Source organism: Halichoeres trimaculatus, unplaced genomic scaffold, assembly GCF_033239565.1.
Source record: "Halichoeres trimaculatus isolate MK-OKI-2021-1 unplaced genomic scaffold, fHalTri1.1 fHalTri1_scaffold_22, whole genome shotgun sequence".
Taxonomy (NCBI): Eukaryota; Metazoa; Chordata; class Actinopteri; order Labriformes; family Labridae; genus Halichoeres; species Halichoeres trimaculatus.
Window position 1 is genome coordinate 24,248,990 of NW_027437200.1, and position 71,030 is coordinate 24,320,019.

Sequence of the window (71,030 nt, forward strand, 5' to 3'; positions counted from 1 at the left end):
TTAGGGCTTAAGAGTTTTTTTTTTTAAATGTATAGCAAGAACACAAATCTGTAGTGGATTTTAAGAAAGTAGAGAAAATAAGGCCATGGCAGTTTCATAAAGAGCCTGTTATCTCTGGTTATGGTTATCAAGATGACCACACCTTGTTCATCGTTGATGTCCACGTTCAAAGTTCAAACATTTCATTTGAGGACTTTGACTGAGCAGCACACTGAGAGGTGACGAGCCACACGCAAAAGGTACCTGAGTTTATCAAATTTTGATTATCCATAGTCAAAACGTGCTCTATTAACTGAGCAAAACGTTTTCTTTTTTTTTTTTCAAAGTACATAAAAGAGTTTTTATTTTCTGTAGACAGAACCATAGACGGCAAGGCCTACACAACTTCAGTGCCTTAATTACTATCTCAATAAAAGCCATTTCTTTCAGAGTAGAAGGCTTTGGTATCTATCACAAGTATCATTTTGCAATCAGACGCTAAAGACTGTAAGTGGCCTCCTAAAGGTAAAATTTGAAAAAATCAATTCCTAACTGGTAATAAATCAAATGTGTATGTGAATATTGTTATTTTGGAAAATTACTTGCGAGAATAATACAAATACATAATGTAATGTGTAACGTACGTTTTCTTTATCGGAATAAAAACGCTGCTCATAGATACAGTGTCTCTCTTTTGCACTTTCCCTCTTTCGATTTCTTTCCAACTCTCCGTCTTTTTTCCCTCTGAAACAAAGCAAGAAACATTTTTACGTTCCCCTCCCAGAAAACGTTCAATCCAATTCAAAGATGCACTAAATAATTGTCAATAACAAAGTTAACCAACCCAAAGACATTTGTAAAACACATTTTAAACAATAAACACCTTCTTTTTTTTCCTGATAGCATTTCAAAATGGCCGACCTAAGAGACGTTTTCCAACTTTTTGCTGTCGTCTACGTCCTCACACACTTCTGTGGAGGTAAGATACACACACACACACATACACATGCAGTTTTAAAGCTGTATTTTGGTTGTTTCTCATGTTTTTGCCATAAGAGGATAAGCTCTGCACAAAATGAACGTTTCTGAATTATGTTGAGCTTGGAAGTTGTTGTTTTGTTTGTTTGTTTTTTTAAGTAAGTTATCAGCATTCAAATGGATTGTTGGGATCTGACACAATTTTACACAGTTACACCTAAACAAAGTATCAGAGCATTGATCGGTGAATCTATTTTGTCCATCTCCTTTAGTGGTTCTGAAAATGAGAAATCTTCTCAGTTTCCTCTTTGTAAACCACTTTGATTTTTTGTGTGTGTGTGTGTCATTTTTTCCACCAGGTCAGGGACAGGATAATCTTCCCTCTCAGTCAGTCATGGTGATGGTTGGTGAAGATGTAGTTTTGCCCTGTCAGCTGGAACCTCCCATTAACGCTGTCCCCATGACGATTGAGTGGGGGAGACCGGACCTGGATCCCAGATTTGTTTTTGTCTGGCATCAAGGACAGGAACTTGCAGTGGACCAAAATGAGGCTTACAGGAAAAGAGCCTCTCTGTCCATTGACAACCTGAAGCGTGGAGACCTCTCACTGATGCTCCCTAAGGCCACAATCTCTGATAACGGGATTTACAGATGCTACATTCCTAAACAGGGCAAAGAGTATTTTGTTGAGCTCACTGTTGGTAAGTGATTGGACTCACAAACAAATTTCCAGATGAATAAACAGGACTCTGTCTTACTCAAACAGACTTAAACAGACTTGTCTCCCACTCATCAGGAGCTGCCTCTTCACCTGCCATCACCTTAGCGGGGATCAGTGAAGCCAGTGGAGGGGTGATGTTAGACTGTGAGTCTAAAGGCTGGTACCCACAGCCTGAAGTAAAGTGGCTGGACGGGGACAGGAAAGCCCTCTCTGCTGGACCCACAAAGGCAGTCAGAGATCCTGATGGTCCCTACGTGGTCAGCAGCAGAGCGACTGTGGAGAAAGGAAACAGCAACATCTTCACCTGCAGAGTCCATCAGGAGAAGATCAACCAGACCCAGGAGACACGGATCCATGTTCCAGGTACAAATGCTGAGGAGACGCAAAGACCTACACTTCATAAGAGTGTCAGTATTTACATATTAAAATATCTGTATTGTTCTTTGCCTTATTGTTTCAGATGATTTCTTCATGACCCACTCTAGTTGCACTACTTCTATAGCCTTTAGTGTTGTGTTGAGCTTAATGTTCATTGCTGCAGCTGTTCTGATGGTCCTGATATGGAGAAAATACAAAGCTGGTAAGTGGGGCGGGGGGGTGCTTTATATTAGTAAAAGATTTTTCTCTTAACCTTTTTTGTGATTACATTTTAAAACATCCCCCCAGCACAATGTATTTATCTTCAATCAAAATTCTGTTTACATTTTTTTTATGTATAAAACAGACATTTTTACACCCTTTTTGTATCATCTGTTCCTCTTTACTCCTGTTTCTCCACAGAGGAGAGGATGCACCATGAAGCTAAAGAAAGAGAGCAGCTGATGATGGAGAGCAAGAAAAATGAGGAGGGAAGGAAGGAAAAACTGAAAGAGGAGTTACAGAAGAAAGAGGAGGAACACAGAGATGTGACACAGGTTGTTGAAACCCTGAGAGGACAGAAGGAAGATCTGGGGAAACTGAAGGAGCAGATCTTATCCCAAACTCAGGGGTCAGAGAAACTGTTAGAGGAGACTGAGCAGAAGATGAAAACAGTGGAGAAAGAAATAACAGAGAAAGGAGGAGATAAAACAGCCAACAAAGCTCAGGGATACACCAGACTCAGAGAAATCTTACAGGAGGTCAACTGGAGCCAGGAGGAGAGAAAGAGAGAACATCAACAACTTAATTTGATCACAGAAAAACTGATGAAGAAGACAACAGATGATGTTAACAGACTGACAGAGAGAAAGAGCAGAGCAGAGAGACACATGGAGCAAATTAAGAGACAAATAGAAGAGATGGAGAATCAGAGAGGAGGAGAGGAGATATAGGAGAAGAAGAAAAAGCGTATTTCCTTCTTCATGTTTGACACAAACACATGTTAGGTTACACTCGAGGAGACATTTCAACTGGTTTTGAGTTTTGTGATTGAAGATGAGGTGTATCTGACTTATTTTGTTCTGCTCTTGCATGTGAATCTAAGGTTGAAAATTAACTTGAATTCTTTTATGCACAGAGAAAACAGTTTGTCAGTGGATATCTTTTTTTACTTATTACATTTTAAGTTTTTGTGTTGATTTTGCTCATATTTCAAAAATGAATAATATCTTGCACCAAATACTGATGACCTTGCCTCTTTTCATCTCAAGTTTTTCCTCTCCATAATGCTGATCATAAACATTTTATGAAGACAAAAGTTAAAATCTCCTTCACTTTAAAATCAGGCTGTGGAGCTCTAAGTAGGAAATGTTAAAATATTGTTGAAAAGAAAAAGTAACACTTTAACCAATGTTGAGCGTGGTATACGCCAAGGATGTCCCTTGAGCGCTTTCTTATTCTTATTACCTATGCAAATTTTGGCTAATTTTATGAAAAACAGTCATATAAAGGGTATCACAATTGATGGGAAAGAATCACGAGTAAGTCCGTTTGCTGACGACACTACACTCTTTTTAAGAGATGCAGCTCAGATAGATAAAGCTATTACATCATTAGATATTTTTTCTCTGGCTTCAGGGCTCAAACTAAACCTTACTAAATGTGAATTATTTCCTATCAAGTCTTGCAATGAATTACAAATAGCAGGAATCCCTGTAAAGCAAAAAGTTAAATATTTAGGGGTCATCATCACAAAAGATGAAAACAAAAGACAAATTGAAAATTTTAATCCTCTGGTTTTGTTAATTCAAAAAAAAATTTAATATGTGGTCTCAGAGAGACTCAATCACTGGAAGAGTTCTGCTCTCCAAAGCTGAAGGACTATCAAGTATGGTGTATGCCAGCTCAGCTCTTGATGAGCCAAATGATATAAATGCACAAGTAGATAAGCTCTTATTTAATTTTATATGGAAAAAAAAAGTCACACCTTATTAAAAAAAATGTTATGATTAATAAATTATCCTCAGGTGGATTTAATGTTTTAGACTTTAATACTTTACATTCATCTTTTAAAATTAAATGGATAAAAAAATATTTACATAATCCAAACTCTCAATGGGATTTTATTTCTACGCATGTATTTAAGGCATTGGGAGGTTTAAATTTGCTGTTAAGATGCAATTATAATATTGAAAAACTTCCTGTTAAACTGTCTAACTTTCACAAGCAATTATTGTTGTCCTGGTCCTTAGTTTGTAAACATAATTTTTCCCCTCACAAATATTGCATATGGAATAACAAAGATATCTGCTTGAAGCACAAATCACTTTTCATTAAAAAATGGGTTGACAAAGGTATTATATATGTACATCAGCTATTTAACAAGTATGGATATATGTATTCTTATGATGAATTTTTACATGTGTATTATTTCCCAGTGTTGCCAAAAGACTTTGCAATTATTTTTGACGCAATACCTTCAGGTGTCAAAATGCTGATGTCAAACTATATACATGATCCCGAAGTTAACGTTACAACAGACTTATATATTGGTAATTCTGATCCCTTTTTGAGTGTCAAAACAAATAACAAGTGTATTAGAGATCTCATCATAAGAGACTTTATCAGTAAACCAGCGGCTGTATTTTTTTGGGCTAATTTATTTACTGATATTGATTGGAATTCTGCTTGGCTTCTCCCTAAGAAATATTTTGTGACCAATAAGGTTCGTGAGGTTTGCCTTAAGATCCTGCATCGATGTTATCCTGTTAACACGATAATTTCAAAATATCGTGCAAGTGTTGACCCACTTTGCAACTTTTGTCATCATGCTGAAGAATCAATTGTTCATCTTTTTTGGGAATGTGCCCACACACAGATTTTTAGGACAGATATAACAAGCTTTCTATAAAAGTACAAATTGATCGTAAAGATATTATTTTTGGTATTGCTACGAAGAGTCTCCCCTCAAAAAAAGTTTTTGTGTTAAATTAATATTGTTGTTAGCCAAATATCACATTCATAGCTGTTAGCATTTAAATCAAAAGCCAAAATTTATTGTATTTAAGTCACTGTTGTCCTCGTATCTAATGTCCTTAAATTATTGCACGAATGCCAAAGCCCAGAAGACCAAAAATGTTTGCACAGAATATGAACTATAAAAAAATATTGAATATATATATTTTATTTTTATATTTTTTATTGTACACATAAAGTTTGAGAATCGAGCTTTGTTTTTTGTATGTATACACTGTTATATATATTTTCAATTAAAAAAATAAAAAAATAAAAAAGTAAACGGGTGAGGCGGCCATTTTAAGCCCGGTGTGTTGGAGCTACGGTGTGTAAACTGGATGTGAAGAAGTAAAGAGGCAGAGGGAGAGCAGTTTGACAGCTTTGCTCCTCTGCTCCTCTCTGTCACTCACTGCACTGCTCCCTCACCCCTTGCTCGACCACTCACTCACTAATGACTGCACCTGTGGAAGGGGAGGGGGCGTTCAGGTGCTAGTGATAAAAAACAGACTTCAGGCTACTGGTGTCATTCTTCACTGAAAGTAATGTGAAACGTGTTTGAACAAATAAAAACATATTTATATCAAAGACAGAAAACTGACACATTAAAAGTGATTTAATTTATTCAACTATATTAACAGAATTTTTAAAAATAGTTAAGAAACAATGGACTGATTCATTCAATTTAAAGCAAATGATCTTCAAAAGGATTGTGTGAGTCAGTGTACAAGACAACATCAACACACCATGGCTAGTTGCTTACAGCTGCAGCTTTGGGCCTGCAGTAGTGCAGAAGCACATGAATGAACAATACATTTCTAAACTTCCACCTCCAGTGAAGCTAGGTTGGGCTAATTAGCCAACTGTCAATACATAAAAATGATCAGCTCTGAGTATTTTATTCTATTTCCTGTGGACTGTTCTGAACTTCTGCTCCAATCAAGAACACAACATGAAAGAAGAGTCAATTGCAGCCAAGGTAGGATAAGCTAGCTGTCTTTGCATTTTCAAATGCTAGCCTTTTTCTTATGGCTCCATGTGTTTCCACTTCCCATGAGCAAATAGTTTAGCTTGGTGTAATTAAATCCTGGCGATCAAACTTAAGGCCTTACTTTCTGGAAGTGTTCATTTTGTGACAGAATGCCAAGCAGAGCCATGATGCTAAATCTATTTTTGTTGCTTGATGAGATCTTTACCTAGCTTAACAATTTAGAAGCAGAGTCATGCATTTATGGTTGACAACAAAGAAGCTGAATAAAAAGCAACAGGTTAGCAACATTTGGTCTCTCTTGATGTGACATAATTTATATATAGGTTAAACTTATTGGGAAAGCTTGAGTGTTAGCTTTGCAGAAAATATAGCTCTTAACAACAATGTTTAAAGTTAATGGGTGATTTGGCTCATGTATTATACATAAACATCCCCTATTCATTCATTTATTTATTTATTTATTTATTTATTTATTTATTTATTTATTTATTTAATTATTTATTTATTTATTTATTTATTTAATTATTTATTTATTTATTAAATCTAATAATTCTGCTTGGGAGGATGAAATCCTTGTTACTAAACAAATCACCTTTCTTTTGTGGAAGTGCAAATTTTGGCTTAGCAGACACTTTGGCTCCTCACAGCAACTCTATTTAATAATGAACATTTGTTCGGTTATATCTCCAAACACACACATCAACAAAAATATGAATTTTGTACCATTTCACATGGACATTTCTGAACTTCTGCCTTCTGGAAGTGTTCATTTTGTCACAGAGTGCAGAGCAACACTATGATGCTGAATCTGTTTTTGTTGCATGATGAAAATGTTGCCTAACCTAACAATTGCTGATTTGCACCATTTTTTTTCATAAAACAATGAAGAATAAACTTAGGATTGTTTCATAAATCTTCAGAATATTTTCCCCTGCACATAGCTAGGTTGGGCTAATGAGCTGTCTGTATACTTAAAAATAATCAACTTTGGGCATTTTATTTCATTTAAAGTTGACATTTCTGATTTTTTGCCTCCAATCAAGAACACAACATGAAAGGTGAGTCAGAAGCAGCCAAGGTAGGATAAGCTAGCTGTTTTTTCAAATGCTAGCTTTGTTTTCTTATAGCTTCATTAATTTCCACGGCCCATTTGCAAAGAGTTTAGCTTGCAAGAATTAATTCCTAGCTACCAAACTATAGACCCTGCTTTTCTAGAAGTTGTCATTCTGTCACAGAATATAGAGTAGAGTTATAGTGCTAAATCTTGGTTAATGAATTTACATAGGATTGTTAAATAAATCATCAGAACACGTTCCCATGCACCAAGCAATTTTGGGCTAATGAGCCCAATGAGCTAATAATCAACTTTGGGCATTTTATTCCATTTAAAGTTGACATTTCTGAACATCTGCCTCCAATCAAGAAGAACACAACATGAAAGGTGAGTCAATAGCAGCCAAGGTAGGATAGCTAGCTGTCTTTTTAAATGCTAGCTTTTTTCTCATAGCCCCATGAGTTTTCACTTCTCATTAGTTGTTGTTTAAACAATGAAATTTTAAGCTAGGAACTTAAGGTTTGAGAATTAAATCCATCCACTTAACTTATGACCTTATTTTTCTAAAAGTGTAACACTTGGTACAGATTTTTAAGTATAAGAAGATTGCTATATTTCAGAGTTAAAAACAACCAAGCTAAATAAAAAGCAACAGATTAGAAACATTTGGTTTCTCTTGATATGACATGACCTATAGATTAGCTTATTGGTAAAGCTTGAAAGTTAGCTTTACAGACTTTATGGCTCTCCCAACAACATGTAATATTGAGTATGTTTTGGCTCATGTTTTCATAGATGTACATCCCCCCTTTTTTAAAATTTGATTTCAAGCTAACAATTCTGCTCCAGAGGATGAAGTCCTCGCAGCTGAATAATGACCTTACTTTACTGGAAATGCATATCATGGTTACACAGACACTTGGCTCCTCACAGCGAGTATGTTTAATATTTGAGCGTTTGTCGCCTTTTATCTACAAACATAAACATTAGCTTTGTTATGAATTTAATTCCATTTCACTGGGACATTTCTGAACTTCAGCCTCCAATCAAGAAGAACACAACATGAAAGGTGAGTCAATGCCAGCCAAGGTAGGATAGGCTAGCTGTCTTTTCAAATGCTAGCCTTTCTTTTCTTATAGCCTCTCGTGTTTCCACTTGCCACGAGCAAAGAATTAAGCTTGCTAGAATTTAATCCTAGCTACCAAATGACTTTATCATTCTGGAAATGTGTATTTTGTGACAGAATGCAGAGCAGAACTTTAATGCTGAATCTTTTTTTTTGCTTGGTGAAAACTTTGCCTAGCCTAACAATTGCTGATTGGCAACATATTGAATTTTTCAATATGATGATGAAGCATATACAAAGCATGAAACATACTTCATCAGCATACTCTACCTCACCTAGCAAGGTTGGGCAAATTAGCCATTTTAAAAAAACATGAAAATGAACCGCTATGAGCATTTTTTCCATTTCACTGGGACAATTCTGAACTTCAGCCTCCAATCAAGAAGAACACAACATGAAAGGTGAGTCAATGGCGGCCAAGGTAGGATAAGCTAGTTGTCTATTCAAATGCTAACCTTTTTTTTCTTAATGTGCCTCGTGTCTCCACTTCCAATGAGCAAAAAGTTTAGTTGCTAGACTTAAATCCCAGCTCCAAAACCAATGACCTTGCTTTTCCGAGAAATGTTTATTTTGAGACAGAATGCAGAGCACTACTAAAATGGTGAATCTATTATTGTTGCTTGATGAAAACTTTGCCTACTCTTACAATTGCTGATGTCAACAAAATGGGTTTTTAAATATATCACTGAAGATCAACATAGCAAAGAAAAATAAATCATCAGGGTACTCTATCGCACACAGCTAGGTTTGGCTAATTAGCCAATTGTATGTTCATTAAAATGAACAGCTTTGAGCATTTTTTTTTTTTCATTTCACTGGGACATTTCTGAACTTCTGCCTCCAATTAAGAAGAACACAACATCAAAGGTGAGTCAATAGCAACCAAGGTAGGATAAGCTAGCTGTCTTGTCAAATGCTAGCCTTTTTTTTCTCAGAGCCTCTTGTCTTTACACGTCCAATGAGGAAAGAAGTTTGCATGCTAAAATTAAATCCTGCCTACCAAACAAATGACCTTGCTTTTCCAGTAGTGCTGATTTTGAGACAAAATGCAGAGCCAAACTTTTATGCTAAATCTATTTTTGTTGCTTGATGAAACTTTGCCTAGTCTTACAATTGCTGATTTTCAACATTTTGGATTTTTTAATACAATGGTGAAGAATATACAAAGGGTACTCTACCACACCCAGGAATGTTGGGCTAATAATCTGTTTATTAATAAAAATGAACAACTGTGAGCATTTTTCCATTTCACTGGAACATTTCTGAACTTTAGCCTTCAATCAAGAGGAACACAACATGAAAGGTGAGTCAATTGCAGCCAAGGTAGGATAAGCTAGCTCTCTTTTCAAATGCTAGCCTTTACTTTTCTTAAAGCACCTTGTGTTATCACTTCACATGAGAAAAGAATTTAGTTGCTAGAATTAAATCCTTGCTCCGAAACCAATAACTTGTTTTTCTGGAGGTGTTCATTTCACGCCAGAGTGCAGAGCAAAACTTTGATGCTAAATCTCTTCCTTTTTTTTTTTTTTTTTTTTTTTTAATTGATTAAAACTCTTCCTAGCCTGACAATTGATGATTTGCCACATACTGGATGTTTCAATTTGTGGATGAAGAATATACATAGCATTGTACCCTAATTCATTAACATACTCTACCACACTTAGCAAGGCTGGGCTAATAAGCCGTTTTTAAAAAAACATAAAAATGAACAGCTATGAGTGTTTTTTTTTTCCATTTCACTGGGACATTTCTGAACATCCACCTCCAATCAAGAAGAACACAACATGAAAGGTGAGTCATTAGAAGCCAAGGTAGGATAAGCTAGCTGTCTTTTCAAATGCTAGCCTTTCTTTTTTTTTTTTAGCCTCTCGTGTTTCCACTTCCCATGAGCAAACAATTTGGCATGCTAAAATTAAATCCTGCCTACCAAACAAATGACCTTGCTTTTCTGGAAGTGTTTATTTTGTGACAGAATGCAGAGCAGAATTTTGATGCTCAATCTATTTTTTTTGAGTGATAAAAACTTTGCTTAGCCTAACAATTGCTAATTTGCAAAACATTGGATTTTTAAAATGACAATGAAGGATATACATAGCACAAAATATATCTCATCAGGGTACTCTATCACACCCAGATAGGTTGAGCTACCTAGCCGTTCAAATATACATAAATCAGAAAACCATTAGCAATTTTTTCCATTTCACTGGGACATTTTTGAACTTCCACCTCCAATCAAGAAAACACAACATGAAAGGTGAGTCAATTGCAGCCAAGGTAGGAAAATCTTGCGGTCTTTTCTAATGCTAGTCTTTCTTTTATAATTCTTATTCTCTCACGTCTTTACTTCCCATAAGCAAAGAATTTAGTTGCTAGAATTAAATCCTAGCAGCCAAACCAATGACAATCCTTATCTGGAAGTGTTTATTTTGTGACAGAATGCAGAGAAAAACTATAATGCTAAGTTTTTTTTTTTTTTGCTTGATGAAAACTTTGCCGAGCCTAAGAGCCTAATCGTTGTTGATTTGCAACATATGGGATTATTTGAATGTCACTTAAGGATATACATAGCATAGAAACATAAATCATCAGAGTACTTTATTGCATACAGCTAAGTGGGGCTAATTAGCCATTTGTATAAATGTAAAAATAAACAACTTTGAGCATTTTTTTTTTATTTTACTGGGGCAATTCTGAACTTCAGCCTCCAATCAAGAAGAACACAACATGAAAGGTGAGTCGATTGCAGCTAAGGTAGGATAAGCTAGTTGTTTATTCAAATGCTAGCCTTTTTTTTTTTCTTTAATGTGCCTCTTGTCTCCACTTCCAATGAGCAAAGAATTTAAATTCCTAGACTTAAATCCCAGCTCCCAAACCAATGACCTTGCTTTTCCAAGAAATGTTTATTTTGAGAAAGAATGCAGAGCACTACTAAAATGGTGAATCTATTATTGTTGCTTGATGAAAACTTTGCCTACTCTTACAATTGCTGATGTCAACATGATGGGTTTTTAAATATATCACTGAAGATCAACATAGCAAAGAAAAATAAATCATCAGAGTACTCTATCGCACACAGCTAGGTTTGGCTAATTAGCCAATTGTATATTCATAAAAATGAACAGCTTTGAGCATTTTTTTTTTCATTTCACTGGGACATTTCTGAACTTCTGCCTCCAATTAAGAAGAACACAACATGAAAGGTGAGTCAGTAGCAACCAAGGTAGGATAAGCTAGCTGTCTTGTCAAATGCTAGCCTTTTTTTTTCTCAGAGCCTCTTGTGTTTACACATCCAATGAGGAAAGAAGTTGGCATGCTAAAAATTAAACCCTGCCAACCAAACAAATCACCTTTCTTTTCTGGAAGTGCTGATTTTGAGACAAAATGCAGAGCTAAACTTTTATGCTAAATCTATTTTTGTTGCTTGATGAAACTTTGCCTAGTCTTACAAATGCTGATTTTCAACATTTTGGATTTTTTAATACAATGGTGAAGAATATACAAAGGGTACTCTCCCACACCCAGGAATGTTGGGCTAATAATCTGTCTGTTTATCAATAAAAATGAACAACTGTGAGCATTTTTTCCATTTCACTGGGACATTTCTGAACTTTAGCCTTCAATCAAGAGGAACACAACATGAAAGGTGAGTCAATTGCAGCCAAGGTAGGATAAGCTAGCTGTCTTTTCAAATGCTAGCCTTTTTTTTTTCTTAAAGCACCTTGTGTTATCACTTCACATGAGAAAATAATTTAGTTGCTAGAATTAAATCCTTGCTCCGAAACCAATGACCTTGTTTTTCTGGAGGTGTTCATTTGGCGCCATATTGCAGAGCAAAACTATAATGCTAAATCCCTTCCTTTTTTTTTTTTTTTAATTGATGAAAACTTTGCCTAGCCTGACAATTGATGATTTGCAACATACTGGGTGTTTCAATTTGTGGATGAAGAATATACATAGCATAGTACCATAATTCATTAACATACTCTACCACACTTAGCAAGGCTGGGCTAATAAGCTGTTTTTAAAAAAAACATGAAAATGAACAGCTAAGAGTGTTTGTTTTTTTTTCCATTTCACTGGTACATTTCTGAACATCCACCTCCAATCAAGAAGTACACAACATGAAAGGTGAGTCATTAGAAGCCAAGGTAGGATAAGCTAGCTGTCTATTCAAATGCTAGCCTTTCTTTTTTATAGCCTCTTGTGTTTCCACTTCTCATGAGCAAACAATTTGGCATGCTAGAATTAAATCCTGCCTACCAAACAAATGACCTTGCTTTTCTGGAAGTGTTTATTTTGTGACAGAATGCAGAGCAGAATTTTGATGCTCAATCTATTTTTTTTGAGTGATAAAAACTTTGCCTAGCCTAACAATTGCTAATTTGCAAAACATTGGATTTTCAAAATGACAATGAAGGATATACATAGCACAAAATATATCTCATCAGAGTACTCTATCACACCCAGAAAGGTTGAGCTACCTAGCCGTTCAAATATACATAAATCAGAAAACCATTAGCAATTTTTTCCATTTCACTGGGACATTTCTGAACTTCCACCTCCAATCAAGAAAACACAACATGAAAGGTGAGTCAATTGCAGCCAAGGTAGGAAAATCTTGCGGTCTTTTCTAATGCTAGTCTTTCTTTTCTTATTCTCTCACTTCTTTACTTCCCATACGCAAAGAATTTAGTTGCTAAAATTAAATCCTAGCAACCAAACCAATGACAATCCTTGTCTGGAAGTGTTTATTTTGTGACAGAATGCAGAGAAAAACTATAATGCTAAGTTTTTTTTTTTTTTTTTTGCTTGATGAAAACTTTGCCTAGCCTAAGAGCCTAATAATTGCTGATTTGCAACGTATGGGATTATTTAAATGTCACTTAAGGATATACATAGCATAGAAACATACTTCATCAGAGTACTTTATTGCACACAGCTAGGTTGGGCTAATAAGCCATTTGTATAAACATAAAAATGAAAAACTTTGAGCATTTTTTCTCCATTTCACTGGGACATTTCTGAACTTCCACCTCCAATCAAGAAAACACAACATGAAAGGTGAGTCAATTGCAGCCAAGGTAGGAAAATCTTGCGGTCTTTTCTAATGCTAGTCTTTCTTTTCTTATTCTCTCACTTCTTTACTTCCCATACGCAAAGAATTTAGTTGCTAGAATCAAATCCCAGCTACCAAACCAATGACCTTGTTTTTCTGGAAATATTTATTTTGTCACAGAATGCAGGGAAGAACTATAATGCTTAATTTTCTTTCCTTCTCAAAGCACCTAGTGTTTTCACTTCCTATGAGCAAAGAATAAAGCTTTCTTGAATAAAATCCCTGCTACCAAACTAATTACCTTGCTTTTCTGGAAGTGTTGATTTGGTCCTGGAATAAAGAGCAGAACTGTTATGCAAAATCTTTTTTTTTTTTTTTTGATGAAAACTTTACCTAGCTCAACAATTGCTGATTTTCAACACATTGTAATCTTTAAATTAACAATTAAAAGTATACATAGCATAGAAACATAATTCATCAGAATACTCTATTGCACACAGCTAAGTTTGGCTAATTAGCCATTTGTATTAAAATAAAATAGCACTTTTTCCTTTTCACTGTGAAATTTCTGAACTTCTGCCTCCAATCAAGAAGAATCCAACATAGAATAGAATAGAATAGAAAATACTTTATTTATCCACAAGGGGAAATTCAGGAGTCACCGCAGCATTTAAGAAAACAAAAGTAAGAAAGAGTATAGAAAGTGCAAAAAGGTCCATAAGAAAATAGATGACGACATCCCGGTCCACCACTCGTCCACCACTCTTCAGCCCAGCCAGTCTCCACCTCCACAGGGTCCAGGACTGAGCCTCCCCAGCAGTCTGTTCAGTCTCTGTCTCCTGGATCCTGTCTGCCCACAGCAGGCGAAGCTCCTCCAATGTGGCGCTGGCGTCCGATGTCTGCTCCGTCAGCCACGTCCGTGAACAGCATGATGCCGCTTGGATAACACGGCTAGCTCTTCCATGCCCCAGAGCTAGATCCAATGTTCCCAACAACAATGGATGGAAGGACAGGTCCACGTCGTCACCTCCCTGCTCACACCCGTGAGCAACATGAAAGGTGAGTCAATTGCAGACAAGGTCGGATAAGTTAGTTGTCTTTTCAAATGTTAGCCTTTCTTTTCTTAAAGCCTCTCATGTTTCCACTTCACATGAGAAAATAATTTAGCTGCTAGAATTAAATCCCAGCTCTCAAACCAATGACCTTGCTTTTTTGGAGGTGTTCATTTTGAGACAGAGTGCAGAGCACAACTATAATGCTAAATCTCTTCCTTGTTTTTTTTATTTTTTTTGCTTGAAGAAAAAATTGCCTAGCCTGAGAATTGATGATTTTCAACATGTTGGATTTTTCAATGTGAGGATGAAGAATATGCATGGTATAGAAACACAAATCATCAGCATACTCTACAACACTTAGCAAGGTTTGGCTAATTAGCCGTTTTCAGCCACATAAAGTGAACAGCTGTGAGCATTTTTTCCATTTCACTGGGACATTTCTGAACTTCAGCCTCCAATCAAGAAGAACACAACATGAAAGGTGAGTCAATAGCAGCCAAGGTAGGATAAGCTAGCTGTCTTCTAAATGCTAGCCTTTCTTTTCTTAATCACCACGTGTTTCCACTTCCCATGATCAAATAATTTAGTTGCTATAATTAAATCCCAGCTACCAAACTAATGACCATGCTTTTCTGGAAGTATTCACTTTGTGACAGAATGCAGAGCAGAACTGAAATGCTAAATCTATTTTTGTATTGCTTGAAGAGAAATGTACAAAGGATACTCTACTAGGTTGGGCTGATAAGCTGACAGTATATTTATAAAAATGAACAACTGTGAGCATTTTTTCCATTTCACTGGGACATTTCTGAACTTCAGTCTCCAATCAAGAAGAACACTACATGAAAGGTGAATTGCAGCCAAGGTAGGATAAGCTCGTTGTTTTTTTAAATGCTATCCTTCCTTTTCTTATTGCTTTTGTGTTTCCACTTCCCATGAGCAAAGAAATTTGAAGCCAGAATTCGATCCTATCTACCAAACTAATGACCTTGCTTTTCTGGAAGTGTTCATTTTGCCACAGAATGAATAGAATAGAATAGAATAGAATAGAATGGAATAGAAAATACTTTATTTATCCCTGATGGGGAAATTCAGGAGTCACCGCAGCATTTAAGAAAACAAAAGTAAGAAAGAGTATAGAAAGTGCAAAAAGGTCCATAAGAAAATAGATGATGACATCCCGTCCACCACTCTCCAGCCCAGCCAGCCTCCACCTCCACAGGGTCCAGGACTGAGCCTCCCCAGCAGTCTGTTCAGTCTCTGTCTCCTGGATCCTGTCTGCTCACAGCAGGCGAAGCTCCTCCTATGTGGCGCCGGCATCCGATGTCAGGTCCTTCAGCCACGTCCGTGAACAGCACGATGACGCTGGGATAGCACGGCTAGCTCTTCCATGCCCCGGATCTAGATCCCACGTTCCCAACAACGATGGATGGAAGGACAGGTCCACGTCATCACCTCCCAGCTCACACCCGTGAGCAACATGAAAGGTGAGTCAATTGCAGACAAGGTTGGATAAGTTAGTTGTCTTTTCAAATGTTAGCCTTTCTTTTCTTAAAGCCTCTCATGTTTCCACTTCACATGAGAAAATAATTTAGCTGCTAGAATTAAATCCCAGCTCTCAAACCAATGACCTTGCTTTTTTGGAGGTGTTCATTTTGAGACAGAGTGCAGAGCAAAACTATAATGCTAAATCTCTTCCTTGTTTTGTTTTTTTTTTTGCTTGAAGAAAAAATTGCCTAGCCTGAGAATTGATGATTTTCAACATGTTGGATTTTTCAATGTGAGGATGAAGAATATGCATGGCATAGAAACATAAATCATCAGCATACTCTACAACACTTAGCAAGGTTTGGCTAATTAGCTGTTTTCAGCCACATAAAATGAACAGCTGTGAGCATTTTTTCCATTTCACTGGGACATTTCTGAACTTCAGTCTCCAATCAAGAAGAACACAACATGAAAGGTGAGTCAATTGAGGCCAAGGCAGGATAAGCTAGCTGTCTTTTAAATGCTAGCCTTTCTTTTCTTAATCACCTTGTGTTTCCACTTCCCATGATCAAATAATTTAGTTGCTATAATTAAATCCCAGCTACCAAACTAATGACAATGCTTTTCTGGAAGTATTCACTTTGTGACAGAATGCAGAGCAGAACTGTAATGCTAAATCTATTTTTGTATTGCTTGAAGAGAAATGTACAAAGGATACTCTACTAGGTTGGGCTGATTAGCTGACAGTATATTTATAAAAATGAACAACTGTGAGCATTTTTTCCATTTCACTGGGACATTTCTGAACTTCAGTCTCCAATCAAGAAGAACACTACATGAAAGGTGATTTGCAGCCAAGGTAGGATAAGCTCGTTGTTTTTTTAAAATGCTATCCTTCCTTTTCTTATAGCCTTTGTGTTTCCACTTCCCATGAGCAAAGAAATTTGAAGCCAGAATTCAATCCTATGTACCAAACTAATGACCTTACTTTTCTGGAAGTGTTTATTTTGTCACAGAATGAATAGAATAGAATAGAACATAGAATAGAATAGAATAGAAAATACTTTATTTATCCCCGAAGGGGAAATTCAGAAGTCACAGCAGCATTTAAGAAAACAAAAGTAAGAAAGAGTATAGAAAGTGCAAAAAGGTCCATAAGAAATTAGATGACGACATCCCGTCCACCACTCGTCCACCACTCTCCAGCCCAGCCAGTCTCCACCTCCACAGGGTCCAGGACTGAGCCTCCCCAGCAGTCTGTTCAGTCTCTGTCTCCTGGATCCTGTCTGCTCACAACAGGCGAAGCTCCTCTAATGTGGCGCCGGTGCCGATGTCAGCTCTGTCAGCCACGTCTGTGAACAGCATGATGCCGCTGGGATAGCACAGCTCGCTCATCCATCCCCCGGAGCGAGATCCAATGTTCCCAAAAACAATGGATGGAAGGACAGGTCCACGTCGTCACCTCCCAGCTCACACCCGTGAGCAACATGAGAGGTGAGTCAATTGCAGACAAGGTCGGATAAGCTAGTTGTTTATTCAAATGCTAGCCTTTCTTTTCTTAAAGCCTCTCATGTTTCCACTTCACATGAGAAAATAATTTAGCTGCTAGAATTAAATCCCAGCTCTCAAACCAATGACCTTGCTTTTTTGGAGGTGTTCATTTTGAGACAGAGTGCAGAGCAAAACTATAAAGCTAAATCTCTTCCTTGTTTTTTTTTTTTTGCTTGAAGAAAAAATTGCCTAGCCTGAGAATTGATGATTTTCAACATGTTGGATTTTTCAATGTGAGGATGAAGAATATGCATGGCACATAAATCATCAGCATACTCTACAACACTTAGCAAGGTTTGGCTAATTAGCCGTTTTCAGCCACATAAAGTGAACAGCTGTGAGCATTTTTTCCATTTCACTGGGACATTTCTGAACTTCAGTCTCCAATCAAGAAGAACACAACATGAAAGGTGAGTCAATGCCAGCCAAGGTAGGATAAGCTAGCTGTCTTCTAAATGCTAGCCTTCCTTTTCTTGATCACCTTGTGTTTCCACTTCCCATGATCAAATAATTTAGTTGCTATAATTAAATCCCAGCTACCAAACTAATGACCATGCTTTTCTGGAAGTATTCACTTTGTGACAGAATGCAGAGCAGAACTTTAATGCTAAATCTATTTTTGTATTGCTTGAAGAGAAATGTACAAAGGATACTCTACTAGGTTGGGCTGATAAGCTGACAGTATATTTATAAAAATGAACAACTGTGAGCATTTTTTCCATTTCACTGGGACATTTCTGAACTTCAGCCTCCAATCAAGAAGAACACAACATGAAAGGTGAGTCAATGCCAGCCAAGGTAGGATAAGCTAGCTGTCTTCTCAAATTCTAGCCTTCTTTTTTTCTGGTAACTTGTAAATTAAGCTTGCTAGAATTTAATCCTAGCTACTAAACTAATGACCTTACTTTACTGGAATTGTCCATTTTGTCACGAAATGAAGAGCAGAACTTTAAAGGCAATCTGTCTTTTTGTTGCTTGATGAAATATTTGCCTAGCTTAACAATTGCTGAAATGCAACATTTATGTTCTCTCAATATGGCGATGAGAAATATACACGGGGTTAAATGTAATGTTAGATATATTTTTTAAGGTTAAGCCTATCAGCAAAGCCAGAGAGTTAGCTTGGCAGACACTGTGGCTCCTAACAACGCTTTAATTCTAAGATTTTGATGGCTCATATCTTCAAACATATACATTTTTTTTTGTTTTTTGTTTATTGAAAATGTTCCAACTTCTACCTACATTTTTTCAAGCTCTATAAATTTTTACTTCCAGAGATGCTGTTGTCTGCACTAAGATGTTTTTAAGCTAAGATTTCAGCTTAGGTTGGTAGGATAAGCTTGCTGTTTTTCTAAAGCTAGCCCTTAATCCTATTCTAGTTTCCTGAAATGTCATTTAAAGAACCCCCCGCCCTAATGCCAGTTGATGTCTCTTGTAAAACTAAGATTTTTTTTTCTATTGGACTGGTTAAGATCAGGCTCTTTCCATTTTAAGACATGTCCGTACATTAGTATATGATGTATAGCCATCTATGCTCATGTGCTGGATAGGCACAATGCACTAAGTCAAGGCTAGGCATTTTGGGCAAATGTCAATTTGTTTTGTTAAGGTGTAATATTAATTCTCAAAACATTATATAGGTATATAAACACCGGAGCAATCACACAGACACACCAGTGACCTGGAGGGTATTACCTTGGGAAAATCTCAAAACAAACTGTTTCAATTTAATCCATTTGAAAACACAATCAAAACAAATCACTCTTGTAAATAATTCTAATTTATAAAAGGCATATTTAACTTATTATCTTGTACACTTAGTTAAATGTACTGTTTCTCCAGTGGAAGCTTCAGTAACTGGTGCACATCAGCCCAGGTGGTTTCTCTGTTTTCTTCAGTAAGGCATTTCTTCCTCACACATCTGTCAAACACACAAGACTCAGCGTAAGGGCATTTTCATACTTCAGTCAATCTCTTAGGGGTAAGTCTGTAAATTTTGTAAATCACTTTACACAGCTATTGTAACATCCAATTTCTTGATTTCTTGACATATCGGGAATCCAGATCTTCCAAAGCTGGATCTTCCATTGGTGTGAGAAGTCCTGTCACTGTAAAGCTCAAGACTAGGGATAAAACACAACATTTTTCAGCTTTTTGTTTGCTCACCAAATGCAGCAATACTCTGGTAAATTCAATTTTTAGCCTGTTGTAAGCTTAGATGTGCACCCCAGCTATTCAGCAAGGAACCCACAAGCTGCTCAGAGGTGCAGTGTGTAAACCATCAGACATCATGTCAGTTTGACCAGATATCTTGAGGCTTTATTAAGCCATGCTGTTAAGAACTGCAGCCTAAGGGTTTTTAGAAACCCATCTTACCTTTATCTGTCTGTGGTTTGGTGCTTTGGTTTGACTCAAAACAGAGGCTTGAGTCATCTGCGGCATAACCTGCATCTAAAACAAGACTCACTTTAATGATGTGAAGTATGAGTATGTTGGTTCTCATCATTTCATTTACAACCACATAGGAACATATTTCCAGTATCTCATCTGCTATTATTGTAGTGGAACTTTAAATGCAGTTAATACCTTTTTTTTTTTTTTAACTTCTTTTTTTTTTTAACCACAAAGTGCATTGAATTTACCTTTCTTTTTCTTACCTTCTTTTACCATGGTCTGTAGGTGTTTGTTGGGGTCATTCATCTTTAATGTGAGCATGACTGAAACAAACAGTTAATTTTAGGCTGTATTTGTGAAGATGGTAGGCAGATACACAGTACGTGCACAAGTAGATTAAAAAGAAAACAGTCTAGATCATTGCATATGAGTTAGGCTATACAGTTATTCACAGAGCTGAACATTGTTTATTTTTAAACAATTCTATTCAGATGCAGGTGTTGTCTAATTATTTCTTAGTCAGGGGTGAAACATTTTAGAGAGCTTAGGATCAAAAAACAACGTAGAAAAGAAAATTGTATTTTTAACATATTCTCTTTGTTTATAGTCAGGGTTCATTCAGAAATGAGCAAGAGGTCACAAAGGTCATAGTTGTATGATAGCATCACAAGTTTTTTTTTTTTTTAATTATTATTATTTCTTTATTTTACCTAAATGTTTTTTCCAGTAAAGTAGTCCAATCAAGAGCAGCTCCAGAACCAATATAATAGTGACAGACGGCCATAGCAGGGTGTAGTAAAGGTGGGAGGAATTAATTCCTTTGTCAGATGCTGCTGGAATGGCTGTAACAAAAGGACATAAGAAGTTTTACATTGTAAAGCAGTGTATACAGGTTTATTAGCTGTTTAATGCTATTTCAACCCAACCTTTTCTGTATGAGTTGATCTAGTGGAACGATTCCACATGCCTGTGTGATTTCAGTTATACCTAGCAGGATACATTTCTTTGAAATTCGCTTTTTTCACTTGGAGCTTCCACATCATTGGATCAGTATTTTTCTCCCAATTCTAACTGATTCATATTAAAAAGGAATACTACAACTACTTTACAACTGCTAAATGACAATTTTGACTTGTACCATACAGTGTTTCCCCCACCATTATATTTGGGAGGTGGGGGAAACACTGCATTACCAGCTTTGACTGTGTATAATATGACAGTCCTTACAAACACTTTTGAATACCTAAAATAATCTTTAAGTTTGACATGATTGACTAGAATGTAAGAAAAAGTCTTAGTTTTTGAGAATTTGTCTCACCTTTGACCACCAGGTGTCTCTCAGCTGATTCTCCAGAGCCAGAGATATAGCACTTGTAAAGTCCTTTGTCGGACTTAGAAACACTGGGAATAGTCATCTCCCCTGCAGAACTGCTGCTGATGAGCATACCGTCTTTATAGAAATCAGCCCTGAGGTAAGGAGAGTTCCGCTTTCTGCAACGAAGCGTTACTGCTTCTCCCTCTATCACAGGAACAACAGGACTCTCCATGATCACATCACGGCCTAACAAATGCCATTGAAATTTAATGTTAGAACACAATATTTCTCAAAGCTTCTTAAGCATGTTTTTGCCTGAAAGCATGCAAGTGATGCACATTTAGAGTCTCAAAGTGCCAAGTCAGACAAATCAGATTAAAGTACAGAAGGATACTCTTTTGCATTTACCTCTGACAACCACCCAGCTCTCCGGTGACATTCCATCAGGAGCAATTTCACACTTGTAGAGTCCTTCGTCAGACTTGTTAACACTCCCAATAGTCATGTGTCCTGTATTGCTGCTCTTCAGTAAGACACCGTTTCTATAGAAATCAGCTGTAAAGTTTGTAGAATCCTGGAATCTGGTTTTACAGTGTAGAGTCAAAGAATCCCCCCCTCTCAGTGGGAAAACAGGACTCTCAAGGATCACTGACCCAGCTGAACAATAAAGAACAAAAACGAAACAGAAAAGCTCAGAGGATTGGAGTAAAGGTACATTTTCTAACCTGAATCTGTTGTAAGATTGTATTGTACAAAACAATCAACATACATGTCACAGAGATGTAGACTATGTTGCTTTTACTTCCTCCTTCTCCTTCACACCAGTACTCCCCACTGTCTGGTTCGTAGGCAAACTCAATGGTGCAGGTAACGGTTAATGTCATTGTGTCATTTGAGCATTTTTGAATGGTTTCATTCATGCTCCTTACTCTCCATCCAGCTAGGGAATTCAACCCCTCACATGTAAAGGAGATGGGCTCATATTCAAAGAACTGTAGTTTGGATGGAATAATTCGAATAGCTGCATCTGCATTGACAAATAGTGAAATAAACCAACTTGACTTAGTTTACACACAATCTACTATGACTGGAAACTGTCCTGTAATCTGTTTCTTTCCTGTTAAAACTGCAACTTACCGGAAGTTTGAGGATAGCATTGATTAGCAAGGCCAAGCAATAGCAACACATTCAACCCTGAAAAGATAAAATAGTAAGTACATGTGAATCAATTTTATTTTTTGAATAGGCCTCTTCTTTACTCATATTTACATGTGATGCAATCGCTGAAACTACTCGTCAGAAATCCCCCCTTTAAGAATAATGAATTCAACTGAAACTTGATGTTGCTGTCATTTATGTTTAGAGATTTAGAATACTGATAAGTGTCACAAATTACAAGACTCTAATATGCTCTCTTTTTAGGAAACCTGTCCGAACTGAGGTAAGTAACTGATGGAAAAATATGAAGTGCATACAGTTAAGTTCCTGCTGAATAAGTTTATTTTTATGTGGGAGGTAACATAAGTCTGCAATTATCATCATTGCGCAGCAGGAGGAAATACACAGTTTTATAAATGTGCACAGTAATTTATTTTACTCACCAAGGATAAAAATATTGTAACAGGGACTACTCACAAAGTCTGGCGCAAGAAGCTTCAACCTCCATGGCGTCTTGGTGCTGACTGCCTGAGTCAAAGACAGACTCAAAGCCACACAATGTGCAGAGCACTTGAGAACTTCCTCTTCCTGTGTTGATTTTTTTTTCTAAATTAAAGAAGCACTGGTGTCATTTCTTATGAAACACTCCCCTGAGGCATACATTGCAGATTAGTTTCTCTTTAAAAAAAGAAAAAAACAAAACAAAAAGAAGAAGAAGAAAAAGCAGACACAAACTGCTGATACGAACCAATAAGGTTTTGCTTGGACACTACACCCCAACTTAAAGGGGCTGTGAGGGCTATCTGGGAAAGCTAGTGTTTCTCTGGGATGAAGTTCTTTTCTGTAAGGAATCTTTCAGTATCTTTAAAAGCATTATATAAATCTGATTTATTATTATTATTATTATTATTATTATTATTATTATTATTATTAATAATAATAATAATAATAATAATAATAATAATAATAATAATAATACTTTATTTCCCATGAGCACTTGCACCCACTGTTGTGAGTACATCAATTTTCTGCCAAATGAAGAGCCAGGTAACGTTTGCTCCACGTAATAGATAAGCACCTGTAACCCTTCTGGTAAAATTCAAAAAGAAGTCACCGTAATTACAAGTTACAAACATGTTTCAGAGCACCGGGCTGAGACTAGCGCTAAATATAGCTGGCTACTAAACTATGGTACAAGCTGAGATTGCAAAGTGTGCTTGCTGTTTTGCTTTAAATAATGGCGCTTCATAACTTAATACATTGACTCATCTCTATGTATCCAGTAGAAAAGTTGTGTAGAACAAAGAAAAGTAGGCTGAACAAGAAGACACAGTCTCCATTAATTCCTAAGAACAAACACATCTTGGTACACCGTAAAAAGGGAATTTTCAATCAGCTGACGTAATGTAATTTTTTTAAATTAATCAAAATCAATATTTTTAGTTGAGGTTTCCAATGTTTTTTTGTGTACCATATCAACTTGAACTTATTGAATGCAGTAAGTCCTAAGAACACACACAAACAGTTTGTTCAGATAACTGTTTTACGTTGGACTGACATAACTTGGTTAAGTCAAATGTGCTTAGTAATTTGATTCATTTCAAATCATCACCTTCAGAAAAGGTAGAAAAGTCAAACAACCATTAAATCTAGAGGGCCAAGAGACGTGGGCTGTAATCTTCTAAGTCCAAAAGCAAAATCTATCTGTGTGTACAATAAAATTCCCTTTTTCTTCCACTGGAGGCATGACTTCCCTACACCAGTAAGTTAACAATAGTGCAGCTACCTGTCAAGAAAAGACTGTGTCAATTAACGTTTGACACAGAATCATTTGACCAAAGTCCTCAGATGAAACTTTGAGTACTTTGAACCCAGATATAATAAAACCAGCTGCCCTACCCTCCATATCAATCCTAACATCCTCATGTTCCAGCTTGAGTTGCTCTTCCTGATTTTCCAGTATCCTCTAGTTCATGAAAACAGTGTGTGTTGGGTAGTTGTGTGTTTTGCAAATAAAGAATGAATATGACTGATAAACAACATCTGAGTTTATCAAAGCGTAGGACAAACAAAACGGGTACTTTAGAGTTTTAGTATGACAGGTAAATGGTCATGCATTTAAACATGCTGCACATTATTCATTCCTATTTCCATTCTCTCTGATGTTACAATTTCACTTTTAATATCGTGGATGGTAGCCATGGGTGATTGGTCAGGCTGCTGTTCTCCGATCTTTGTGACCCTGGGGAAGGCTGTTTGACAAACCAGTGAACTCCAGCAGAGGGCAGAATTGGACTCCCTCCTGCTTATTGGCGCTACCCAAGTAGCTGCCTGTTGCAGCAGCTCTCTCTTCTTTGTCCGTTTCTTGTAATTTTTTCGTCTCTTTTTTGTCATCTTTGTATTTGGAGTGGATCATCACTTTGTATGGTTCATTGTTGGTCGTGGACACCAAACTTTTTGTGTCTTCAGTAATATTTTTACTACTTTTCTCCTGTGTTTGTCTGGAGATCCTACATGTAACCATGGCTGCATTGTTTACATGCGAAATTAGCTGTTAGCAGCCTGCAGCATGTCAATGCTAACTAGTGTAGGGCTTGATGATTTCCCTCGAGCTGAGGAGGAGGAGGTGAGGACGACGTGCTGGTTCTCGGATGTGAGCTGGGAGGTGACGACGTGGACCTGTCCTTCCATCCATCGTTGTTGGAAACGTGGGATCTTCCAGCGGCATCGTGATGTTCACGGACATGGCTGACGGAGCTGACATCGGACGCCGCGACACATCGGAGGAGCTTCGCCTGCTGTGAGCAGACAGGATCCAGGAGACAGAGACTGAACACACTGCTGGGAAGGCTCAGTCCTGGACCCTGTGGAGGTGGAGACTGGCTGGGCTGGAGAGTGGTGGACGAGTGGTGGACGGGATGTTGTCATCTAATTTCTTATGGACATTTTTGCACTTTCTATACTCTTTCTTACTTTTGTTTTCTTAAATGCTGCTGTGACTCCTGAATTTCCCCTCGGGGATAAATAAAGTATTTTCTATTCTATTCTATTCTATTCTATTATTAGAGATGGTCTGTTTGTAGCTTACTGTGTGCTCTGCTCTTTGCTTGTAGGTTTACAATCTACTAAAATGCAATTCTCTGACAATTCACTTTGAATCATAATACAAAGGGATTCCTGACACTGCCAGATCATTTGCATCATGAGTCTATTGTTGCTGTTTCTGATCATATAATAATCCTATACTTCCAACACCATGAATGTATCATCATTCAACAGCTGTTTAGTTAGGACATGCCATGGCCAGCAAAATAAAATAAAAATAAAATATTATTTTCTGAAGATATGAGGGTAAAGGCTATTTTGATGTTTTTTTTTTCAGACTGAGATTACAGCAGGTTCTGTTGAATAACAAGCTTTATGGCTGCACCAACCATCAAAACTTTATCACAGAGACAGCTCCATATCTGTACTGAGCATTTTCAGGAGGACTGTGTAAGACAAATTTCAAAATAATCCAGATAGACACTCGTTGAAGAGCATTTCCAGACACAACTATCTAGACACTTGGCAATAATCAGATAAATAAAAAAAAAGTTTGAACAACACCTGTTCATCAGTCTTTGTATTTGCTGTTCAATCTGTGAAACTTATTTCTCTGTGTTGTTGGAGCCAACAACGTATCTGATTGTCTCCAGCCTACACTACATTTTGTCTACAGAACAAGCTTAACATTGTCTCTCTAAACTGACAATGAGGGGAGGGACCTAACCTTATGATTTTATTGTATTTGCGTCTGATGTTCAGCTAACTGTCAGTAGTCAGACACGGATGTCAGCACCCTCTGCACCCATCTGCGGAAGTACTTTGGTTATTTGTCTCTCAGTTGTTTAGTGGTCAATTGAGTGGAATGTCATGTTCCATATTGTGATCGTTTTTATATCGTATTGTGCCCGCCTGGGGTATCTTGGGGATTGGTATATTGAATGTCTTTCCGGAGAACAAAAAATTAAAAGTAGCTTTTAAAATACCAGCTTGTTGTGCACTCTTCTTAGTATCATTAAAAATTACTGCAATGTGCATCACACTTTAAACTGATATAGGTTTATGGAAAGACAGTTAGTGATCAATCTGCCTATGTGATTAAATCCTGCGAGCACTTCAGTCTGGGAGGAATTGCAGCAGTATTTGTCAAATTTTGCAGAATAAAAGGATTGTAAATCCTCTTTCTCTCTTTGCCACGGTTTTCTACTTCTTGATCCGAGCAGACTGCAGATTTTTGAGTATGAATTTATTCAGATAGATTGTGAGGGACTGGGTTTCACCTCTGAATGGAAAGTGATGAAAAAGCTGAAAGAAAATGCTACCAAATGGGAAAAATCAAGAAGCTCAATCACTGTCTCTACTGCCTATGACTTTCGGTTGCTAGGCGCTACCCAAGTAGCTGCCTGTTGCAGCAGCTCTCTCGTCTTTGTCCGTTTCTTGTAATTTCTTCGTCTCTTTTTCGTCATCTTTGTATTTGGAGTGGATCATCACTTTGTATGGTTCATTGTCGGTCACGGACACCAAACTTTTTGTGGCTTCGGCGGTATTTTTTACTACTTTTCTCCTGTGTTTGTCTGGAGATCCTACATGTAACCATGGCTGCATTGTTTACATGTGAAATTAGCTGTTAGCAGCCTGTAGCATGTCAATGCTAACTAGTGTAAGGCTTGATGATTTCCCTCGAGCTGAGGAGGAGGAGGTGAGGACGACGTGCTGGTTCTCGGATGTGAGCTGGGAGGTGACGACGTGGACCTGTCCTTCCATCCATCGTTGTTGGAAACGTGGGATCTCGCTTCGGGGGATGGATTAGCAAGCCGTGCTAATCCAGCGGCATCGTGCTGTTCACGGACATGGCTGACGGAGCTGACATCGGACGCCGCGACACATCGGACGCCGCGACACATCGGAGGAGCTTCGCCTGCTGTGAGCAGACAGGATCCAGGAGACAGAGACTGAACAGACTGCTGGGGAGGCTCGGTCCTGGACCCTGTGGAGGTGGAGACTGGCTGGGCTGGAGAGTGGTGGACGAGTGGTGGACGGGATGTCGTCATCTAATTTCTTATGGACATTTTTGCACTTTCTATACTCTTTCTTACTTTTGTTTTCTTAAATGCTGCGGTGACTCCTGAATTTCCCCTCGGGGATAAATAAAGTATTTTCTATTCTATTCTATTCTATTCTATTCTATTCTATTCTTTTCTATTCTATTCTATTCTATGCATCTCACACTAGAGAATACAGGTGTGAAAATAAAGATGGGGAAAGAAGCAACAATGTCAACATAACAATCATTGGTAAAAACAATAAATAAAAATAAATAAAAAGCACATTTATTATTATTTATTTTTATTTATTTATTTATTTATTTATATTCAAGCACATCATCTTACACATTTTGTTACCGTGTTATGGTTCTTAAATAAAGGTATATGAATACATATGTGACACCATCAGAAAATTAGGAAGAACTTTTCCAATATCTCATCTGAAAATTTGTATGTGCATGTTTAAGTAGGTCAAACCTTTAATCTATAGGAGGAACATTGTGATATAAAGTCAAATATTTGCCCAGACCAGTGTCTCTTTATCTTGTCTAGTTTGTGACATGATTCTGGATGATGCGTCTCTGGAATGTAGAAAAGAAAACCTAGCAGCTGAATTCTTCAAAGGTGGCAGCTCTCTTGATACTGGATTAAAAGAAGATCTGACTATCAGCAGAGTTTCTGAATCTGATGAAGGATTTTACAAGTGCAGCTTCTTTGAAGGAATCACCAGAGAGCTGGCTGTCAGTCAGAGGTGAGACAAAATCTGTTTTCAAAAAAAATGTAGGAATTCCGGTTTAAAGCTTTTCTCCAAGATGGTTGAATGAAAAATGTCAGACTGATGTGAAATTAGTAGAAGCAGTTGTTGTGACGCTGGGCATGTGGAAAGATAATTGAGAAAACCCCAAACTAAACCTGTTTTCTTTGAAACTTGACCATTCTGTCATTTTGAAGTGGGGTTGTGAGAGATACCTGTCAATAGTAGGGTCTTACCTATAGGGGTCCCTGGTCAGCTTGGGTCTTGTGATGAGTTCTTTATTTTTCTCTTTCTACTGAAAGAGTGGTTCAGCCTTCAACTTTTTTTTTTTTTTTTTTATCTTATTAACATTGCTTCTGGAGTTCGGCTCCTATTTAGTTAGTAGTCCCGTTTTCAAAGGGAGCTTGCTATACGTTGTTCATTTTATTTTGTTAAAAAATATTTTCCTTCAACATATACTTCATTCCTTCCCTCTTTTATCCTGGGTTCAAATTTTGTTACTCCCTATATATCATACCCTGAACACCTTTGGAGTTCAAACCAACACTATACAGTGGGTTGGCAACTGAAAATTTAACAAGGTAGGATAGTAGGAAACCTTGCCATTGAACACGCTAAATATATTTAAAGGGTAATGAAAATGAATAAGTATAACTTTCATCATTAATCCAGGTATTGTTAATCTATAATTTATTAGAAAACAGCAGTTACTGAACTAATTTCTCTGACAGATATTCAGAGATTTTGAAAGAAAATGACACTCATTTAAAACATACAATTATTATACAAAAATGTTTTTTTTTTTTTTTTTTTTTTTTTTTTTTAAAGGCTCATTTTGAGTCCTTAAAAGGTTTTTTGAGTTATGTGTCTTTTATTTTATAATACACATATACAGGGGTTAAAAAACAGACATTAGATGTCATGTCAAACCAATGTAAGCTTTCTCTGGCTATTTGCTCAGTGGTCTTTGTCGTCTCTGGTCTCCTGGTTGTTTGATGCTTCCATGTTCATTTCCTTTAGTACCTTATTTGCTTTTACTTGTAATTCCTCTGTATACAGTAACAGGGCCTCAAGGTTCATTTTTCGTTCATCTGCTATATGTCCAAATATGATTTCTCTTAGTTCAATAAATCCTTTTGCTTTATCAGTTTTTGTTTCTCTCTCGACTGACTCAACCTGCTCCTCAGTTTCAGTTTTCTTTCTTTCCATTTCTTTGGCATGATTCTTCAGTCCCTCAGTCACTTTCTCCAGTCCCTGTGTTAGTGTCTTCAATGTCTGATGAACTAATAGTTCAAAGTCTTTCTTTCTCTGCTCTTCCCTCTGTAACTGCTCTTTGAGTTCTTTATTTTTGTCCTCTGTGTCTTCTTTGTGTTCCATGTTTGTCAGTAATTTCTTTCTTTGGTCTTCTTTGGTTCTCTGGTCTTCATTTTCATGCTCAAGGTTCATCGTGGTCCCTGTAGCAATGTAAAAGCAGGAAAAGGTGTTTAATACGAAGTCACTGATTTACTGTAAAAGATTTGAAAATAACATTTTTTAAATTGATGAAAGTTTTTCACCACCAACCTCTTTTGTTCTGTTTGGATTTCCACACTGCTAAGAAGACAGCCAGAGCACAGATGAAGATGACAACTAAGGTAATGCTGATATGAGCGGCAGAACTTGAGGAGCATTCATCCAAGTCATTTAATCCTGCAAAAAAATAGTTTTTAGTTGGAATTCTTAAAGATATGAATAAATGTATCTCTGAAACAAACAAAAAAAAGGATAACCTGTGATCTGAATGATGGTCTCTGTGGTCTGGTTGATGCTCTGCTGGTGGACTCTACAGGTGAAGCTGCCCCTTTTTGTCTTCTCTACAGTCAATTTGCTGCTAACAGTGAAGAGACCATCAGGACCTTTCAGACTCTCTGTAGGTCTAGCAGTAAGAAGGTTTCCCTCACCGTCCAACCAAAACACCTCAGGCTCTGGATACCAGCCTTTAGACTCACACTGCAGAACTTCATTGTTGTTATTTATGCTGATTCCTGAAATGGAAGGTAGGGAAACGGCACCTGGGCACAGGAGGGAAAATCACACTCACAGTATAGTGATCCTGAAGTTTTCTGTTATCACTGCTACAGACATGACCAACAGCATGAGCAGGGGTCAGTTAAAATAAAGATGAGTGTAAAACAGGAGTTTGGATTTTGACAGAAAGACGGAGCACGCTTACCAACAATAAGTTTGACCGTAGATTCTCTGTTCAGCTGGGGAGTGAAGCATCTGTACGTTCCACTGTCAGACAGTATGACTTTAAACAGGGTCAGTGAGAGGTCTCCAAGCTTCAGTTTGTCGACAGACAGCAGTGTCCTGTTTCTGTAAGACGGGTTTTGGTTTGACAGAAGGTCTTTACCTTCATGCCACACATGGACAAATCTGGGTTTCAGGTCAGGTCTGCCCCATTCAACAATCATAGAAACAGGATCGGATGCAGATTCCAGCCGACACGGCAGGAGGACATCTTCACCGACCAATGCCACTATAGGGAGGGCTGTACGTGTATGCTGACCTGAGAGCAGATGGATAGAGTTTTATACCCTTCAAGTGAAAGCACATTAGGCCTCAGAATACATATATACTATTTTTACCTTCAGTACAAAGAACAAGGAGCAGGACAACAAGCTCCTGGATAAAAAGAGCTTTCTGGAAGGCTCCATCTCTAAGCCAAAGCATCCTGGAGCTCTGATAAAAAGTACAAGGAAAAACATCATCATCATCCACAGCACCCTCAACAGCAAGAACAAGTAATAAAAAACCACAACAAAAAAATAAATTTAAAAGTGTCCTAGGTTAACAACATTCAAAGAGTTCTGTTAAACAAAGAGGTAATGACAAAGGTGAGTACGTCTATCAAATTTAAAATGAGTATATCTAATTTCAAAACACTTCATACTTTCATTCTTTCAGTTGGAGGCCATCTCTTGTAAAGTTAGGATTATAAAACAGACCATGGAGTGACAGCGCGTCTTGCCCAGAGAGACTACTGACAGCCATTAAAGTAGAGGCCAAACCCACAGAAGACTGATTTTGTGATTTGAGATAACATGAACTTGTTTAGCACTATCCAACAAGGGGTTTCAGGAGGTGGATGGCTAAATATCTATGTTTTCTTTTTGTGATGGATTAGTTATATACCGACAGTGGCACAGAAACTGCTTTCTTTACAGCACTTCACCTTCGTCAAAGTAGATTTAAAAAGTGAAGTAAGGGAACTCATTTTAATTTTCAAAGATCTCTATTTCATTTTTTTTTATATGTATCATAACAATTGTGGAATTGTGAATGTTACTGACTATCGAGCATTACTATCGACAGTTGTACTCATATCAACTAAAACTGCAGCAACTTTGGCAAACTGCTGCATTTATGTCATTCTGATTAGCTGAAAGTCACAAGCAGTGATAAATAGCATCAATTAGCCTCATTAAATAAAAATATTTTCCTGAAAATTATTCATTTCTCATATTGAATATTTAATGACTTAAGCTTACCATTAAGAAGACGTCTGTGCGACGGTTGTCTGATAAGTAAAGCTGTGTGGACAATGATCTTTATTTATATGGTGTGAACTTTGAGCCTAATCATAAAAGGATATAGTTACTCCTTTTGTGCGTGGTTGGGTAACAACCAGCCAACTGCTGGTTCCATGGCTCTCAAAAGTGGTTTTGATAACGCTTTTGGGAAGTTTTCAGGGAAAAAAAATCAAACTGTATCTTTTGAAAAAAGCAAACAACAAATGCCCTTTTTCCTGAAGTTATGCTATACCAACTCCTCTGTTCATCCATCATCCATCATCCACTAGCACCAGTGTCACTGTCCACTAAGGGTATTCTGGTCAAAGCTTTTCTACATTTTGCTGTGTGTGAAAACATAATGATAAGATTTTATCTTCAAAGACTTTCTATATTTCTATACTCTCTAAATCTAAATACAAATCATTGTTTTATGCTGCTTGCTGCTTATCTTGTCTGGTATTTCTCCATTTATTAAAAAAAATACAAAATCAAAACAATATTCACGTAAAACTAGTCCTCACTCCATCTCTGAATTTATCTGATATTGCACATTACAATTTCCTTTATTCCATTTCTTGACCTTTATTCACGTTTCAAATCAATTTAAAAAGCACTTTTGCTCCAGCAGTTGTTACACAATGACAGAATAAGGCACACATTGATTAAAATTGTATTATCCTTTTACTGCTCAACACACATGCATGCAGACACATTATATACAGTACATATATACAAGCAGTGCTTAACAGATTTGTTTTCATTAAAAACAATAAAATAAGCAGTACCACAAAGTGATCCAATTCAAACTCTTTTCTTCTCAGTGGGTTCTTTCTGCTTCACCATTTAGAGTGAGGAATTTCAAACTGAACTCACAGTTTAGAATCCAAATTTCAGCCAGAACACTGGTATTTTTTACTGAAATTAATCAAGAATAGCACACAAACACTAAAATGAAGTCTGTAATTTTAGTGTTATGACCTTGATGGAGAAAAATTGAACATCACCATAAAGACAGCACACTAACACAAACTTCATTTAATTTTTTACACATTGCAGTCGGAAATATTGAAATGATCTGACAGATAGTGTACTTTAAATTAACTTGTGATTTGGAGATTAGTGAGTAACTAGTTATCATTTCACTTTTTATAAAGTCTGAAATAGGCAATAGTTCCTTAGATGAGCAAAAGAGAAAATGTTACATCCGTGTTGAAAACGGTAAGAGGAAAGAGGTAAAAGCACACTGTACATTAACAGCAAAATACTGGCAGTAGGAATGGCAATTAATTTCCAGCTATTTTACAGTGCTGTAATTTATTTTCACAGTATGACATTGTATATATAACAGTAAAATACTGGCAATTCTGCTTTTACTGTTATTTTACAGCGAAGTCTTTTCTGTTGTGATGGTGTTCAGTAACCATAAGTGAGGAGGAAACACAGTGGGTATGAGACCCTGCTGTGCAGTGGTGTGTGACACTGCATGGACAGGCCATCTGTGCTTCAATTACAATGCTGTCCCATTAATGATAACTTAAAATCAACTGAAAAAGAACATTTTTTTTATTAGACTTCATGTTAACTTTGGCCTATCAACACATCTCACTTATTAGCATTTTGAACATTTAACACACCTACATTGACAGCAGGTCTACACGAAGCACAGCAAGTCATGCCACAGAGCACAGACAGCCTGTCCATGCACCGTGCAGAGCCACCAGTGTAACATCTCAATGTTCAGCAGGGTCTCATGTCCACTGTGTTCCCTCTTCATCCAGGGTTACACAACACCATCACAACAAAGATTACTTTGTTGTAAAATGACAGGAAAATACTGGCAGCAGGGTTTTCAGTATTTTATCATTATTTTACAATTATTCTTTTTCTTACAGGACATAACAGTTTCCTTGTAAATTTAAAGCAATGTGTTACAGTGAAGACTTGTTTATTCAGAAGGGGTTTCAATTAGGAAGAAAAGCTGAACTCTCTCTGGCGTCTTCGGACTCATCAGAGTTTCTTTGGAAATGTTTTCTTACCCTAGAAATCAGCCCACCTGCAGTCTGCAGTATTTTGTCTATGACAAGAAGCTGTTTCTTGAATTGTTTAATTTTCTGCTCCCATGTCCATTTAATTTCAAATAGATTCTTTTTCTTTTCTATGTATGCCTCTGTTTTGTCTCCAGTCTCTTCTACCTCAACTCGACGTATTAACTCTTCAACAGACCTGTGCTCTTTCTCAGCCTCCTGCAGATATATTCTGGTGTCATCTCTGAGCTGCTCAAGTTCTGTCTTCATCGCTGTTGATTCACTCACAATGTTTACTATAGCATCGTTGTCTTCTTGGAGTTGTGCTTGTTTTTTCTTCTGACCTAAAAAAGAAATGCAAAAAAAAAAATACCAAGGTGTGAGATTCCAATGAAAAAGTTAATAAAATTGTACAACATGTGAATAGATGTACTAATGGATAAATGCATTTTCTAAAATGACTTTTGCTATAATATTTATGGGATGCCATAACTAGGTACTAAAACTTTTAGGTTAGTTAATCTAAACTTAAACGATCACTAACACTGATAAATGAGCTCTAAGGTTTTAACCAATAGTTATTTTACCTATTCCATATCCAACAATGACAGACGTTTGATGGTGATAATATGGCATTCAATGAAGAGTAAAACACATTTCAGACTTACGTTTTCTTTGATAGAAGAAATAGCAAAGCAGGCAAACCACATTTAACCCGCTGATTATAAGAGCAACCATGAGGCAAGAAGGAAGGGATGTTTCGAACAAATCACCTGAAACCAGTAAAAACAGACAAAAAACACTTAGTCAGTGAGAACCTTAAGATTTAAGATATCTATCTATCTATCTATCTATCTATCTATCTATCTATCTATATATATATATATATATATATATATATATATATATATATATATTTATATGAATTTTATCCCAAATTAGGCAGTCTTTATAAAGAGATTTTATGAATGGAATAATGTTGAATAGAGAGTGAAAAATTAAAATAAAGAAGAGTTTGTACCTCCTGCACCTTGGTTGGGGGTTTCAAGAACTTCATCCATGTTTATGGATCTTAAAACAAATCCTGAAAAAAAAATTACAAACCACATTAGTGGCATTCTTTACTGTCATTCGGCAATTGTATAATTGTGAAATGCATGCATAAAATGCAAGCATAAAACTGTGATATGACACTAAACTGAAACTGTTTAATGGATATGTCATGCTTTTTGTCTAAAGTAAAGTTACTAATGTCCTTAATTTACAGTACGTTACCTCCAGTACAGAATAACAGTAGAGAAATGACTGTTGTCCTGCACTTTTTCGGGTGAAATTTCCTGGTATCCTACAAACAGTAGGTATGTTGTTATCAGATGAAAGAGTTCTTTTAAAAAATAACAATCATGGTTTGTTTAACGAAAAACATTTTTTGTTAAGTGCCTTTACAAATTAACAATCAAAGAGATAATAGAGCTACAGTAAGGGAATGTATCAGTAATCTAATCTCTGCTGAGTTAAATTAAATATTTTGTCTGCTATAACTTTAGAAACTGCAAGTACGGTGATTTAAGATTACATACCTTCACTGCAAACCTTTGATGCGAATTTACAGCAGAATCCTTACAGTAATGAACTGTATTTTGGAATAACAGTATAATACTGTTTTAATCAGTCAATACTCACAATTACAGTAATTTACAGTACTCAGCTAAGGATTTCAGTCTGTGGTCTGCCGCTGCACCCTGATCCCTCCTTACTCACGGTTGTGATAATTGTTATGTTGCAGTTAACGAAGGTATTCTGGGTAAAGCTTGTGAGCTGATGCTCTGCTAAACAGGAGGGAAAAGGTGAATGTGTACTAAGAAGTCATACCCAGAATACTTTTGGGAATTGTAAGCTAATGGTAAAAATGAGTAAGGGGGGGATGCAGATGGTATGAGATCCTGCTGTGCATCAGGTGGTGCAGGGTGTCTACTCTTTACATTAGACAGCCAGGGGCCTGTATGTTTAAAAAACACACTAGAATGATGGTTTACAGATATTTAGAACCTTACAGGATATTATAGATGGTATACTATACACACCGGTATAACTCACGGCAACATGTAGTTTATTGGCTTAAACAGTACTCCTTTAAACGCTGTATCTACAGTAAGTTACTGCACATTTTCACAATGAGTTCCTGTATTTCTACAGAGCAGGTACTGTAAATACAGAGTTGAGTACGAGTAAAATACTGTATTTTTACACCTTCACAGTGATACACTGTAAATTCATTTACAACAACTTTCTGTATTTATATTTTACAGTAAGGTCACCGTCATCAGTAAATTATTATAATTTTATACTAAAAAGTTTTACATTGTGATGGTCCTGCTATTCCATCAAAATAATGTAAAACTATTGTAAGAAATCAACATTTACAGAAATATACAAGGATAGAATTAAGGAGCCTACTCACCAAGAGTTGTCTTGCTCCTTAGAATAACATGCTGTTGTCAAAGTTGTCAGTAAAAGATATGCTGAGTACTTTGACCCAACAATTCTTTCATAAAGGCGTGCTCCACTGATAACAGAGCATGTTTATATCTTAGATTGAAGTCTTATGATGAAATTTTACCTTGAAACAGTTGCACAATAGCATCATGCAAGTCATAAATGTTTTATTGCAGAAGCTGCTAAACTTTTTTTATCAACTCAAATCTATGAGGGGGAAAGTCTATTATAGCAAAAAGAAGCTGAGAAAACTGGCGGCAAATGAACAGATGTGCCGCTTCCTCTTCATCATTATCATTTCAAAGGTGGGTGAAAGTTGGCTGAATAATGTAGGTGATGAATTCTCTTTTATCAGCTTTCATGTGGGAACATTGTTGAATTGCTGCTTTTAATTCTGCAAAGATTGGGATGCACAACTCACAGCAAAACAGCACAATTGAAGAAACTGCCTTTTTTAAACTCATTAGCATTTTATTAAATATTCTTTATTACCATTTTTAGATGGAGATATTTTCCTTTTTTAATAGTTTGCTTTTGAGAGCAAATTTACTGTCCATGTTAGCCCATATTTTGTTAAAAAGTGTTAACTGCATTTTTGTTGCCAGTTGTATTGAAAGCTTATGGTTGTGGATCATACATACCTTATTTATTTATTCATTTTTAAGGAAATTAAAGCAGTGTGAATATTGACATTGAACTTTCAGTTTTTATTTTTCAAACAATCTTGCTTGATGACATAAAACAGCCAATTCCACACATGCTCCTTTCAAATATTTGCTTTTCAATAATCTTGGCTTCGGTGATCATTCAGTAATGAGGTATCGTGCAGTTTTAGTCAAGCATATTTTTTTTATTTTGTGTCGCAGAATGCAGCAATGTAAAACTTGTATTGTCTACAAACAAACTCCAGACTTTAAAATGATCTTCTTACATTTCATTTATTGAAAAAAAACCTCAGTGTATCAAGATTTAATGGGTACAAATTTGTAGGAACACAGATTTTCTGCAATTCTTTCATGATGAAGAAAACAAAACAATAAAAACTTCCTGCCACTGTTACATTAAGGTGGTTTAAATGCAAAGAAAGATGAGCAGCCATGAACGCTGTAACCTTTTCATCTCTGTCTCTCGCTCCTTTAGTTCATCAGTTATCTCCCTCAAGTTAACCTCTGACTTAGTCCTGCTTACTGTCAAACTCTTAAAACCTTCCTTTTCAGTTGAACTCTGTAGCAGGTTCTCTGTGTCTCGTAGCATTATCTGCAGTTCTTTAATGTTTGTTTCCAGTCTCCATTTTTCATCCATTAGCTTTTTTTTATCATTCAAGTATTTTTCATTTTTTTCAGTAACACTTTCAAAGCTCTGGAGCTCCTCCTTTAAGTCCTCTAACTTTTTTTATACACTTTCAAGATCTAGTTTTGCAAGCACTATCTGGTTTTCCAGTATCTTCTTGACAGTGTTGAATGCCAGGTCCATCAGGTTAGCATTATTTCGCTGCAAAATGTCACTGCTATGTACTGATTTTCTCAATTGTTTCTTGAGACGTGTCGTGTCGGAATCCAAAGATGCAATTTTCTTTCCTTCTCGAAGGAAATGTTCAAACAAAAGACAAAAGAAAAATAAAAGAGAGAAGAAAACAAAAAGGATTTCATTAAATTTGACCATGATAGTTCACTATAGTTAACTTTTTCAAAGCACATTATAGAAGTAAACCAGGTCAGTTTCAATTTTTTTCTCCCATTTTTGGGAACTGATTGTTTACTGTCATTACCTAACAAAACTTCTCACAAGAATTTAAAAGATGAAAGCAAACAAAGGATGAGTGAACTGATAAATGATGAAAAGTATGTCTAAATGGACATTTCTTCTTAAAGAATGGCTATTCAAATGTGTTTAGTATGAATTCATCATCAACTTACTCAATATTCAAAGAGAAGAATGCAGGAATGAAACAGTGTAGACGCCTACATCTTTAAACGCCCATTTTGACGTTAACAGGAGGATTTCATCTGAAATCAATTTGAAAAGCAGAAAACCAATAGATCACTTGTATACTCAGTTTGCCAATTTACTGTACAAAATGACTGTTGTTTAAAATTATACAACAAGACTATGTTGTAGAGATGTAATGGTACACAATGAACCCAGTTTGTTTGGACAAATGATTTTGAAGCTGTTGTAAAAATAAATAAACAAATGTAAAAAATAAATATAAAACATATTTTTTAAAAATCTTTAAATATCTGTGCCAGCTGAGGGTTCATCTTAGTTTTGTTTTCTTTTAAGGCAAGCAGCTTGATGTGTACTCAGTATGTTGAAGGGGATTTCTGAAGAAGGCCACTGCTACTGATGTTTTAGTAACCTACATGGCGGGCTGCACATGCTTTGTGTATGTAATGTATTGGGGACCTGTTAAGTACTTAAAAGTCTGTGATCAACTTTGTTTGTACATAAACAGAAAGCGCAGAATGGAAATAGTTTTAAGTTACTTTTACACCCCTGTTTAAAGCCATAAAGGTGCTCACATTTCAAAGGAATAGAGTCAAATTAAATGAAATATTTACTCACAAGTTATGGCACTATATGTCTAAGCATGAAAACATTTGATATATGAAGATAGTCAACAACAGAACAAGATGCAGATTTTTGGCATTAAAAACCATCTGAAACAAAACACAGACAAGTAACATATGTTAGTCATTTAGTAAACTGATTGACCAAAGCAATGTGTTACAATACATTTTTTCAAAGTAAAGCTGAGCAATAAGATTGCCATTGTATAAAAGTTGTGTACTTTTAATGCACATAAATCTGTTTCTTACCCTTAAAAAAATTAAATAAATAAATAAAAACAAAAGTTACATACCTGAAAACACACACCGTAGCTTATCCAGTAGTCAGGTGGTTCTTTCACTGTGACTTTCACTGTGTATGTGCCTCAGCTTCCAGACCTGAGCTTTGTATCTGAGTCTGATTACTGATTCACCATCATCTGAATTCAAACAGAGGCTATAAAACCTCACCTCCAACCTTTGCTGGATTATTAAATGAGTGTGTGAGTGTGTGTGTGTGTGTGTGTGTGTGTGTGTGTGTGTGTGTGTGTGTGTGTGTGTGTGTGTGTGTGTGTTTTGGTTACCTGATGACCTCATTTTTATTTTTTTATTGAGGCCTGTCTGATATGAAAGAAAAGAAAAATCAAGTGTAAGTTAATGCTTGCCAATACACCTCTGCTCCGTCTCACAGACATTCTTTATGGTGTGCAAGGTCATACACACAAATTTAGGATGCAGACTTAAAAAATGTAACAGTTTTATATGCAGTGATATAATTATTGTATTGTTTACTATACATTAGGAATTATCAACATGTGTCAACTGTCTTCACCCTCCAAACATTGAAACCTATCTGCACAGTGGTTTGAGTACAATTTATTAAGGTCCTTTAACAAGCAACAAATTTACAGCAGAGGGCAGAAAAGTGCTACTTTCCCATGCTCATGTTTTTTTCTGTTTGTATGTGTTCTCCTTATTTATGATATTTAGTTTTTACCTTTAATTATCTGTGTACAAATCCTACACAATACATCTTCACACCCATACATCTTTCAATCTGTATTTCTACAGATCTATATATCGACGCTCAAGTTGAACATTGTTAGTAAATCTATCTATCTATCTATCTATCTATCTATCTATCTATCTATCTATCTATCTATCTATCTATCTATGACTGGTGTTAAAAGAGAGATACACTAAAGACATAAACAAAATCAAAGACACGCATACATGAACTAAAAAATGTGCAGGCTAGCTTTATCTTCTAACAACAGTTGGTCTATTTTGAGTCCTCATGAGAAAGAGGACTGTCTCAGCTTCATGACTCTGTTGTTCATTCAGCTCTCAGCAGCAACAGCAAATGGAGCGTAGAGCTTTCTGCCCAACACTGTGTGAGTACTGTTATTGTTTTAGTCTCTAGACAGATAAAATGTGAGATATGACCAGAATGTGCCGTGTATGGTATGGTTAATACAAAATAATGTTTTTCATTGTGATCATAGTCTTTGGTATCTTAGATTTAAAGAACCAGAGGTATTCACTGGTAGCATTTCATGTTGATGAGGGATACATGAAGAAAGCAAAGACAACTAAAAGTATTTTTGTTTTTCAGCAATAAATCTGCTCCTGCTGCTTGGTTTACAATTCCAAAATGTTTGCAAAGCCTCTAAAACAGGTAAATAGTTTCACTTTAAACATTGAAGACTTAAACTAAACAAAACTACTGCCTACTTTGTCAGTAAAACTGGAATAATCAAAAATTATACAACATGAGTTTGTTTAAAATACTGGGAAATATGGGTTTATGTGTCTTTATAGTTATATCTATCTCCATCTTTGTGTCACAGCAGTGCCTCATGTTGATCCAAGCAAGCTGCAGTTCTTTGAATATGACCCCATCTCAATTAGCTGTGAGACATTAGATTTCTCACCTGAGTGGACATTGAAGTGGAATCAGAAAGAAGATGGGACAAAAACAACTGAGAGGAAAATGTCAAGAGGCTCGATTACAATTTACCCTGCTTATGCATCTCATAGTGGAGAATACTGGTGTGAAAATGAAGAGGGGGAAAGAAGCAACAGCGTCCACATCACAGTCACTGGTATGGATAACAGAAAATGGGTTTATTAAAAAGTGCATTCCAGTTTTCTGACTGTGGGTAACACATTTTGTTTTAAGGGACAAATAAAAACAGATAATTGAAATACTGGTGATTGATTATTTTGTTTAAAAAAATTAAAATAAATAAATAAAAAATAAAAATAAAAAAAACAGCTGCAGATATTTAACAAAATTTTAATATAAATCAAATGTATCTGCTTGTCTTTCCAGTTGGTGAAGTGATCCTGGAGAGTCCCAGCATACCTTTAACAGAAGGTGACAGCGTGACACTAAACTGCAGGAAGAGAAAAAGTGAACTAAACCTTTCAGCTGATTTCCATAAAGATGGCATCCTCACTACCACTGGATATGAGGGAACCTTTAAAATAAACAATGTCTCCAAATCTGATGAAGGTTTCTATAAGTGCAGCATCTCTGGAACAGAAGAATCACCAGAGAGCTGGCTGTCAGTCAGAGGTGAGACTTAACTGCTTTTTAAAGCAAAAGACCAAATTTGAAGACTTTGATTGCGAGAAGTTGAAAGAAAACTTTTCGAGGCTGACTAAGTTAAGGGGACTTTATTTTTGCCTTATTGGTAGTGGGGGAAAAAAAGAAGGGATTGCCTTGCCATTGGCTAATTGTTGTGTCTGGGGATGAAATCATCTGACCTTTCAACACAGTTAATTTTGTGTTTCCCCGCACCCTGAAAAACATGACCAGCATGTTCACCTTTGTACTAAAAGAAAGAAGACGTTATTACATGGAATGATAAAGTTTAAAAAAATGTACTGATGCAATTTTGTTCAATGATGCTACATTGATTATTTTTTTTCAAACAGCACCAGAGACCAAAGAGACTAATAAGACATCCGCTCCTAGTACTCCATCTGATGACTCTCCTCATTACCCCATCCTTTTACCAGCTGTTCTGGCCGTCTTGATTTTTGCTGGGCTGCTTTTGGTGGTCGGTCTTTTTCAATGTTACAAAGGTAAGGTTTTTTCTTCTTGATGTACATATTTACAAAGTTCAGATGTAGAGATTGTGTTTCAAACAGTGTGTGACTGTTGTAGACCAGACATCATGGGAATTCATTGACCTCTTGACTCATTTTGTGTGTATCTATTTGTGTGTATGGATTCATCTGTATGACAAGTTTGTGTTGTAAACACTTGTAGCGGGCTGCTTCTCTTCAAAAACAAGCACACCAGATGAGGGCTCAGGTAAGTCTTTAACCAGGAGTACATTGTCAACTACATCACCTCCTCGGTCCAGGTGTTCTCTTGAACTCATTGAAAGTGTCTGTCCCCCTGAAGATTCAGTTGTTTAAAAACCCCCAAAATAATCTGAAAATCCTCTTCTATGTTTTATTGCCTTACTGTTGGCCAGGAAAGTTTACTTATGTACAATGACTTGATAAATGGAGTTTAGAAGTGTAGTTTGATGCATGGATACTAATATTTTTAAACACTACTCCAATCCACTGAAGTTAGAAGGCTGTAGAATCTGATGATGTAGTAGCTCCACCAATGTTGTTCATTATCTACAGGTTTAGAAGCAACAATGACTCTATAAGTAAGACTGTTCACATTTCTGCAAGACAATGCTAAACCACATATTGTATCCATTACAACAGCAGGACTCTGTAGTAGAAAAGTCCAGGTGTTAAACCAGCCTGCTTGAAGTCTTGACTTGTCACAAAACCTTGAACTGTTGAGCAGCTGAAATCTTCTATCAGGAATGATTGAGATGATGTTTCACATGTTTAGTGTTGTTCAAAGTAAAACTGATGACACATGTAAAAATTTACATGTACCCAGCGTTTAAAACGCTATATATATATATATATATATATATATATATATATATATATATATATATATATAGTTTGGTTTGTGTGACCATCAGAATCTGTTTTATGAACATGTTACATCACTGGGTGCAACTTAATTCTTATATCTTTTTTCAAAATTCATTATTTCATTTTGATTTCAGCAACAGAGGAGGGGAGTGCTCTTGATGCAGGCACAGCAACATATGCTGTTGTTACAAAATTTCGTAAAGACAGAGGTAATGTTTTTTTTTTTTTTTTGTTAGTTTTTTTTTTTTTTAAATAGTGTTATACATATGATATTTGCACTTGATTTATTTTAGATTAGATACAAGGGTTGCTTTTCAATGCAATGAGTTTGTCTTTTAAAGAAAATTTATGTTATATTCTACAAAGTATAATTTTAGTGGGGTGTCTTTATTTTGCAAAAAGAGAAAAAAAAGGTATAAACACCCATGAGCACAGTAAAAAAAAAAAAAAAAAAGTCTATCACTGTGCCCTTTCAAAACTGGAACTGAATGAACAGTGGTCCAATGTAGTCTTCAGAAAATCTGAAATCATATTGAAAAAAATGACCAGGACAATAAAAATACAAAACATAACAGCAACAGAATAAAACTCTAAAATACTGCATAGGTCATACTTTATAGGATGGATTTTTAAATGTATCGTATATATTAAAGGAGATCCTGAGATATTTGCTCTGTTTCTTTTTTATTGCAGGACAAGGTTCATCCAGGTGCTCAGCAGACACAGCTGTGACAGCAGATTTTAAGCCGAGTTTACACAGCCAGGATGTTATCTATTCTTCAATAAAGTAATGATTAGTCTGATAGAAATTTTGAAGTAAAACAGTCTGAAAGAGTTATTGTAATTGTATAGGCTGAAAAGCTTGTCTCATGGCTACATTTCTTTTTTAAAAAGCAGAAAAACAATAACAAAATTCAAAGAATAAAATAATATTGGTGGCCTTTTTTTTGTGAAAAAAGACATTATAGAAAAGAATGGCACAATTAAAATGTTGACTTTTGTTTCACAGGTAGATGATCTCTGAAGAAAGCCTTCAAGCTCTGGGACATTTCATTCTTAGCAAGGATTTTACAGTTATTGAAAATCTATTAATACTGAAGACCGAACTTGCTAAGTTTAATGCTTTCAATCTTTGGTTGCATTTGTCAACTGTCTTGGTTATTGTAATGCATTGTGTTTTATAGTTATTTACTATCACCTTGCAATTATGTGTGTGTGTGTGTGTGTGTGTGTGTGTGTGTGTGTGTGTGTATAAGGCGGTTCAATCAACTGTTATTTTCTTGAAAAATGTAATATTGTTGATGTTTTATTTTTTTATTTTTTTGAATACAATTATAGTTGTTATCCATGAATTACCAAGAAGCTATTATATAGAAAAGCAGAAAAAAAGTTCAGCACATTGTTACTTTTGGACATAGTTCTTTACTTGCATTCTTGAATATTTTTTATGCGGTTGTTGTATGATGTTTTTGTTTAATGCCTGACTTCACAGAGATGTCCAATGGACTGTTTCAAATTAGGGGTATAAAAATGTGAATTAAATTTTAAATTCCTCACTACTGTTCAAATTGGTCAAGCAGGGGGGACTCAGTGAGAAAGAAAGGGTTTAAATAAAAACACTTCAAGGTGCTGGATGGTTTTCAATTTTTGTGATGGATGGGTTAACAGGTTATTTAAGCCTGCAAGCCATTCTTTGTCGTGAACCTGTTTCCTGCTCAATCCACTATCTTTGTCCAGTCCTCATCAAAAAGCCATTAAAAAGACCCAGGAATTAACTTAAGAAAATTAAAAAATACAGATTATTTATGCATACCAAAACTCATGAAACTATTTGGACTGATATGGTTTCATAACAGGCTCCTGCTTTTGTACAGTTTATTTAGGGTTAGTGGTTTGTGACAGAGGAACAGTTAAACCACACAGTTTCATATGTCTGCTCTCACAGGTGTTTAAAACAAAAGAGCTGCAGCAGTTTTTAAATACACTCGCTGTGGTCAGTCACAAACATGACACTGTGACTGAAGCAGACTGAACTGATGTCTCACAACCATGAAGTGTCTAAGATATGTTAGAAACTTCTTTCTGACTTCAGAGCATACCTGTAACAAAATAAGAAGGACCAAACTGATAATTCAGTGTTATAACAGTACAGTAAAGCTGTGTAGACCTGTTGAATTCCTTCATTAGAGGGCAATGCTGGTCTATTCAAACAATTCTTCTTCATTTCTAAACCTGATCATATTTTTGGATTGTTTTTATTTATTCATTTTTCTTTCTCTTATTACTTACCAACATCATATGACTTACAAAGATACCTGATGTCTTTGCAAGGGCGGCCCTGGCTACTTTAGCACCTCTCTCTCTCTCTCTCTCTCTCTCTCTCTCTCTCTCTCTCTCTCTCTCTCCCCAGTCAGTCAGTGAGTGATTCATTTACTGAGCATAAGGCTCCCAACTGATTCTGCTTTGCTCAGTACATATCACCAGCAGGGAAGGGAGAGGGAGGGCGGGCTTGGGGGACATTGAGGTTAAAGAGAAAGTGACAAACGACGGGAAAGAGGAGAGTGTAACTGAAGTTGAAAATTGAACAAAACTTTTCAGTAGGTGGTTCAGTTCAGTTTGTTCATCCAGATGATTTGTTTGTTTGAATGAAATATTTATGAACAACACATCACTATCAATTGATCCCCCGCCGGCCTGCCCCCCATCCTCTTGCCTTTTCTCTCCAACAGTGTTAGTGACACACACACACACACACACACACACACACACACACACACACACACACACACACACACACACACACACACACAAACAAACAAACCTGTATGACTCTCAGGCTCAGCAACAAGTTGAAGTGAAGATAGGGGCCCCTGAGCACCCACTCCACATGGAAAGGTTAGTGTGGAGAACTCAGGTTTTTTTGTTTGTTTGTTTTGTTTTGTTTTTTTTTTTTTGTTCCTGTAGGTGCTCATGTGTCCTCACGTAGATTGCGCCCTGGGCGGTTGCTCACATTGCCAAAAGCAAAAACTGTCTCTGTGTCTTTGCCTGTGTGTATGAGCAGTTATCAGCACATTTACGCTGAAATAAAGTGTCAGAGGTGAAAGCAAGGTCAAGATATTAATTGTGTTTACTGACCACACTATTACTGTATTTTTATATTTCTATCATGTGACTGAGCATCTACACCCGGCCTGTGCTCTACAGAGAAACCACACTCTCTCTGTGGTTGTATTATAAGAACCTTTGTTTCATTTTACTTAAGTCATCTACCTTAAAATGGTGGCCATTAACTTCAGTTTTTGTACTAACAGTTGATACTATGATGTTCTCTCTGCATCAAAAAATGTGAACCACTTATAAACTATCTGATTAAAATGAAGTTTGAGATACATTGTCTTTGTGTGTGTGTGTGTGTGTGTGTGTGTGTGTGTGTGTGTGTGTGTCATCAACAACACTTTAACTTTTCCCTTTAGCTGTCACAAATTAAACATTTGTTAAAACTTGAATCCCTAAAGAGCAAACGTTTAAAGAATCCAAATAACTATAAATAAAAAATCTTCAGCAGTGGTCAGCCCTCACTTTAAGGAACAAGCAAACAAAAAAAAAGAAAGAAAGGAAAAAAAAGAAAAAAAACAGGAAGTGCAAATAAAACCATAAAACTAACGTGAGAACATAACTGAAACTGCTGGCAACACTTAGAGGTTTGTTGGCGCCTTTTATCAACTTTGTAAACACTGTATTGATTAGGGGAACTTGACGGTTATTTTCTTATCAGGAATTCAAAGTCCTTCATCATCAAAAGCACTGTCCTCATTTGGCCTACAATTGAATCCATGTAAATGTTGTGCACTCATTTCCATACTGGAAGTTAACAATGGTGGCCTTAAAAAGTCCAGTTCCCAATCAGGTCAAATTGTCTTGAATGTATATAACAGAACTTGCCTTACTGATTGTTAGGCAAGTGGAGATGCACTCACCTCCATGTTAGCTTCTAGCTATTGTAGCTATGGGTCTCCAGTGGTGCTACAGACCTTGGACAAGATATTTGTGGATGCAGTTGCTTTCTGTGGCCTCAGGGTGGCAGCAGTTGCATTACGGTGATTTCAAAAAGGTGGCCATTGTCTGATAAGATGAAAAAGACCAGGATATGGTTAAAATAAATGGATCTAGAAGGATCAGAATGAGGGGGCATTGTTTCTTGAAAGGTAAGGTGGGATAAGGAATAAGAGAAGGATAAGTTGGAAAGGATCTTCACACTCTGTGATTGAACATGCTAAACAGACATGCACCAATAGGATCCTGGACAAGCATTATTTAGTATCCCAGCAGTCATGGCCCATTTTCCTGCACAGTGGCCTTCCCATAGTGCCAGGAAAGTCAACTGACACCTAAAGCAAGCAAAAAGACCAGTTTTGGACTTGGGTCTGGACTTGAACCCTAATAAGCGACCCATTGGAGACTGGAGACTGCACAACTGCTTCTTCTTTATCGGCATCAGAGGAGCTGACGCATGTTTATATGAAGAGAATCAAGGTAAAAAGGATGATGCCAAATTTAGGGTAGATTTGCCTTCATTTGTCTGCAAAAATGACTAAAACCACTGGAGTATGCACACCGCACAGCCCAGGCTACGCTGGGATTAAACACCACAAACGTATGCATACAGGGCTTCTTCAAGACAACAGTAACCACAGTGAAGCAGGGTGCTTTTGGGCTCAGAATCCCTTCTGTTTTATAAAGAAGAGAGAGGGTAGAGTGATGTCTGTGGGCTGCTGTGAATGATGCTTCCTGTGATCTCAGGCTTCAATCAGCATATGACCTTTATCTGACCCCATCCAAAACATGAAAACCCATTGTGCCCTTCTGATATAACATGTTTATCAAGGACAACTAGACTTCTTTTCACCTCTGCTGGATAGATTAACTTTTTGAACTCAGGAACACAGTCTCTGTGAATTGGCTTGATCAATGAATTAATTTTTTTTTCAGTACTCAAAGCAACCAAAGCCTCAGATAAAAGTTCTCATGCTATAAACTGCTGCAGCATCTGCTCTTAACAGGAAAGGGAAACACTTCAACCTCACGTACAAGAGCCTTTATTCAGTCTGACGCTCTTTCAGCTGCAAGACAACATGAGGCTGACTGTGCTCAATCTGGGACTGTGTGAGTACTGAGTTTCTCTCTTCAAATCACAAATGAAAGTATATTTACTGGAACTGATATTGATACAACTTGATAACATTTTTTTATATCTAACTTGTGATTTGTTTGTGTGCTTCTGACTCACTTTGCTTTTCTTGTCTCTGCAGTGGTGTTTGTAATGGGGTTGTTGTATGAACAGAATCACAGCTATGCTCAAAAAACAGGTGAGCTGATTTTTTTTTTTTTTCATTCATTTATAGCTAAAGGAATTGAACCTGAAATGTTATACCAGCTGTGAACATTCCCTCTGTCTTTCCCAGATGCTTTTCCTCATATTGACCCCAACAGACTGCAGTTTTTTGAGTATGAATCCATACAGTTCAGCTGTGACGGACTGACTGGCTCCAGTGAATGGAGAGTGAGTAAGAAGACTCTGCTTGTGGCCACGCGATGGGTGAATTCAACAAGAACCTTGAGGATCCATCCGACTTTTGAAGGACATAGTGGACAATACTGGTGTGAAAATGGAGAGGGGAAGAGAAGCAGCGCTCTCAACGTCATGGTCACTGGCATGTATCAAAAACACCAACCTCATGATACCTACATGTTTGAAGTTTGGCTGTAGTTAAAGTTACTTCTTTTTCAAATATTTGCTTGTTCACTAAGTTTGATGGTTGTGGTAATGGCAATGTTGGGACAAGGGGATTCTCCAGTGAGTTTATCTGCTTCAGGATTGGCATAGTTGCTCCACAGGCAACAAGTTGCCTGGTTCAGATCCTTTGAGATCCTGTAAACCAGGGCTTTCCAAACTTTTCAATTTTTGTAACCTGAACCCTGACCCCCAAAAGTGGTGCTGAAGACCAACAACCACTGGCTGCAGGAATTCACTTGTCACTCCAAAATAGACAAACACAGTCCCTCTTATTGCAATCCTGCTTGTAGACCCAAACTATAGGCCTAAACTTGAGGAAAAAGAAACACATTGTTTATTTCTTTCCACAAATCATTTATCTTATTGGTAAGCCTTTGCAAAGTAGTGTCTGTCTGTCACTCTCCTACCATGCGTGGGTTCCACTTCTAAAACCAGGAACTGGCAAACAGATCTGCATCCTGTCACTGGTTTATGAGGGAGTTAGCCAAGTGGAAGGCATATGTATGATTTGGTGAAGTTTACTACTCAATCATGGTTTATAACCGCATGTCTCTCTGCTGTCCAGCTGGTGATGTGATCCTGGATAGTCCTGTTCTCCCTCTGAGGGAAGGACAGAGTGTCACTCTGCACTGCAGGAAAAAGTCTCAACCCCCAGGACTCGTGTCTGATTTCTACAAAGATGGCCATTTTAAAGGCACTGGGTATAAAGGCACGATGACCATTCTTAATGCCTCACTGTCTGATGACGGACTCTATAAATGCAGCATATCTGGAGCTGGAGAATCACCAGAGAGCCTTCTTTCTGTCAGAGGTGATGCACAACATTTTGTCAATCTGTACCATAAAAAGAATGATTTTGCTCAGGATTATTGACACAGGGTACCTTTGAATATTTCCTCATTTATGTTAACAGCAGATAATTCTCCAACTTCTAAAGACGAGCAACACACCACTGCTTCACCTCCTTTATCCAGCTCTGATTCCCAGCAGCTCACTATATGGCTGTCAGTTTCCTTTGCTATTTTCTCTGCGGCTGTGCTGGTCACAGGACTGTTTTATGAGAAACTCAGAGGTACAAATAAAATCCTGTTAAATATATGCAACAGCCAAATATTTCATGGTGTAAAGTGACAGCTCTCAGATTCTGTCTCTGTTTCTTGTAGTGAGACAAATATTCCCTTGGTTATCAAGAACAGAGTCTGCCCCAGGTGAGTTTTAAGACTGAAGCAATCCAAAGCATTTCCAAAGTGTCTAACTTTATTTTAATTCGTTAAGATGAGTCTGTTCCATCAAAATGAAAAACTATTATTGTTATTTTGTTTTTGATGTTTTCAGTTTATGCAAATTACCGTGTACCTGATCAAGAAATGACTGTTTATGCCAATGTCCCAAAAAAGAAAAACAAAAGAGGTACGTCTGTGACTTTTTAATCATTTTACACTGATCTATAAGTGTTTATATCCTTTGGTATATGGGGCGTACCAGTTTGACCACTTGAACTAAGGTTGACTTTGTTTTTCTTTATCACAGGCCGTCAGGGTCAAAATAAAAAGAGGACACAAGACGCCAAAACACCTGAAAACACCACCAAAAAGGAGAGAGGTACAAAGTAGATCTTGTGTATTGTATTTTTCACACATAAAAGAAAAAAAAAATCACATTTTCTGTCAACAAACATGTTGTGATATGGTAGAGTCAGAAGACATGTTAAACAGCTTCTCATTTTTCATTCTGGTCAGACACAGTTAAAGTTCATTTAAGTCCTCTCCAAATGTGATCAGTTGTGATTCTATTTTTCACATGACCAAATTGAATTTTAAAGCCCAGTGAGTGAATTAAGGGGTTTGAAAGGTGCATAATATAAACACAAAAAAGAGTTCATCAAATTGCAGTTGGTTTTTAGAATTTTGTTGAGATTGTAAATAACTATAAATGTTTGTTGTGCCTTTACGTTTCAGGGTCTGTAGCATCGGTTATAGCTGATGCAAAAAGAGCACAGCCAAAAAAAGAAAAAGGTATTCTGCTCCAGATTTTTGTATTTCTAAACTGACATTAAAAAAAAAAAAAACAAGAAAAAAGAAAGAACAAAGGAAGAAAAGGAGACATAACATTGATGTTAAATTCAGCCAATCAAGTCATTTCTTTGATTCAATTTTTTAAGTTCTGGGACCAAATGAACTGACTGTTTTATAAACAAAATTACCAAAATGTTTATTTATTTATTCTTTTAAACTACAACAATGGGCCAGCAGTTGATTTTACAAAAATTTAACTTGGGTGTCTTCTGCATAATTTTGATTTTTGATTTCTTTAAGTTAACTTTTCGAATAGACAAAATTATATGTAACTTATGTTTAAAATTTAATTTTTTTTTTTTCAAAACTAAATAACTGGTATTTCATCTTGCAGGTCTTCAAGCTAAAGACAAAGAAGATAAGTTGGATATTAAAAAAACTGAGAGGGAAAGGAGAGGTAATCTTCTAGAGCCATGTCACAGTACCCAAACAAAAGATGACATATAGTATATCACACATATAACCTGAAAAGTAAATCATACAGATGTGTCTATGTGGATGGAGAAACCTCGTACTGTTTCAGTATCAATATGGTTTTGATAATATAAAATAATTTATATCAGTGTAGACGTATCTGTCAGCCAAAAACTTTTAAATCTTTCTTTCTTTCTTAGTCATTTTGTCATATTGCTGCTGAAATACAGAGTGATTTTGTTTGTTTGTTGTGTTTGTGCCTTAGCTTATGGAACGGTCGCTGCACCTGGTACAAAAAAATTAAAAGAGAGGAAGACAACAGGTAATAAACTTGAAGTTCTCATGCTGATGATCTGTTATCAAACAACACTGACCTCATTTATTCAAGTTTAAATTGCATGTTTTGCATTTTTATTCATGAGATTTCTTATTTAGATTTCGTATTATCAATAAGGTTGATACAAGTTTCTTTACACTATAAGTTTTTTAATCAGTTACCTTTAAATCAGAATACATTTGGCTTACAAAAAATATAAACTCTGATGTCATCCGCAAAACATTTCTACACCGTTTAACACAAGTGGAGAATCAATATTTGCACAGAGAAAAATGAGAGTAAAAATATGAAATTCTGCTATAGTCAAAGTTTGATGTAGCCAGTGTTGTGTGTTTGCTTCAGTTTTAAAAGCTGTGAAGAATTGATCATTTCTCTTTTTTACAGATAGCAGGGAGCAGAAATGATGAAGGACTGGAGAGGAACACTTTGAATCTCTCTTCTGTGGTACACAAGAAATAAGCCAAGGCTTTGTTACTCTTTAGCCCTGTGTTGTTCTTTTCGTGAGTTATCTGGTTTTCACTTGCTGCTTAATGAAACATACAAAAGCCAAAAATAAAACGAAAAAACGCTCTTTATTATCCTCTAAACCTGTCAATAAAACACCGGGTTGGGTTCAGCTTACAACACAGCAGCATGTAAATGCCTGCAACGCCGGAAAAAAAGAGAGGCAGATTTCTAGTTTTTATATAGACATTGTCGCTCAGATAACTCATACTGTCTCAGAATAGAAGTTTATTTTTGAAAGTCTGAAGTTTAATCGTGGTGTAGCATAAACCACTTTTTTTCTTTTCTACACGTTCATATGCCGTCTCAGAGCTGCTGTAACCACTATCAGACTGTTTGTGGTGAACTTAGACCTTAAACTCAAGTTTGATGTGGGACAAAAAGGTTATTTGATTTACAAGAAAGCTATCATTAAATTTAGAGTCTGTCAAATTGATAGTGAGAGGAATTATTTCTGTAATATGTTCGTGAAAAGCACTGAAACTAAAAAATACCACATCTGTGGACAACCTTGGTCAGGACTGCCATCTAAAGGCCAATTAGAGTCTGTACATCAATGACAGAAAAAAAAACAAACTTAAATGCTTATGTCCTTCAAACAAAATGAAGAAAACATGTCAGCTTGAATTTCACAGCCATATATTTCCTTTATTAAGTCCACCTTTTAGATCTATTGAAAACATTGTCTTTGACAATCTAAGGCTGGCAGCTGAGATCTTGTTGTTTCTATTCCAGAATCTGTCTTCATGTAAAACTGACTGAGTTCATCTGAAATGACATATGGTATTAAATATGTAAAATACATTTGAAATAAAAACAATTTTGCTGTGCATTTCAAAGAACTTTTGGCTTCAGAGTTTTTATATATAAAAAAACACATTTTTTATCACATAGTATATATTATCTGAGAGTTACATATGTATGTATGAATATATATATATATATATATATATATATATATATATATATATATATATATATATATATATATATATATATATATATATATAAAAATCAAACATAAGGAAAGATTTTCCACAGTACATTAAAGACTTTTATTGACTTAACTATACTTTAAAGCATTTCAATGAGAATAAAAACCCCAAAACACACAGTAGACTTTATCCATCTATCTATCTATCTATCTATCTATCTATCTATCTATCTATCTATATATATATATATATATATATATATATATATATATATATATATATATATATATATATATATATATATACACATGTGTGTGTGTGTGTGTGTGTGTATAGCCCAGTAATGATAACAGAGTTGTTGCAGTTTACTTGCTGACAACTCATCATGTAAAATGCATTTACATTGTCATGTCCCCAGTGCCCCACCTGCTGGCTTGTTTGTGAACTGCACTTAAATCTTTGTCAGATGTCATTTCAAAGGATCCAAGTGACACTGAGTCACTCAGAATAATACACGTTGTAGCTTTTCAGCTGCCATCATTGCGCACAGTGACTCTTAGGTCTTCATATTGAGTTAGCTTGTTGGTTTGTCTCCTTAATGTCAGACCCCTAGACGGAAGCCTTCCATCCCTAAACCTCATTTTGCAGCACGTTTGTTCAAGTTCATGCTTCTTTGATTCAACCGTCTAGTTTGCTCCCTCTTTTCCAGTATCGAAATATTCTTCAAGCATTCCTGTATATCTCCTGTCTCCTGTACATCTCCTGTCTCAATTTTGTCCAAATGTGATTTATGCCCTTTCTTCCTGTTTTCTAGCTCTATCATGGACCCTAATCGAGGGTTTCTTTCATTATGGTTCTTCTGCTGAAAGCGGTCCATAAACCTCTGAAGTATTGTCTTATTTGCTCCTCTCTCTTTCTCCTGTAAATTCTCATTAGCCAGATCTTTCGTCGTCTCACTGCCAACAAGCTCTTCTTCTTCTTTTCCTCTCGAAGTTTCTATGTCAGTGTTCCTCTTGTCATCTGTACATTAAAAAAAGTTAACAAACAGGGAAAATGAACATTTCATGTGTTTTTGATGTAGTATTTTGATGAACAGAAATATATAAAAATGAAACGCATACCCTTAATAATACAACTCTTCTAAGCATCATATTAATTGTTTGTCAGGTACAGTGTGTTAAAAACAAACGAGGGGATGATAGGCATGGAACACCATCTTGATTTATTCTTAGGTCATGATCAAAGCTCCTTTAAAAATAGTCAAAAAAGCAGTTGTCACTCTAAAGTTGTAACTTACCATCTCTATTTTGCCTTAGCTTCCACAGAACTAAAAGGAAGAAGAAAACTGCCAAAGCAAGCAGAAGACCGAGTGACAAAATCAAAATAATACGAGCAACAGAGTACGACCTGGTGGTGAATACTTCATCTGAAATGACAAAGACAGGGAGCACAACATGACATTAGACATTAGTCTTTTATATTTAAACAAGTTAAAATCAGAAACATACCCACCTTGAATCTGGATCCCTGTCTCTCTGGTCTGGGTGATGTTCTTCTGTTGGACTCTACAGGTGAAGCTGTTGCCGTGGCTCTTGTCAACGTTCACTTTACTGCTGACGGTAAAGAGACCATCAGGACCTGTGAGGGTCTCTGTGGGTCCAGCAGGGAGGAGGTTTCCAGCACTGTCCAACCATAACACCTCAGGCTGTGGATACCAGCCTTTGGACTGACACTGTAACTCCAACCCACTGGAGCTTCTGTCGATACTGACTATGACAGGGGAGGAGACAGCACCTGGAAACAGACGTGGTGTTTATTACAGCTGCAAGTTTCCCTGTGTTTTCCTCCCTCTCCATTGGTTCACTGATTGGTTCTTGCTGTTGATATCAATAACCCTCCTTGTGATAGTTTGGGTTAGCGTTAGAATTAGGCCATGCATTTTTTCAGAAGGGTCATTTAGATTGTTGATAGCCCCACAGGGCCACATCAAGGTGGGGTGAAACAGTATTGGGTACCAGATTAGGTACTTGTTCACATAAAAATCAAACAGCACCTAAATGCATCCTTGTGACTGTGAAGGGGTGGAAGAAAGGGTGATTTTCCATGCTGGACATGAAGATAGCATTGCAAGTTTATAAATTGAGAAATAAATATGTTAACTTGAAAAACTTTTTATTAACTTTTTATTTTTATTTTTAAATGAATTAATATTTTATACCACATAAACACATAAAAATACCAAAATTGGTACTGTTTAGCACTGATACTTATTGTCAGGTACCGGTCTTTGGGACTGGGCATCAGTACTGATTTATTTAAAATACCAAAGGTATCCATTCCTAAATGGTATCAAAATGACCAAGTATCAAATTGATCACCTAACTCACCAACAACCAGACGAACAACAGCGTGTTTATTGACTCCAGGGATAAAGCATTTGTACGCCCCGGCATCAGAGAGCTTCACTTTGGAGAGTTTCAGAGAGACGTCACCAAACTTCAGTTTGTTGATGGACAGAGATGTTCTCCCTTTGTATTTTGGGTTTTGGCTGACCAGCAGGTCTTGACCTTCCTGCCTCACATGGACAAATCTGGGGTACAGGTCTGGCCTGGTCCACTCCACAGCCATAGAAACAGCGTCCACAGTAGGTTCCAGGTAGCAGGGCAGTATGACGTCATTGTCAGTCGTTGTGAATATTTGCTGAGGTGAACTGAGGACTTCATACTGACCTGTGGAGAAATGGACTTGTCATTGTAAGTCTGTTTTTAGACTGTTTAAAACTGTAACCACTGACTTTTATCTGATGTATTCATGTAGAGATTAGCTTGTTACCTGCAGAGCACTGTGTTAGCAGAAGAAGGCCAGCTATGTAAATGAAAACCTCAGAGTTGCAGCATTTGAGTGGGAGTTTAGAAGATTGAGGCATTTTGTCCTGAAAATTGGACAAAACAAATTTTCAACACGGTGAATGAAAATAATTCAAATCATCCACTCAAATACAACATTTTGGAGAGAAAGTCTTGTTCTTTTTTCTCTTACTGCTCAGACACCCAATCTGATTTATTGACAACATATTCCCTGATGAGGAAACAATTTAAAATCTACAGACAAATGTTTGCAACAACTCTAACATTATTTTTTGTATAAGCAGTGATGTAAATACATTGAGGAGTTTGAGTTTCAATCACCTTTGCCTGTACATCTTGGGACACCTTAACTGCCAACAGAGTTTTTTTCAATTTTTAATCTAAAAGATTGTTGTAGATGAAAAGGTCATTTAAAAAGATCACATACCTGCGTGACTTACCTCAAGACTGTGACTACAAGATGGTACAAGGTCCACTTATATATTTGCTTTCACCAATGGAGGTGTGGCTTACATTTTTTTTTCCAGTTTCTAGCAGTGGAGACTAGGCCTTTTTTTTTTTTTTTTGAAGCATTTTAATTTGGAACAAAATCCCCAAACCCCAAGACACAACTATAGATGTTAGTGAGTTTGCATAGAAATTAAAAAAAAAATAAAAAATAAAAAAAATAAAATAATAATAATAATAATAATAATAATAACAATAAACCTTAGCAAATCAGATACAACAATGAAATCTTATTCTCATTAGATTAAAGGTTAGAGCTGTGGGCATCAGTAAACCTTGTTTTGTAAACTTGTGTCAGGGCAATCATAAGAACAACCTGTTCATCCCAACAACATCCAAATATTTACTTTGAAATATGATATGATAAAAAATATTTTTGGAACATTGAGGCAGCATGGACAAAGCACCCAGAGACTGTTTGAGATCCTTTACATTACAAATCAGAGGCCAATAGGGCTAAAGACTGAACAATATTTGAAACATTCAAATTTTATTTCTGAAACTTTATCTTAGGTGTCAAGTTCGATTTAAAAAAAGAAAAACGTAACTCACCATTCAATTTATCCAAGAGAAGTCACCACAAAAACAGTTCAACCAAATGAGAGGACTCTCAAGAGTGCGTGCAACTTTTTTTTTTTTTTTTTCTATCTTTAAATTAGTCTACTCATGTTTGGAATCCAGTCTCCCTCTACAAAAGATAAAGCACAAAAGGTAGTTGCACGCCACATGTTTTCAAAGATGTGGAAAGTTCGACACAGTTCAGGTCTAACGTTGAGATACCTGTCAGAACAAAGGAAAAAAGTGAGTTTATTTTCATGAGAGACATTTAAAAAAACCTCTGGTCTGATATCTATCAGGAAAAAAGTGACCTTCATCAAGAAAGTCATGACTCTTGAAGATGACTTATAAAGAATAATATGAAAGTAGAAATCCCCACTTTTTTAATCATTCATTTTCCCCATGTGTTGGTCAGCGGTTTTTCATAGTGTGATAGACTGAGCCTGAGTCTCCGTTTTGTGCTTTTGTGCATCCTTTTTTTTTTTTTTTTTTTTTTTAAATATGCAGACCTGGACTTTATGTTCAAGTACTTTTTCAGGGAAGTATTGTGCTTTACTACATATTACACTGCATCCGTTAACAAACAAACAAAAAAAGGAATGTCATCTTATTCACATCCTCCTCCTAATGATAAGGAGGGTTAAAGTAAAATGGGTGAAAACAATACACACTGGTGCTGATATCACAACAAATACATTCACAGGTTCAAGCAGGGGCGAATCAGTGTTCGTGCTAAACACAGACATGTCTGTCAGATCACTGAAGATAAGCTTTAGGCTGACTGTTATCAGTCCAAGAGTTCTTGTCAACCATAAGATTCACAGTGAACTCAGCACGGCAGGCCCTCACCATGGGTATGTGGCAGTGTGGAGCACCAAGGGTTGGTGTTCAATACACAAGAAACAATCTGACAGACCTGACAGCGCCATCTGGAGTTCCAGGAAAGGATATAAACATCTCAGTCAGTCAAAGGCAACACATGTTCAACAACTGAATCATTTAAACATCATTTAGATTAGGTTTGTTTAAGTCTAGTAATGGTGGCTTGGATCAGTGGTTCACTTTACTTTACAAAGCCTGTGACTAGGGCTGTGTCCCAAATTTCATACTTCCATAAGTACACCCATTTAAACTGTAGTGCAGGTATTATCACTGTTTCTGTTATTGTATTAAGCACAGAAATTATATTGAGGAGAAAATCTGTTTTGTTGTATTTCCTTGATGCCAGAACTGTCATAGGCATACCTTATTTTTCTAAGTGGTTGTTCTCTGACTGTTGTTGTGATTGCTCGCCCGCTCAGGTGTGATTTGTCTGAACTGGAGTTAGAGCAATCCACAGAGTGCACAACTATAAGTTGCATTTCTCAGGAGTAAACAAAGGCTAACATAAATCCACTGTCCAAGTTACCCTTTCTCTCTGCAACTAAGATTAACTGTCCTTGTTTGGATGAAGCCAACAATACAACTACAATAAAATCAATCATGCTGTGTTTTCTGTAAGAGCTTTTTAGCTTCTCTTTTTATTGCCTGGAAAAAACACACACAACAACAGAAAAAAACTTTTAAAGCACATGTGCAATGAAGAATATGCATATATATAAAAGCATTGGACTCGTGATTTCCACTGTTTTATGATTCAGGTTTAGTTTAAAGCATTTTATATTTTAACAAAAATCCTCAAACCCCAACACAACTGTGGTTGTTAGAGTGTTATTTATGAATTGTAAAACAAATGAAAAAAACATGTTGTGGAAAAACAGGAATGTATGTGGGATTGTGCATTTAAGGCTCAATAAGTCTCATTAAAGATTAGACAAACACAAAAAAAAGGTAAAAAAAAAAAAAAAAAAAAAAAGGGGAGGAAGAACATCAAAAGCCAAGCAATTGTAACACGGTCTAACAGCTGTAAGATGATTAAACCTGACAACACAGCATGTAAGCTGTTTCTACTTTGTCATGTTTTTCAGTACCCCACCTGCTGGGCTGTTTGTGAACTGCACTCCTGAATGAGTTGGATCACATTTTTGGGGAAGTTTAGTGGAACTCAGACGCTCTAACTGAAATCAAGAGTGGGTTTTCAGCTGCCATCATTATGAAAATACTCTTTTCCTTTATTGAATCAGTTTCTCAGTGTGTCTCCTCTCTGTCGGTCTGCTCTGACTGAAGTTCTTCTACCTGACCATCTCTCTTTTTGTTTTCCAGCTCTATTGTAGACTCTAAATGAGGATTTGTTTCATTGTTGCGTTTCAAATGAAAACTGTCCCTTAACTTTTTCAGTATTGTCTTATTCTCTCCTTTCTCCTTCTCCACCTTCTTCTTTGATTTTTGATCTGCTCCAGCGCTCTCTGGCTCTGTCTGCTGTTCTTCCAGTATAGTAATTATCTCCATGGATTCCTCTACGTTTTTCTCAATGCGATCTAAAAGGCTGTTATTCCCCGTCTTTTCACTTTCCAGCTGTGGTTTGGACTCTAAAAGAGGGTTTGTTTCATCACGTTTGCTCTTCACTTCCTGAAGTTGTGTCTCATCCTCTCCCTTCTCTTCCTCCACCTTCAGCACGTTTGTTCCATTTAATGCTTTTTTGATTTCATCAATCTGGTTTTCCACTTTTTTCTTCCTGTCTTCCATTTTAGAAATCAAATCTGTGGATTTCTGTATTTTTGTATCAATATTCTGTAAAGAGTTTTTACACTCTGCCTTTTCTTTTTCCAGTTCCTCTTTTAACTTCAATTGAGAGCTCTTTGTAAAATCTTTGTTCAAGACAAATGGAACATTTTTTGACTTTTTAAGTTTCTTCTCTTTGACCCCCTGCTCTTTCTCCACCTTCTCTAGCTTTGATACGAGTTCAGATTTTGTGTTCTTCAGTTCTATCTTCCGTTCCTCCAGAACAGAAATCACATGTTGCAAGTCGTTCTGTTCTTCCTCTTTCTCCTGTAACTTCTTATGATCCACATCCTTCATAGTGTAACTGTCTGTAACAAGCTGCTCTTCTTCACCTTCTTTTGGTGTTTTTTTGCCATGGTGCATCTTCTCATCTGTGCATAAAAAGAGGTTAAAAAAGGTTGAATATAAAGTTAATTTATTTGTTTATTTTTTGTATTTATGGGTTTTTCAACCTACTAGTATAACATGTACGACATCTAGAAAGGCAACCTATTAAATAAATAAAAATAACCCAAGTGGACGTGTTCAAAGAAAAGGAAACAGATCAATTTATAAACCATTTCTGGCATAACCACCGTATATTTAAAGATCTGGTAGAGGAAGTAGTGACTCAAAACTACTGCAAACAACCAACAAAACATTGTGCTTCTTGCGAGTAAAATAAACTTTCCTTATAAATCTAGGACCTCAAGACCATTGGCAATGGCTGATAACACTTTAAGATAAAAGAATTATAATTTGAACTTACTGCCTCTGTTTCGTCTTTGTCTCCACAGAAGAAAGAAAACCACTGAAAGAAGCAGGAAGCCAATGACTGAAGCCACGATGATACCCGTGACATAACCAGACTGAGCCACAAATACATCACCTGAAATGACACAACACAACAAGTTTATAATGCAACAACAGCAGACTTTAGTTTAAAAAAGTAAAGGAAAAAAAGTGAATAACCACAACAAGCACATCACAAAATGTATTCACCTAACAAACTCAAAAACATGCCCACCTTGAATCTGGATCCCTGTCTCTCTGGTCTGGGTGATGTTCTTCTGTTGGACTCTACAGGTGAAGCTGTTGCCGTGGCTCTTGTCAACGTTCACTTTACTGCTGACGGTGAAGAGACCATCAGGACCTGTGAGGGTCTCTGTAGGTCCAGCAGGGAGGAGGTTTCCAGCACTGTCCAACCACAACACCTCAGGCTGTGGATACCAGCCTTTGGACTGACACTGTAACTCCAACCCACTGGAGCTTCTGTCGATACTGACTATGACAGGGGAGGAGACAGCACCTGGAAACAGACATGTTGTTTGTTACAGCTGCAAGTTTCCCTGTGTTTTCCTCCCTCTCCATTGGTTTAATGTTTGGTTCTTGCTATTGATATTGATGGACCGTCTTTTTGATTGTTTGGGGTGTTTTATGTGTTTTTTTTTTTTTCAGAGGGGCAGTGAGGATCTTTGTTGGCCCCACAGGGCCACATTAAGGTGGGGTGCAACAGTGTGAAAACAAGGCAATTTCCACAAAAATCACGAGGGGCCTCAGGCAGCAGCATGGCTTTTCACATCGATCAGGCTCTGGTAATTAAATAAATTTCAGAAGCACAGGAGAGATCTCATGAGTCCTTATTCATGAGTTTTGGACTGACGTTTCCAACGACTTCCACCCATTTCTGGTTTCTGGTTTAACTGAGGTCAAATTTACCTTGTACAGACTCATGTGCACTTTGAGCGCACGCTTACAACTCTAGCTCCAAAACTGTATGTTATGAATGTACACGTACATGTCATGGTACATGGGGAAGAGTGGTTCGTTGCAAAGCCCAGGTCCCCGTAAAAATTGCTAAAAGCGGTGAAACAGAGCTGAAAGTCTGGAATGAAGAAAAGAAGAAAAGAAGACACAGAAGAAATAGTAAAGGTAGTAGAAATAGAGGTCAAGGGAGAAGAAGAAGAAGTAAAAGTAGTTTGAGAAGTATTAGTTGTATAACAATAAAGTTTTATTTATAGTGGAGCGAGCAATGTCTCTTAACATTTCATCCATAAGATGAAATGTTAAGAAACAGACTACATCATGAAAATACTTCTCGAACCTCGAGTAGCCCATAAATGCTCACTCACAGTTGCAATGTTTCTTCTATTGTTACAATAAACCATTCTTTGACCTGCATTATTAACCCAAAATTGTTTGCAATTAAATCTTCAAAGGTTAAATAAGAAAAAAAAGGTTTTGTTGGATTACTTTAACTATTTCAGTGCATTTTACCATAAGGCATTAATTTCCATTGTGCTGACGTTTTATAACCCTGAGTGTGGAGGGAACACAGTGGATATGAGACCCTGCTGAACACTGAGTGATTTCACGAGGGTATGGACTGTCTGTGCTCTGCATGGCACAGACCACTGATCAGTCCTCCATGGTACAGGTTGGCTGTCTGTGCTCTGCACATAGGATGGACTGGATGTCCGTGCTTCATAACATGGACAAGTTGTCTGTGCTCTGTATTTAGATGTGAAGCCTTTTCAGTTGACTTTAATCAACATTATTGGGCGACTATGTAACAATAGCCCCATAGCTTAGCTTTGGCCGAGAGTGGGCGATTTTCCATTCTGGACATGTATAAGATTGATGACCAAAGCAAACTTCACGTTGACACGTCACTCACCAACAACCAGATGAACAACAGCGTGTTTATTGACTCCAGGGATGAAGCATGTGTACGCCCCGGCATCAGAGAGCTTCACTTTGGAGAGTTTCAGGGAGACGTTACCAAACTTCAGTTTGCTAATGGACAGAGATGTTCTCTGCTCATAGTTCGGGTTTTGGTCAACCAGCAGGTCCTGGCCTCCTCGTCTGACATGAACAAATCTGGGGTACAGGTCTGGCCTGGTCCACTCCACAGCCATAGAAACAGCGTCCACAGTAGGTTTCAGGAAGCAGGGCAGTATGACGTCATTGTCTGTCGTTGTGAATATTTGCTGAGGTGAACTGAGGACTTCATACTGACCTGTGGAGATAGGACTGGTTTTTGTGGATCTGTTTTCCAGACTGTTTAAGAACTATGTAACCACTGACTTTTATCTGATGTATTCATGTGCAGATTAGCTTGTTACCTGCAGAGCACTGTGTTAGCAGAAGAAGGCCAGCTGTGTAAATGAAAACCTCAGTGTTGCAGCATATGAGTGGGAGTTTAGAAGATTGAAACATTTTGTCCTGAAAATTGAAACAAAATGTTTTTTTCAACACAGTGAACGGAAATTACTCAAAGCATTCACTCAAATACAACATTTTAAAAGAGAGTGTCTTGTTCTTTTCCCTCTTACTGCTCAGACTTCTGATCTAATTTAACAACACAACATATTGCCTTGATGAGGAAAAGAATTGAAATCTACAGACAAATGTTTGCAACAACTCTTACATTCTACATAAACAGTGATGTAAACCCATTGATGTGAAAGAATTTTGACCATCTTTTGTCTCTAAATGAAGCTACAATTATCTTAGTGAAGGTCTGAGCAGACACTTTCGCTGCTCATACTATGTCACTTTTCTTCAACAGCACACTCAAACATCATGCTAGAGTCACAGATCTTTTCATTTTATGACACAGTGTCACTGATCAGGCTGAAGCATTTGATCCATGTAGAATAAAAAATCTGTAGTGTATGGTGCTTGTCAGAGAGCTGCCTTTCTACCAGCTCAGGATACTTAAACTGCCAAGAGAGTTTCTTAGTTTTAATCTAAAAAATTATCTAAAATGAGTAATTCAGTGACTAAGATCACAGTTTATCAATTTCTTATCTGAAACGAAAATAAGATACAACATTTTTGAATATTGACAAAGGTTAGAAACTAAAGACTTTGTCTAAACCATGTTTTAGGAAATACTAAAACTTCAAAGATAAGATGTCTGGTTTGTATAATGCAAATTTTGCGCCACATAATAAAAACAGAGCACCCTCTCCATTGATCTCCATTGGTGGACTTTTTTTTCGCTCCCGATGTTAGTTTTAATATCTGGTGAATCTCACTAAAACCAATTCAGTCAATCTTTGAATAAGAGAACCGTACTTACTTGTGGTGTGTCCAAAGCAATCGCCTCAGCTGCCCTGGTATAAAATGATGTGTCCTTTACCCTGAGCAATAAAAAATTAATAAATGAACTATCTGCTCAAAGTTCACTTTTCTTTTTTTATACTGTCAGTGTGAATACACTTGTGCATTGAAATAGTGTAAAAGTGTAGCACAGAAGTACGTGATTTGGGACACAGTCATCATCTTTAATCAGTGCTAGCAAATACAAGTATTTTACACTCTGTGGGTGCTTGTTGTGTAGCAGGTCCAGTTCATCTACTTAGCTCAAAGTCAGCACTGATTAAGATATCACTATGAATAGATTTCCTTTGATGAGCTGGGAGAAATTTCCAAGGCCATGTCCACACATAGCCGGATATCTGGGAAGCCTCATATATTGTTATCTGTTTAGTTTTGTCATCCGCACCAAACAACAGTTTTAAGTCACTAAAAACAATGTTTTCTAAAATAATCCAGCCAAAGTGAAGATTTCTAAAAACTCTGGTTTCATGGTTTCGTGTATATGGCAGGAAACAGAGTTTCCGGATCTCAAACGTCACAGCTGAATGACAAGGTTAATTCTGATTGGCTGGCACAGGTTTTACAAATGAAAAGTACTGCCACTTATGGGTTTGGCATGCTTTGAGCTGCACTTATTGGTGGATTTTTCCAGTGTGTGTGGACAAAAGGTTTAAAAAAATAAATAAAAAATAAATAAAATAAAATGAATCATGGGGGATATTGTTTTTTAAAAATGCTAGGCTATGTGTGGACAAGGTCTCAATGATCTTGGAATAGTCTCCCTTTTGGGAAACAGAGTCTTTGTCCCAGAAAAACATTAGCTTTTCCAGAAAGTTCCCGAAGCCCCTTTAATACCAGTTAGTGCCAATGACTACAAAGTGTGCTATATCATTAATCTAGTTCTTGTTGTCTACTGTGTAGTTCCACTGTGTGGTGCATAATTAAGTGCTGTGGCCTCACAACGCAGAGGTTCCTGGTATGATTGAAGGCGGGAGAGAGAGATTTAATGAGACCAGAGGGGTTTACTGCTGGTTGCGACCAGAGATGGTGTGAGGGAACTCTTCTGCTGCTGCATAGTTTATTTTAATTCAAATGTATTTAACATGTGAAATACATCAGGAATAAAAACAATCATGCTGTTATTTCCAAAAAAGAAATCAGTTTTTGTTTTTATTTTTAGAAAGATCAGAAAGGTTTTTCTTTTTAATTCCAAAGTGTGTGTGTGTAATCAAAGGTTTAATGTATACAATAGCATTCATAAGGATTCATGTTTCCCACTAACACATGAAAGACAAATTTAAAGATTTAACTTTTTTTTTTTTTTTTAAGTATTTTGAATTTGGACTAAAATCCTCAAACCCTAGGACACAACTGGAGTGTTGTTTCTGAACTGTAAAACAAATGAAAAAAAGTTTTCCAAACAGAAATATACAAGACATTGTTAATTTACAGCAACATAAATCTTATTTTATCAAATACAGAATAAAGTAAAAAAAAAGAAAAAAAAAAAAAAAAAAAAGAAAATCTAAAAGCCCAGCAATGGTAGCATTAACTAACAGCTGTTTGATTAGAAAACCTGTCAACACATCATTCATTCATTCTCTCTTCTGAACCGCTTATCCTGCTCAGGGTCGTGGGTGGCTGGAGCCTATCCCATGTTTTTGGACTGTGGGAGGAAGCTCCCCGAGAGAACCCACACATGCAAGCTGGGAATCGAACCGGTAAATGCTTTTGTCATGTTTTCAGTGCCCCACCTGCTGGACTGTTTGTGAACTGCTCTTATAGCCTAGACTGTATTTCAGGGGATTTTATTGGCACTGAGAGACTCTGACTAAAACCAAGAATGGGTATTCAACTGCCATCATGGTTAAAATGAGCCCCTGTTGCTTCCACTGAATCAGTTTGTTGAGTAGTCTCCTCTCTGTTAGTCTGCTCTGACTGAAGTTCACCCTGACCCTCAGTCTGTTCAGTTTCCAGCTCTGTTGTAGACTCTAAACAAGGATTTGTTTTATCATGTTTGCTCCAAGAAATCCTGTCCCTTACTTTTTGAAGTTTCTTCTTAATTTCTCCTGTTTCTTCCTCCACCTTCTTCTTCTTTGATTTTTGTTCTTCTTTAGCGCTCTCTGGCTCTGTCTGCGGTTCCTCTGGTGTTGTAATTATCTCCATGGATTCCTGTACATTTTTCTTACTGCTGTCTAAAGGTTTTTTATGCTCTGTCTGTTCATTTTCCAGCTGTAGTTTGGACTTTAAAAGAGGTTTTGTTTCATTTTGTTTGTCATTTGCTTCCTGAAGTTGGGTCTTATCCTCTGTCCTCTGTGCCTCCATCTGCAGAATGTTTTTTCTGTTAAGTGCTTTTTTGATTTCATCAATCTGGTTTTCCACTTTTTTCTTCCTGTCTTCCATTTTAGAAATCATATCTGTGGATTTCTGTATTTTTGTCTCAATGTTCTCTAAAGAGTTTTTATACTCTGTCTTTTCTTTTTCCAGTTTCTCTTTTGACATCAATAGAGAGCTCTTTGTTCTTTCTCCATCCCATAAATAATGAATATTTACACCTTCAAGTTTCTTCTCATTCACCCTCAAGGCTTCCTCCACCTTCTCTAGCTTTGGCATGAGTTCAGATTTTGTGATCTCCAGTTCTGTCTTAATTTCCTCCAGTACTGTAATCACATGTTGCAAGTCATTCTTTACTTCCACTTTAACCTGTAACTTCTCATCATCCACATCCTTTGTAGTCTGGTTGCCTTTAACAAGCTGCTCTTCTTCTCTTCCTGTTGGACTTTCTTTGTCATGGAACATCTTGTCACCTGTAACCAATAATAGTGTAACCAATAATTAAAATGAAATAATAAGCATGTTTTATTCATCTGGTGCTTTAGCTTAACATTACAACATATACAACATATAAAAGGCAACAGATTACATCAAACAAAAGTGAAAACAAGTGGAGGTGTTCAACAAAAGGTAACAGGTTTAATGCTAATTTAAAGAAGGAAACTTTCATTGACCCGGAATCTCAAGATCACTGACAGTGGATGATAACACTTTAAAAGAGTTAATTCAGAATTTGAACTTACTTTCTCTGTTTTGTCCAAGTCTCCACAGAACAAAGAAAACCACGAAAAGAAACAGGAAGACAATGACTGAGACCACGATGATACCAGTGATAGAACCAGATGGAGCCACAAAGATATCACCTGAATTGACACATGTTAATAATATAACAGCAGACTTAGGTTTAAAACAGTAACTAAAAACAAACAAAAAATACAAAACATGAATGATATGAAAAGTACAACTCAAAAACATACTCACCTTGAAATTGGATCCCTGTCTCTCTGGTCTGGTTAATGTTCTTCTGGTGAACTCTACAGGTGAAGCTGTAGTTGTTTCTCTTCTCCACAGTCAGTCTGCTGCTGACAGTAAAGAGACCATCAGTACCTCTGAGAGTCTCTGAAGGTCCAGCAGAGAGAAGGTTTCCCTTTCTGTCCAACCACAACATCTCAGGCTCTGGATACCAGCCTTTGGACTCACACTGCAACACCAGTTCCTTTTTGGCAATTTCCTCTATGATGATAACAGGTGAGGAGACAGCACCTGCAGCCAGAGGAGAGGTATTCAACAAAAGGGTTTGATAAAGTTTTAAATATTGAATGTCCAAGACTACAACATGAACTAAACTTACCAACAACAAGCTCAACCATTGAGGTCCCCTGATCTGGAATATGGCATCTGTACTTTCCCTCGTCAGACAATTTTACTTTGGACAGCGTCAGTGACATGTCTCCATGCTTCAGTTTTTCAATGAACAGGGATGTTCTTCTCAAGTAGGATGGATTCTGATTGACCAGAAGTTCCACACCATCACGTCTCACATGCACAAATCTGGGATTCAGGTCAAGTCGGGCCCACTCCAGAGTCGAAGGACTAACATCTGCCCCAGGTTGGAGGCGACATTGCAGAATGATGTCCTGTCCAATCATTGCAAGAGTTGGTGTGGAAGGACCAATCATCTCTGCCTGACCTGGAGGAGGACAATCATGTTTAAAGCTTTCCATCTGGTGCCTTTCAAATTCCCTCAAGGCAGTGCTTCCACTCAAATTTGAGCTGCGGTTGCTAAATATTCATTTATTTCTTTGATCACACCCTTGTGTCTCTCACATCGTCCTCTAGCCACTCCGTAAACCACCTAAACCGTTGCCTCTCTCTGTGAGTGGCAACCTTAAAGGGCAAAGACATGTAAGTCTTTTAGGCTCAGCAAGACCAGGTCCCATAAATCAAGGCTTGGACACCTTGATTGTACCTGGTATGCCCTGGGGTATACTTGCCCAAAGGAAAAAGGACCTTACATGATAGGACAGGGTCTGGATGTTTCTTGGTACCAAATGGAGACAAAATAGGAAACAGATTCAGGTATTACAGTGGAATATTACCCCTAGTTGCTGTTTTGGGTTTTTGGTCATATTTGGCTGCTGGCTATACATGGAAGAGGGGAAAATAATTGAAAATCCTTATCTGGTTTGGTACATGTTGGGAAGACTGGATGAGTGGTAAGACCTTGCTGGAAAAAGGGACTTCTAATGGTACTTTGATCCCGCCTAAAGTAGGTCCCCTTACATGAATAATGAAATTAATGTTAACGGTGGTCGGTGATGCCGGTAACGTGCTACTAGAGCCGTGTTTCCACCAAGTAGACCGGTTTGGTTTGTCTCGGTACGGCGCACATTTTGTGGCGTTTCCACTGACTTATCCCGGGACATATTCCCAAATAACCAAGATGAGCTGCCCCACTTTTGGGACCACTTCGTTTGGGTGCCAGACTGAACTAATCCAGTCTCAGAAGGTGACGCTACAACACTGCAGACCGTTGATTGGTCGAAAGAATCGTCACTTCCTGTGTGACAGCAGTCGCATTTCTCCTGGTGGCTCACAGACTTCTCTGAAACAAAGCTTGATTGTTCTTTGTATCAAAGAGCTACATGCCAATCACAGAGAGGACGAAATGCTGCATGTCTTCATCTGTGCTCTTTTTATACTGTGTCACGGTTTTCTTATTTGTTGGATTTATTAGCAGGGTACACTGTGTCGCACTGCTATGGCATCAAGCTATTATTTAATAGATGCAGCTTTCGGCATCCAGCTTACACGCCGCCTACCTCAAGAAGGGCACAGTTTGCTGTGGAAATGCAAACAGGATCAGGCTTAACTGTACCAAACCATGTCAAACCATACTGAACGGCGCCTTAAGTAACATGTTACTCTGGTTTGACCACTTTTTCCAGTAACAAGTAATCTAACGCATTACTATTTCCAAACTAGTAATCAAATCAGAGTTACTTATCCAAATCACTGTACGTAACTTTTATTTTTATTTTCTTAAAAAAAAAGTATATATATATATATATATATATATATATATATATATATATATATATATATATATATATATATATATATATATATATATATGCTTTTTTTTCTTGCATCTCGGGGAGTGACAGGAGTTGCATGTTCATTAAGTTTTCAGCATGTGCATGTGTAATAGCAGCCAGCACACAAAGGTAAACAGAGGGGGAGAGGAGAGATGTGTGTTTTCTAGCTGGAAACACAGTCACTGTTTTGAGTCTGTGTCAGCTAAAGATGATAATATTATGGTTGGTTGTTCACTCTGTGCTGCAGTTTGCTTAAGATCTTTGACTGAAACATTAAGGAATCAATCAGAGAGAGATCAGCGTGACAAGTTGTTTGATTTTTACCTGGGGAAAGGTGAGTCCTGCCTTTCTCTGTAACTCACTCAAAACATCTAAATTCATAGTATTATTCATTATAACTGCATCACAATTTTGCCAAATTATGCAGCTGCAGGTGTTGCCGGCAGCTGCTGAAAGTAACTAATAAAGAAACTTGTTACTAAACTTAGTAACTAAAAGTAACTATGTTATTTTTTAAAGGAGTGTACAGTAATCAGGAATTGGATTACTTTTTCAAAGCAACTCTAGCAACACTCCTGGTGGTATCAATTTAGGCTGTATTCAGACCAGAAAAGTCCTTTGGTCCACTTGTTTGGTCCGGACCAAAAGCGGACTTTATTTTTTTCGTTTGGTGCGGTTCGTATTCAGATTGTACTTTTATCAAGTGGACTATATTCTGTAAACACATCCAGGTGTGTGAGGATCAGTGCTCTCATTGGACAGCACTGACAAAGGGCGGCACACAGAGTACAGACCTGGAAATGGAGGTAAACGTGTGTTTGTGCTCTTATTAGAGCTGCTAAATCATTTTCAGTTTCAAGAGCAGTTCCTTCAAAGCAGCTTAACAACACCGTTTACAATTTAGGAACAGGAAGACCAATGATCGCAGCAAGGAGGCGCTATGCTCTGCGTGTCCTGACCCACAACATGCTAGCTACAGCGTGGCTAAACAGAAGACGGAGGATCAGGGATGAACCAAAGACGGTTAGGTTACGGTGGCTTTATAGGCCCAAAAGGCGCATGTATCCTGTAGTTAGTTCGGATGGACCTTGGTTTGTATTCAGACCTGCACCAGAGAACCACGAACCGCACCAGAGCTCGTTTGGAAGTGGACCGAGACCACCTCAAAAAGTGGGTCTCGGTCCGTTTGTTTGGTCCGCACCAGGGTTCGTTTGTTTCTATTCACACCTGCATGAAAAGTCCGCACCAGCATGGGAAACGAACCCTGGTCCGTTTAAAGTGGACCAGGTCTGAATACGCCCTAACTCTAAAAGCAATTGGGATATAGCCTCTGGGTACAAATATTATGCAGTTAACTGGACTTCTCTTCAAGTAGAGCTCAAAAATGGAGGGAAATGTGCAAAGACATCCTTCTAAAGGGGATTATAAAGTCCAGCCTCTGCGTTTGTCACCTACAAGGTGAATATTTTGATATCACAAACATGTATGATTTGGTAACTGTGTCAAACTTTAGGACAGATGATGACAGTTTTAGGACTATTACTAGAAGTACTTCAGTCAATCATTAACCTTGAAACAGTAAAAGCCCATGTGAGTGTAGTTACCTCCACAGTGTGTGAGGAGAAGGAGGACAGCCGTTTGATGGAACACTAAAGCACAGATGGCACTGAGAGGATTTCTATGGGAGTGTTGGGTCCACTGGTGACACATCCTGATGATTAAAAAAACAGTTGTGTCAACCATGAGATGAGCTGGTGACCTGTTCAGAGTGTATAGACTAGAGGATGCACTTCCTTAATAACAGCTCATCTGTACTTTGCACATTAATGATTAAATGAACAGGATTCATGTGCAACAAGTGCATGGCGAAATACAAATATGGAAAATAAATACTGCAAAACATGAGCTCAGTAAGAGTAATGCCAAAGCCTGTTAATAGCTTCAGAGGTAGATTCAGCAGGTCTCTACAGACTATTGGTCGGCTCATTATATGTTTAAAGGAAGCTTGACCACTTGACAAAGAAGACTTGGGAGACTTAGGCAGCTTAAGTTAAAAAAGTTTATACAGCTCCAAATGATAGATTTATATCTGTTAATGTCACCAAAATTATTAAATTCATTCTTTGAATAAGAGCAACTCACTTACGTGTGGTATGTGCCAAACGACGCCTTCAGTTGCCTTGGTGTAAAATGAT

The 71,030-nt window shown here is 37.0% G+C and overlaps 6 protein-coding genes and 1 long non-coding RNA gene across 7 annotated transcripts in view; 2 read left to right on the forward strand and 5 right to left on the reverse strand.

Moving 5' to 3' along the window:
• Positions 1-1,342: 1,342 nt before the first annotated feature.
• On the forward strand, positions 1,343-2,988 carry LOC141811235 (butyrophilin subfamily 3 member A2-like). The gene is made up of 4 exons (XM_074699217.1): positions 1,343-1,658; positions 1,754-2,041; positions 2,139-2,258; positions 2,459-2,988. The coding sequence occupies exons 1-4, from the start codon at positions 1,352-1,354 to the stop codon at positions 2,986-2,988; spliced, it is 1,245 nt and encodes a 414-aa protein (XP_074555318.1). The 5' UTR covers positions 1,343-1,351.
• A 16,293-nt stretch (positions 2,989-19,281) lies between these two features.
• LOC141784434 (butyrophilin-like protein 10) lies at positions 19,282-34,718 on the reverse strand. The gene is made up of 7 exons (XM_074662274.1): positions 34,679-34,718; positions 30,292-30,627; positions 29,849-30,130; positions 20,473-20,592; positions 20,026-20,085; positions 19,745-19,819; positions 19,282-19,289 (listed from the first exon to the last, which is right to left on the reverse strand). Exons 1-7 carry the CDS (start codon positions 34,716-34,718, stop codon positions 19,282-19,284), a joined length of 921 nt encoding a protein of 306 aa, XP_074518375.1.
• LOC141784436 (Fc receptor-like A) lies at positions 21,037-22,255 on the reverse strand. Its single transcript, XM_074662275.1, has 4 exons — positions 22,215-22,255; positions 21,847-22,104; positions 21,486-21,734; positions 21,037-21,323 (listed from the first exon to the last, which is right to left on the reverse strand). Exons 2-4 carry the CDS (start codon positions 21,995-21,997, stop codon positions 21,037-21,039), a joined length of 687 nt encoding a protein of 228 aa, XP_074518376.1. The 5' UTR covers positions 21,998-22,104; positions 22,215-22,255.
• Positions 34,719-49,611: 14,893 nt separating the features above from the next.
• On the forward strand, positions 49,612-50,062 carry LOC141811206 (uncharacterized). The gene is made up of 3 exons (XR_012600156.1): positions 49,612-49,667; positions 49,795-49,869; positions 49,990-50,062. It is a non-coding gene; the product is annotated as an uncharacterized LOC141811206 (long non-coding RNA).
• A 4,084-nt stretch (positions 50,063-54,146) lies between these two features.
• LOC141784437 (butyrophilin subfamily 1 member A1-like) lies at positions 54,147-57,585 on the reverse strand. The gene is made up of 4 exons (XM_074662276.1): positions 57,573-57,585; positions 55,112-55,453; positions 54,233-54,518; positions 54,147-54,150 (listed from the first exon to the last, which is right to left on the reverse strand). The coding sequence occupies exons 1-4, from the start codon at positions 57,583-57,585 to the stop codon at positions 54,147-54,149; spliced, it is 645 nt and encodes a 214-aa protein (XP_074518377.1).
• A 2,709-nt stretch (positions 57,586-60,294) lies between these two features.
• On the reverse strand, positions 60,295-66,202 carry LOC141811236 (butyrophilin subfamily 1 member A1-like). The gene is made up of 3 exons (XM_074699218.1): positions 65,959-66,202; positions 61,974-62,315; positions 60,295-60,605 (listed from the first exon to the last, which is right to left on the reverse strand). The coding sequence occupies exons 1-3, from the start codon at positions 66,200-66,202 to the stop codon at positions 60,295-60,297; spliced, it is 897 nt and encodes a 298-aa protein (XP_074555319.1).
• Positions 66,203-66,463: 261 nt separating this feature from the next.
• The window catches only part of LOC141811237 (butyrophilin-like protein 2), an 18,550-nt gene continuing 13,983 nt past the window's right edge, over positions 66,464-71,030 (reverse strand). The window contains exons 9-11 of the mRNA XM_074699219.1: positions 67,089-67,427; positions 66,719-67,000; positions 66,464-66,600 (exon numbers count right to left, since the gene is read on the reverse strand). Of these exons, the coding sequence (XP_074555320.1) occupies positions 66,464-66,600; positions 66,719-67,000; positions 67,089-67,427 (758 nt within the window). The remainder of the gene's footprint in view (positions 66,601-66,718; positions 67,001-67,088; positions 67,428-71,030) is intronic.

What these genes read in the sequence shown, in the direction of transcription:
- LOC141784437 (XM_074662276.1), bottom strand. An exon ending in TGTTGTTCGTCTGGTTGTTG is followed by an intron (nt 54,519 to 55,111) that starts GTGAGTTAGGTG and finishes GTCTGTTTCCAG; the next exon opens with GTGCTGTCTCCTCCCCTGTC.
- LOC141784436 (XM_074662275.1), bottom strand. Translation starts at nt 21,997, where the DNA reads ATGAATGAAACCATTCAAAAATGCTCAAATGACACAATGACATTAACC. An exon ending in AGTCTACATCTCTGTGACAT is followed by an intron (nt 21,735 to 21,846) that starts GTATGTTGATTG and finishes TTTATTGTTCAG; the next exon opens with CTGGGTCAGTGATCCTTGAG. An exon ending in GAGCTGGGTGGTTGTCAGAG is followed by an intron (nt 21,324 to 21,485) that starts GTAAATGCAAAA and finishes GGCATTTGTTAG; the next exon opens with GCCGTGATGTGATCATGGAG.
- LOC141811236 (XM_074699218.1), bottom strand. Translation starts at nt 66,202, where the DNA reads ATGTTCCATGACAAAGAAAGTCCAACAGGAAGAGAAGAAGAGCAGCTT. An exon ending in GAATGAGAAGAAACTTGAAG is followed by an intron (nt 62,316 to 65,958) that starts GTGTAAATATTC and finishes CTATCTCCACAG; the next exon opens with GTCAGTATGAAGTCCTCAGT. An exon ending in TGTTGTTCATCTGGTTGTTG is followed by an intron (nt 60,606 to 61,973) that starts GTGAGTGACGTG and finishes GTCTGTTTCCAG; the next exon opens with GTGCTGTCTCCTCCCCTGTC.
- LOC141784434 (XM_074662274.1), bottom strand. Translation starts at nt 34,718, where the DNA reads ATGGATGAAGTTCTTGAAACCCCCAACCAAGGTGCAGGAG. An exon ending in CCCCAACCAAGGTGCAGGAG is followed by an intron (nt 30,628 to 34,678) that starts GTACAAACTCTT and finishes ATCTGCTCTCAG; the next exon opens with GTCAGCATACACGTACAGCC. An exon ending in GACCATCATTCAGATCACAG is followed by an intron (nt 20,593 to 29,848) that starts GTTATCCTTTTT and finishes CCATTCCAGCAG; the next exon opens with CATCTGACAAAGGAATTAAT.
- LOC141811235 (XM_074699217.1), top strand. Translation starts at nt 1,352, where the DNA reads ATGGTGATGGTTGGTGAAGATGTAGTTTTGCCCTGTCAGCTGGAACCT. An exon ending in GACACGGATCCATGTTCCAG is followed by an intron (nt 2,042 to 2,138) that starts GTACAAATGCTG and finishes TTATTGTTTCAG; the next exon opens with ATGATTTCTTCATGACCCAC. An exon ending in ATGGAGAAAATACAAAGCTG is followed by an intron (nt 2,259 to 2,458) that starts GTAAGTGGGGCG and finishes GTTTCTCCACAG; the next exon opens with AGGAGAGGATGCACCATGAA.